Source organism: Cajanus cajan, chromosome 2 (assembly GCF_000230855.2).
Source record: "Cajanus cajan strain Asha chromosome 2, NIPB_CcT2T_4, whole genome shotgun sequence".
NCBI lineage: Eukaryota > Viridiplantae > Streptophyta > Magnoliopsida > Fabales > Fabaceae > Cajanus > Cajanus cajan.
This window is the reverse complement of record NC_138518.1, coordinates 40,616,388-40,688,476: the sequence shown is the minus strand read 5'-3', so window position 1 is coordinate 40,688,476 and position 72,089 is coordinate 40,616,388. Positions and strand designations below refer to the sequence as shown.

At 36.9% G+C, this 72,089-nt stretch overlaps 1 long non-coding RNA gene, 1 other non-coding gene and 1 pseudogene across 4 annotated transcripts; 1 reads left to right on the top strand and 2 right to left on the bottom strand.

Annotated features, from left to right (window-relative positions):
• Positions 1-15,971: 15,971 nt before the first annotated feature.
• Positions 15,972-34,954, bottom strand: LOC114915480 (uncharacterized). Of its 2 annotated transcripts, none has more exons than XR_014431415.1 (3): positions 33,823-34,954; positions 16,399-22,553; positions 15,972-16,283 (listed from the first exon to the last, which is right to left on the bottom strand). It is a non-coding gene; the product is annotated as an uncharacterized LOC114915480 (long non-coding RNA). The 2 variants fall into 2 exon arrangements; XR_003803518.2 differs by lacking the exons at positions 15,972-16,283; positions 16,399-22,553 and adding exons at positions 28,288-28,688; positions 30,703-30,858 and having other exon boundaries at positions 33,823-34,910.
• Positions 18,131-19,561, top strand: LOC109793049 (uncharacterized; annotated as a pseudogene). Its single transcript, XR_014431414.1, has 2 exons — positions 18,131-18,399; positions 18,974-19,561. The product of XR_014431414.1 is annotated as an uncharacterized LOC109793049 (transcript).
• On the bottom strand, positions 33,640-33,722 carry LOC114915482 (small nucleolar RNA U31b). Its single transcript, XR_003803521.1, has one exon. It is a non-coding gene; the product is annotated as a small nucleolar RNA U31b (small nucleolar RNA).
• Positions 34,955-72,089: the final 37,135 nt, after the last annotated feature.

The following is a 72,089-nucleotide window of genomic DNA, read 5'->3' as shown; positions in this document are numbered from 1 at the left end:
TGATCCGTGGCCTTTAAATGCTAGCCTTTCATACTTGTAAGACACTTTTGAATCAATAGAGAATTCTGAAAATTTCATTCAGCCTATTCTCTCTCAAAGGTCACCGAAAATCTCCTTTAGTTCTAAGAATCCCTTAATTTTCCTACACTTGAAGTGAGCTTTCATTTGGTTCTTTTGGCTAGGATACTTCCATCCATAGCCTAGAGAGTCTTATTCACCAATTCTCTTCTCTTCTTCCACCATTCAAATGGAGTAACTTTCAAGAAAAAGATCAATGCATCCGGAGGAGGTCCAAAGAAGCAAGTAGCCTATCATTGCTTCAACCAATTCCATCAATTTGTCATCATCAAAAAGGGGGAAATTGTTAAGTCAAACAAAGACGAAAAGCAATTCCCAGCAAGGTTTTGAATGAGACAAATATAATATGTATTATTATTTCTAACAAGTGTGCTAGTGTTTCAGATATAAGTACAGACAAGTTGATATGCATCCATACCAAGACTAAGAGACATGAGCCAAGCACTGGACAAAGACTTCGCAAACGAAGGGAACACATAAGACGAAGACAGTCACAAACACAGACACAAAAGAAATAGAAGGAAGATAATGAAGTCTCAGATGATACGAGACCATGGACGATGACAATGGACCAGACAGAGACTTAAAGATACAGACGAAGACCAAGAAGGCTAGATTGTGTCTGGAGACACAACGAGACGAACTACCTAGCATACATACTCTTAGAAGAACACATGAAGTCATCAAAATAGAAAGAAAAAGAAAAGGATAATAGACTAGCAACTTTCCACAGATCAAAATTGTGTGTGTCAGTGCAAGTACACCTACCTGCCAAAAAAAGACAACACCTCTGTAGCAATAGTACCAGGGAAGTACAGAGACATTATAATATCAGTCATAGAAGCAAACAAATGGTACAAAAGATCTCGAGGAGCCCAGATTCAGCAAGCAAACATTTAATGCAAAATCAAAGGCATTAAATACAACAACCCATGAAGACTGTACAAACTAGATGAAAGAATCAGATGATAGCTAAACAAGCATAAAAACGAAGTCTGCTCACGGACGGAAGAGGACTACCACCAGAATGAGACATTGAAGTATCAGACGAAGCTTATGAAGAAAAGTCAATGCAAGACAAGTCATACGGACCAGATATGTTAAGACAAATGCAGACAAATGAAACAAATGACATAGGAATTTGAGCGTCAAAAGATGAATAGTTAGAACATAATATGTTCCACATGATCACAAGATAATTATACAAGGTTATGACAAGTGCAACTGTTATAAAGCTCAGATCAGACGAGACATATGTCTGAGGTTATAAAAAAGTCAACTATGCGTCAGACAAAGGACAACACAGCCTGAGAGACACTCTAGAGGGAAACAAGGTCGATCCACACGCTTGACCAGATCAAGAAAAGCCAAAGCATTAAACTCAGGCATTGAGTTAAAGGTCAAAATTGAGATGCACAGAACAAATAAACGAAGACGAAGACTGCCATAAAAGCATATGAAGAATTAAATCTCAAGAGATAAACCAAGGCACCGTCTACAATCACACAGAAGCTCTCAACATAAAACGCGTGATCTAAATGAAGAAACGAAGAAGAAGAGAAGTATGCATGTGTCAGAAAAAGTGGATTACTTTTTCAGAAAAGGACGACTATATTGTTGCATGACCAGAAAAAGACAAATAATTCTAGGTGTCAGATAAAGTCAAACACCGCTACCAATAGGACAAAGAAGAATACACGCAATGTCTAAAAATAGGAAGCAACATTTAATGCAAGACCAAATGCATTAACGGTAAGGATCAAACTAGTCATGAACAGATATATATGCTTCAATGGACACTTGCAACAGGAAGCTCTGCACCAACAGATATATTCAAAATCAAGTAACGGGAAGATTTCCACTAGACCATATATATATATATCACTACTTCGAACCTTAAGAAGTTGGCTTTTGATTAAAAGAAAAAGAGTGATATCAAGCCCACAAGACAGAGACCAAAGATAAGTGTTCTTAGTCATTTGTACAATGTAATATTGTATTTGCATCTCTATAGACTAACGTGTTTTATATGTCAATTGTGGACAAACCTTAGTGAGTGTTATAAAACTATGTATCCTCTCCTGAGAGTAATTCAAACACTCAAAGACAAGTCTCTGTAAGACTAAGGTAACAAGCCTTAGCAAGTGTAGAAAGTTCCCAATCCTCCCTGTGAGAATAACCTAAACACTCAAACCTGAATATAAATCTATCATGTGTAAAGCCTGAAGAGGTTAGGAAAAGAATACTTGTAAAGCGCGGAGGGTCTTGTCAAAGAATACTCACTACTAGCCAGAAGTGGCTGATAAGAAAATACTAGCACTGGTGAGTGAAGCTAGCGGGCTAGGAGTCGTTGAGATTACTTGGAGAACCAGAAGTGGTTTAAGAATACTAGCATTGGTGAGTGAAGCCGACGGGCTAGGAGTGGTCGAGAATAATCAAGGCCAGGAGTGGTAGAGAATACTTGGAGAATCATAAGTGGTTTGAGAATACTAACGCTAGTGAGTGAAGCTAGCGGGGCAGGAGTGGTCGAGAATACTTAGAGAACCAGAAGTGGTTTAAGAATACTAGCACTGGTGAGTGAAGCTGGCAGGATAGGAGTGGTCGAGAATACTTGGAGAACCAGAAGTGGTTTAAGAATACTAGCGCTGGTGAGTGAAGTTGGCAGGCTAGGAGTGGTCGAGAATACTTGGAGAACCATAAGAGGTTTAAGAATACTAGCATTGGTGAGTGAATCCGACGGGCCAGGAGTGGTCGAGAATACTCAAGGCCAGGAGTGGTCAAGAATACTCAGGTCTAGGAGTGGACGATAATACTCAATGTTCTTCATTTCATATCTAGTAGAACCCTTCAGTTGAAGGAGACTGGACGTAGCTCATATGAGCGAACCAGTATAAAATAATTACACTCTTTTATTTACTTAGACGCAAATCTTCCTCACCGATTAAACCTTTGTGAAAGACTTCGTCCAATGTTTATATATCTTTAAAACAACTTTTAGATGAAGATCACTACAAGAAAAATGTAAATTTCTGACGGATATGGATCCGTTAGAAATTTCTGACGGATTTATTTCCGTTGGAAATTTTTGATGGAATTTTCCGTCAAAAATTTCTGACGGAAATATAAATCCGTCGAAAATTTATGACAAATTTTTCGACGGAAAAATCTGTCAGAAATTTCTGACGAAATTATAAATCCGTTGAAAATTTTTGACAAAAATTTCTGACGGAATATTCCGTCAGAAATTTCTTATTTTTAATTATTATTTTTAAATCTTCTTTTTAATTTTTTATTTTAATTTCTTATTTTTAATTTTTTATATATATTTGTAGTATTAAAAATTTTATATATCTTTTAAAGGTATAAATATATATTATAATTATTTATTACAAGTTTTTTATATCTACGATTAGTATTAAAGATGAAAATAAATTAGGTCACACTATATTTTATTATAATTTAGTTGGTTTGAACATAACTTTTTTTAAAAATATATATTTTAAGTATGACTTATTTATCTATCATAGAAATTTTTTAAATATTTGGGTAGAACTACAATCATAAAGACTTATTTTATAATAATTTAACACTATTAAAAATATAAAAATAAATATGTTAAATTTTATAAAAATAAAGTTTAATTTATTTATGATATAAATATGTTTTTAATATCTAATATATATTTTTAGATGATAATTTATTTTAAAATATATCATATAATAACAATTCTAAATGGAACATAAATCTTCTGATTTTTCTTATTTTGATTTTTTTAATCAATGTATACAATTTTACTATTTTGATTTTTTCAATCAACATATACAATAAATAAAAACCACAAAAGATAAACATGCATACTAAAAATTTTATTTTATCAAAAAATTATTTATTTTAATATATTACATTATATATGTGAATATTAAGACATATATATATATATATACACATATATATTATAGTTAAACTTTTTTAAAAAATTAATTCATTATTAAAAAAAAATTATCACATGAGAATTAATTTCCTTCAAAAATTCGACAAATTAAATATCAAATAAATAAACATTTTTTCTGAATCTATATATTTATTTTATTAGAATATAATTTTTATTTTTTAAAATATATTATTTTTTTAGATAAAAAATTATGTATATGTCAAATAGTAGTGGGGGCAAGTGCCCCACTATTCCAAACGTGCATCCGTCCCTGTATATATGTATATATATATATATATATATATATATATATATATATACATATATATATATATATATATATATATATATATAATATAGGGGGTTATCATTATTCTGGTGTAACTTTTACTAAGTATTATGTCGCTCAATAACTTTATATTAAATGTGAATTTGGTAAATCCAACCGTTAAATTGAAAGTTCATATCACTTTATACGTGTATATCAAATTTTGTTAAAATTGAAGAACAACTGGAAGGTAATCAAAGTGTTCATATTTTAGTTTATTTTGAAATGAATATATTACATCAATTTTGTTTTATAAAAATGAAGTATCAAATCATCTTGTATTAGTATAAAGTTTTGTATATATAATCTATAAGAGATATGAACTTTCAATCTAACAGTTAGATTTACCAAATTCACATTTAATATAAAGTTATTGAACGGTGTAATACTTAGTAAAAGTCACATTTAATATATATATATATATATATATATATATATATATATATATATATATATATATATATATATATATATATATATATATATATATATATATATATATATATATATATATATATATATATATATATATGAGTGGGGTTATAATTACAATGGTGTAAATTTTACTAAGTGTTACACCGCTCAATAACTTTATATTAAATGTGAATTTTGTAAATTCAACCGTTAAATTGAAAATCTTTTACTCTTAAATCATATATACAAAATGTTATATTAATCGAAGATGATTTCTTATAAAACAAAATTAAATCTGTCAGAAAATTTATATTTTCAATGAGAAAATTTTTGTAGGAAAAGCTATATTATTGATAAAATATTTCAGACAAATTTATATTTGTCAAAAATGTAAGAAATAGTTTTAAATTTGATATGAAAATATTATGATATAATTAGATAAAATTTTAAGTTAGTATTTTATTAATGATTGATAATTAAAAAATAAAACAAGGATAAATATATTTTTTGAATTTTATATGTTTGATTTAAGATAACTTACAAAATAACTCTTGGTAAAGTTATTCCGCTCAATAACTCATGGTGTGTGTTGAATTTCATCGATCCAATTAATTGTTAAATTAAAAGTTATTAAATTTTACTAATAATTAATATATAAAAAACTAATTAGTTTTAGAATAAATTATCTACTAATTAACAATATAATTGAAATATTGATTATTTTAAATTATTTAACTAAAATCTTATTGACAATTTACTATATGATCTTAATATTTTTGTATAACTAATATCTTGTTTTAAATTTGATATGAGAATATTATATATAATTAGATAAGATTTTAAGTTAGTATTTTATTAATAGTTGATAATTAGAAAAAGAAAAAAAAGGATAAATACATTTTTTGAATTTTATATGTTTGATTTAAGGTAAATAAATATATTAAATTAATTAATAATTTATTTAAAATATTAAAATCTAATTTATAAGTATATAATAAATAAATATTTATAATTTTATAAATTATATTATCATTATAAATTATAAAATTAAATAATTGAAATTATAATTTTAAATAGAAATAAGTAGATGTTAATTATAAAAGTAAATACATATAAATAAAGAATAATTAAATATATTATTATTATTATTATTATTATTTGTAATATAAAATTATTATATATTATTATTATAGTACAAATATGAAATTGTATATTTGAGGATGACTTAAATGAATTAATTTGTACAAGTTATACTGACAACACACATATACATTTCGGTAGCTTACTCATCAGAACTTCAGAGTTAAGCGTGCTTGACCTGGAGTAGTACTGGGATAGGTGACCTCCTGGGAAGTTTCCCAGAAATTGCACAAGTAAGGATAAAACACGCTAAATAGTGAAATATTGTGAAATAGAACCCTTGAGAAACCAAATATGAGGGTTGTTACATTAATAAATTTATTAAAATTAAAAAAATTTAAATTTTGACGGAAATTTCCGTCGAAAATTTCTTATGGAAATTTCCGACGGATTTTTCCGTTAGACCAAATATGAGGGTTGTTACATTAATAAATTTATTAAAATTAAAAAATATATATATAATTTCCGACGAAAAATTCGGTCGAAAATTTCCATTCCGACGGATTTTTCCGTCAAAAATTTCTAACGAATGATTTTTTTTTCTGACGCCACTTTTTTTGACGGATTGAAATCCGTCGGAAAAAGAAAAATCCGTCAGAAATTTAGTTGTTTCCGTTGGAAATTTTCGTCGAAAGTCAACATTTTTCTTGTAGTGGATGCTAACTTTGCTTGACAAACTTATTACACTGAAAGTTTCATTTGCTACTTATCCTTAAACGAAACTATCTTGAAAAGGAAAATACAAGAACCTCAATCATTAGTGTTATATGAAACATTTTCCTTCAGCAGATGATAAAACCCTCAAACGTAGTAACCTTGTATTAAGCAAAATCTGCATAACCGTATGATATTCAAAAGGGCATTAGACGAAGAACATTACTCTTGCGAAAACTTTTTCAAAATATCTTCGTACACACACATACATTCAACCCCCCTTCTATATGTTTTTCATGTCTAACTTCAACTTGGTCAAAGGTGAAAAATCAAAAACTGTTTTGGTTTTGGAACGTTATAGTAATAAAAAAAATAAAGATTAATTAGATTAAATATTTAATTTAAATTTAAATTATAATATAATTTCTCAACAATCCCTCAGTAATTTAAAATTTTAAATATGAAAAAAAATGATATATATTATATAAACTTAAATATTTTAATGGAGCATGATATATTATATTTTCAGTATAAGGAACCTTCCGGGTTTGAGCTTTATACCTAGTGCATATGAACTTCCATATGAGAGAATATGGAGACATGATTGTCTTGAGCCATATCCCTTTGACCAAATTTTAGAACATAACACGTATAATAAATGTGTTCATTTGAGTTCTAATCAATGGAGCGCATTACGGCCTTGCACGTGTATCTTGTTTCGTGAGTGTCATTTAGAGATTGTCCATATCTTACAATAGTGGCTCCACCACCACACTCACTAAGTGAACCCTTTCAAGGGTGGTCTGTGACACCCACCCCTACAACAATTGTCATTGGGTCCATTAAAAGGTATTTTTTAATTTTAACACAATAAATATAAAAATCTGAATACCTCAACCTTATTACTGTCATAGTTTACTTTAGAGTAAACCTCGCCATAGGAATGGAACATGCAATAATTTTGCAATTTACAATGATGTACTTAGTTAACAAACAATTTTGTTATTACCCATTGAACTCTATTTATGGGATCGCCATTTATGTGGAGACGGGTGTCCATTGTTGCAACTAGTTGATGGACTTTAGTCCCATTCGCCTCAACGATTCAAGTACTTGTTGACGCATCAACCCTTTTGAGAATGGATCTGCAAGATTATTTTCAGATCTGATAAAATCAACAGAAATAACACCATGAGTTATCAAATTTCTTATAGATTTCAGCAACTTCAGAATTAATAACTACAAATCTATAAGTAGTACTATGTAAAGAGTATCCCAAGAAAACACAATCAACCGTCTTAGGACCAATTTTTCTTTTTTTATTAATAAGAATATTCATCGTTGCAAAACACCCCCACACTTTGAGATATTTCAAATTTGGTTTTCTATTTTTCCAAAGTTCATAAGGGGTTTTATCTGAATTTTTATAAGGAATTCTATTCAAAATGTGACATGTAGTAAACAAAGCTTCCCCCACAAATTACTAGGCAAACCAAAACTTATAAGCATAGAGTTTATCATGTCTAATAAAGTATATTTTTTTCTTTTAGCAATTCCATTAGATTGAGGAACATAGCGAGGAGTGACTTCATGAATAATGCCATGTGTTTCAAAAAATTCACCTATTTCATTAGAAGAATATTCTCCTCTTCTATAAGATCGAAGTATTTTAATACTCTTTTCTAATTAATTTTCAACTTCTTCTTTATAAACCTTGAATTTTTCAAATAACTCACTTTTATGAATAATCAAGTATACATAGCAATATTTTGAGAAGTCATCAATGAAGGTAATAAAGTGTTCCTTTCCACCACGAGTAATAACACCATTGCTATCACATATATCAGTATGAATGAGTTCAATCAAGCAAGTTTCCTTTTGGACAGAATTTTAAAAAGATTTTATAGGTTGTTTGGCTTGAACACAAACTTCACAATTTTGTTTCAATTCATTAAAAGATTTAGGAATAAGATTGTTAAGTCTCAATTTTACCTCTTTTTGGATGAGACTTATTGAACAAATTCCACTCATCCTTTGAACCATTGCAATATAATTGTTCTCTTTTTGGTTCATTTTGTGTGCAGATATAACTAACCCAAATTCATCTAACAATACCTTAATCCACCTCATTTTTTGTGCAGGTATTGAGCTAGAGATTTGAGGATTGAAGATCTTTTGGATTGGAAACATAAGGAGCCAAGGAGCTGAGCAGAGTGGCTGCGCCGGGCGCAAGATGACTCCGCGCCGGGCTTGAGAAGAACAGAGCAGTGGACTTCTGGAAGTCATACATGCGCCGGGCACGAGACTCCACCACGCCGGGCGTGATCGAGGCAGAGAGTACCTCAATACTCTCTGGAACGAATTGCGCCGGGCTTAATAGAGAATTGTGTCAGGCTTGCTCTAAGGCAGAGAATGCTTGAAAGCCTCTGGAAGACACTGCGCCGGGCGTAAAAGTAATTGTGCCGGGCTTATAACGAGGCAGAAAGTGCTCAGAAGACTCTGAGCCGGGCGCGAAGACTTATGCGCCGGGCGCGAAACCCTAATCTGACCTCCCAGGCTCGTATTTGAAGCCATTTTCGAGGGTTTCTCCCTCATTCTCACATTGGGCGCCTCCAGGAGCTGCGGAAGGGATTCCCAGGGCTTGGGATCGTCCGTGTGCGGATCTTTCCTTCGGTTCTTCATCCTCCTTTCATCTCTATTTTGTATTTGCCCTCTTTGTTGAGTGGTTTCACCCATTTTGTGGGGTTAGATGTAACCAACGTACTCTATTGTAATCTTTATGATTTTAATGATATATATACATGTTTTTTTATTCTTTGTTGTGTTTGTTTCTATTCTTAATGCTTGCTTTGGATTGATCACCCTTTGCATGATTTAAGGTTCCATGGGTATTGGAAAATAACCTTTGAAACTAGTTCTGAAACATATGCCTAGTGGTGATTGTATCTAGGGATAGAGCTTGACCCATTAGTAGTCTTAAACCCTAGCCCGTAATGCGGGTGTAGATATTGGGTACTCAAGGGATTGATATTCAATATCCACATCTAGGCTCTTTCTCTAAGGGATTAGGTTTGAGTAAACTTATGGGTTGACTAAGCAATGAATTCAACAAGAGATTAAGGATACATTAGTGTTACGTTTGGTGAAATCTGACCCCCACAACCTCACAATACCAAAATACCATTCCTTACCTTTTCCACTCACAAAACAATATTTATTTACAGCTTTCATTCCAATAGTCACAACTTTGCATTCACTGCACAAACTATGAAATTGGAATTATTCTTTAGTCACGAATAGTCAATAAATGCTTATATTACCTTCTAATCCCTGTGGATACGATATTTTTACTACTTGAACGGCCGGTATACTTGCCGTGTTTGAGACCGTTGATAGAATTAAACGAATTTACAAATATTAACAAAAGTGTTTCAACGGAAATCTCAACAAGTTTTTGGCGCCGTTGCCGGGGATTAGAATGGAGATTTAGTATTTATAGCTATTTGTGACTTATTCTTTTACTTTTATTTTCATTTTATGGTAGGAATGAATTGTTGAAGCTGACCTGGGCGCTCTAGTCCTCTACTTTCTCTTGTATGCTAGGTACTATGAACAAGATTGACCAATCCCTCTGAGCAATTGTTGAGCAATCATGAGATTGAGCACAAAGCAAGGAGGAACAAGAGCAACAGGAGGAGAAGGAGAGTAGAGCACTTCAAGTTGGCCACCGTCAGGCTCGGGACAGTAAACAAGCGCTTCCTGGGAGGCAACCCAGAGATCTGAACTGTGTTTTTATCTGTTTTTTCAGTTGCTTATGTTTTCAGCTTTGCTTGTTTATGATTGAGTTAGAATTGTATGTTATACTTGTTTTTGGGACTTGTTTTGTGATTGTGCATAGTCTATGATATGTATGTTGTATTATATTATATGTGTTTTGTGTTAGGTATTAATTGTGTGATTCTTGCTTGAGTGGGTTAATATAGATCAGAATATGTTAAGAGTGTGAGGAGTGGAAAATCTAGGTAAAAGCTTCACAGAGTTAATCACGCCGGGCGAGACTTAGCCACGCCCAGCGCACCTAGAGTAAATTGGCCTCTGTCAAGACCCACGCCGGGCGCAATTCCTATTGCGCCCGGCCCAGCCTTCATTAAAACCCCTAGAACGACCAAGCCCAGCGCATTTATTGGGGGTGCCGGGCACATTAAATACTGAAGGGTCTGAGCCTTAAATACGCCGGGCGCGAATCTGCCCAAGCCCGGCGCATTGAATGCTTGCACGTTGTAACCCTAGATAAGCCCGGCGAGAAACGGCAGAGCCCGGCGCGACACCAGAAAGGGCAACCTCTGGGCTTCTACTGATATGGCGCCCGGCGTGGGTAATTTGACGCCCGGCGCAACCCTGCAGATGCCTTAACCTCTCAACTTCCTCTCCCACGTTCCCACTCACTCTCACCCTCTCAACTCCCTTCCCTTTTCTCTCAACTTCCCACTCCGAAAACTTCATTCTAACCACCTCTTCTCCTTCAACTTCTCTTCATCATTCACTCTCAGCATTCTCCATCTCAGGGTCACGCATACCATTTCTCCTCCTCTACAATAGCTCATCTCAAGTAGGTTCACACTCAACTTTTTCTTGTCTGGTTTTGCATTTTTCCTTCTTCTTTTTGGGATTTCATGGGGTTTTTGTTAAGGGTGCAATCACGCCAGGCGCGGTGCCTTCGGCTGAAGCTGCGAAACGGCCCGTTCAAATTCCAGAACGGCCCGTTTTGGACTTTGGAACGGCCTGTTCCATGTCCAGAACGGCCCGTTTTGGAATTTGGAACCGACCGTTCCAATTCCAGAACGGCCCGTTTCGAATTTAAGAACGGCCCGTTCTGATCTTGGAACAGCCCGTTCTGGCCACTTTTCTAAAAACGCTTACTTGCGCCCGGCGCAATTTATTTTTGCGCCCAGCGCAGTTGGTTCCAGAGAGTCCTCTCTACTCTCTGCGCCCGGCGCAATTATGTTTTGCGCCCAGCGCATTTGCTTCCAGAGAGTTTCTACACACTCCCTACGCCAGGCGCATGAAATCCTATGCCCGGCGCAAATCACTTCTGGACCCCTCTTTTCATTGTTTTTAGCTTCTTTTTAGGGTTTATTTCCAGTCTAGGGCTAGTTTCCTTTTCGGTAAATTGCACTGGTCATCCTTATATGTTTTATGCTCATGTCTGTCTGCCTGGGATTTCTGTTGTTTATTTTCTGCAGATGGCCTCTTCCAGCAAACGCCCACGTCAAAGCAAATCTGGGCAAACTCCTCGCAAGCAGACTCGACCTTATTCTGATCTCGTCCTCACTGAACGAAATGAGAAGCACTTTGAGTCAGTCAGTGCGAAGAAGTTTATTCTTGAGAGACGGGTCGAGTTAGAGCCTGATGAGGCCCCTGAGTTTCAAGCAGAGCTACGCCGACGCCGGTGGGAGAGGCTTGGCTCTTACCCACTCCCGGCCAACATAGCAGTAGTCAAGGAGTTCTACGCCAATGCCCTGCGATTGGAGGAGGGCATTGCGCCATTTGTTAGCTATGTTAGGGGTGTGCGAGTCCCCTATGACGCCCAGACGATTAATCAATTTTTGGGGACTGCGCTGAGGGCTGATGAGGAGTCAGAGTATAACAACTACACCACTGAGACGATGGACCCCGCTCTAGTAGAGGCTGCTATCTGCGTACCTGGACGTGGGTTCCACAGGAACCGATCTCAGCTGCCTCTCCACGTGAAGCGCCGGGATCTTCTTCCAGTGGTCAGGATCTGGTCAGCCTTGGTGCATGCCAACATTCTCCCGTGCTCCCATGTATCTGACCTGCACTGGTCTCGGTCCATGCTCATGTATTGCATTATGACTCAGAGGACCGTGGACCTGGGCGGCATTATCTGTATAGAGATCTCGGGCTGCGCCAACTCTGCACCTGGCTCCGCCCTTGGACATCCATCTCTCATCACGCAGTTATGCCAGTTGGCAGGTGTGGATGTCCACTCGCCACCATTTGAGGGTCCTGGCAGGGCCATTGACAGCAGATACATCTCTGCCTATTGCCAGGACCGCGCGCCACCAGCAGTCCCTGCCCCCGAGCCTATTCATGTTGCTGGGCCCCAGGAGGACGTGCCCATGGATGATGCTGCTGCCTCAGACCCTCCACTCACTATCCATCAGCGTTTTGACGCCTTGGAGGGTCGCATGGCCACATTCATGCAGCGACAGGAGGACCGCCTGGATACTTTTATGCAGAGGCACGAGGGCCAGATGGAATCTCTCCACCGTGGACAGACCTTCATGTTTGATGCCTTCAGGAGTTTCACGCTGCACTCTGCCCCTGATTACCAGTTCCCCACCACCACTGATTATCATGCTTACACGGGGTGGCCTGGGGACCAGGCTCCTTTCTTTGAGGGGGGTGGAGCTTCCGAGGATGCTGAAGTTGCTGCTGAGGAGGGTGGAGCTGACCCCGGAGCTGCTGATGATGACCAGGCCCCATGATGATGCAGATGGAGCTGGCCTTGGACCATTTTACTTTTATTATTTGTTGTCATTCAATTTTTCTGTTTCTCAGTTGTAGTTGTTTAACTGTTCTAGTCCCAGAACTCTATTTTATATATCTATTTCTTTTTGGTGATTACTTTGTTGGTTCTTTTTGTGAATATTCTGCTTTAGCATGGTTTTTAATCTTGTTGATACTTGCTTTGCTTGTGGTTGATTCTGGATTGTAGTTTGCTTGATGTTTATAGTGTTTGTACCCTAGACATTTTCAAGTCACATTAGATCTTTAGTTCATGACTAGTTGCATACGGGTTTCAATGTTGATCATAGAACTGAGCTGAGCTTGATAGTTTGTGGATGCATAGCCGGGTGAGGTTTGAGCCTAAACACTGATGAGTGAACTACGCTTAGGTTGCATGATAGACTTTGCTTGAGTTTCCCTGGTGGTTTGCTTATGTTATGCACTTATATGATCAAGGCATTCACATTTCCATATTTTGTTAACCATCTAAGCCAAAAAGCCATATCCACTTTCCATTTGACCCATACCTTCCTAAGCCTAAACACCATACCTTCCACTTGTCCAAAACCAAGAAAAATTAACCATAACCTTTGTCTTGGTTAAGAGAGCAAAAATAATGACATCAAATAAGTTTGGGGGAGTTGAAGAATGAGGAAATTTGGGAAGAAGAAAGTATGTGGTCAGCCATTACTAAATAAAAAAATAAAATAAAATAAAAAAAGAAAGAGAGAAAAACAAAAAGCAAAACAAAAACAAAAAGGCTAATGGCTGGATCCGGTAAAGGGCATGTGCCAAAAATGTGTAATGGGGTATGGAGAGGGACATCACTGTAAAATCTTATTTGCTCTCTTAAGCCATAGCACCTACAATCCTTGAAAAATCATAAAACTGCTAATGCTTGACCCTGCTTGACCCAGAATTGCCCTAATAAAGACCTTGTGATAAGTGCCTGCATTTGTTTTACCACTGGTCTCATTTGGAAACGAAGAGCAAAGTTGAATCATGTGGCGTGAGTAGTAGACTAGAGAGAAACACTCACCCTGATACACTAGTGTGCATAGAGAGAAACACCTTCCTAGTGAGGTTGTATACACAGATAGTCATTACTCTTCTCAGCTCTTTGATCTCTTTTGAAACCTTTGTTTGCACCTTGTCATGTTCTTTTGCAATATTTGTGACTGGAGATCCATCTTAGGTTCATGCTTGCGAAAAGAAAATACAAGTGAACTGGGATGTAGAATTTGACACACTTGCACTGCTTGTTATCTGCTAGATTAATGACCTTTTGCTTGAGGAAAAGCAAGGTTCTAAGTTTGGGGAAGTTGTTAAGTCTCAATTTTACCTCTTTTTGGATGAGACTTATTGAACAAATTCCACTCATCCTTTGAACCATTGCAATATAATTGTTCTCTTTTTGGTTCATTTTGTGTGCAGATATAACTAACCCAAATTTAGCTAACAATACCTTAATACACCTCATTTTTTGTGCAGGTATTGAGCTAGAGATTTGAGGATTGAAGATCTTTTGGATTGGAAACATAAGGAGCCAAGGAGCAGAGCAGAGTGGCTGCGCCGGGCGCAAGATGACTCCGCGCCGGGCTTGAGAAGAACAGAGCAGTGGACTTCTGCAAGTCGTACATGCGCCGGGCGCGAGACTCCACCACGCCGGGCGTGATCGAGGCAGAGAGTACCTCAATACTCTCTGGAACGAATTGCGCCGGGCTTAATAGAGAATTGTGCCGGGCTTGCTCTAAGGCAGAGAATGCTTGAAAGCCTCTGGAAGACACTGCGCCGGGCGTAAAAGTAATTGCGCCGGGCTTATAACGAGGCAGAAAGTGCTCAGAAGACTCTGAGCCGGGCGCGAAGACTTATGCACCGGGCGCGAAACCCTAATCTGACCTCCCAGGCTCGTATTTGAAGCCATTTTCGAGGGTTTCTCCCTCATTCTCACATTGGGCGCCTCCAGGAGCTGCGGAAAGGGATTCCCAGGGCTTGGGATCGTTCGTGTGCGGATCTTTCCTTCGGTTCTTCATCCTCCTTTCATCTCTATTTTGTATTTGCCCTCTTTGTTGAGTGGTTTCACCCATTTTGTGGGGTTAGATGTAACCAACGTACTCTATTGTAATCTTTACGATTTTAATGATATATATACATGTTGTTTTATTCTTTGTTGTGTTTGTTTCTATTCTTAATGCTTGCTTTGGATTGATCACCCTTTGCATGATTTAAGGTTCCATGGGTATTGGAAAATAACCTTTGAAACTAGTTCTGAAACATATGCCTAGTGGTGATTGTATCTAGGGATAGAGCTTGACCCATTAGTAGTCTTAAACCCTAGCCCGTAATGCGGGTGTAGATATTGGGTACTCAAGGGATTGATATTCAATATCCACATCTAGGCTCTTTCTCTAAGGGATTAGGTTTGAGTAAACTTATGGGTTGACTAAGCAATGAATTCAACAAGAGATTAAGGATACATTAGTGTTACGTTTGGTGAAATCTGACCCCCACAACCTCACAATACCACAATACCATTCCTTACCTTTTCCACTCACAAAACAATATTTATTTACAGCTTTCATTCCAATAGTCACAACTTTGCATTCACTGCACAAACTATGAAATTGGAATTATTCTTTAGTCACGAATAGTCAATAAATGCTTATATTACCTTCTAATCCCTGTGGATACGATATTTTTACTACTTGAACGGCCGGTATACTTGCCGTGTTTGAGACCGTTGATAGAATTAAACGAATTTACAAATATTAACAAAAGTGTTTCAACGGAAATCTCAACAAGTTCAAGAGTTATCATTCTTTTAATAGAATTCAAGTTAACATGTCTAAGTCTACCATGCCAAATGTCACTACATTCAACCTTTGAAATAGAAGATGAAGAAATGCTAGAATTTTTATTAATAAAGGATGACATGAGATTAAGTTCAAACAAACCATCACAAATATATCCTTTCCCAACAAAAGAACCATGTCGAGAAATTACAACTCTGTTGGATTCAAAAATAACTTTAAAACCTTGTTGAACTAACAAAGCAGCACTAATCAAATTTCTTCTAATTTAAGAAACATGAAAGACTTCATCTAAAACAAGACAATTTTCTAAAGATAATTCTAATTCTACTCGGCCTAGACCAATGACGCGTGCTAGGCTCCCATTCCCCATGCTTTCAATAAGTGTGCCACATTCCTGATATGAAGAAAATAATTTTTTATCAGCACACACATGAACATTAGCTCTAGAGTCAATCCACCAATCATTTGAGTTATAAATAAAGTTTAACTTTGGGCTAGTGACATGATACCTGTTAGATGGGGAATCCGAGCTAGCACTAACGGTAATAACATTAGCTTGAGGCTAAGACGATGATTTGGGATCAGATGTAATGTCTTTTGGTTGACGACGACGATGAAAACAATCCTTAGCAAAGTGATTGTTTCTTCCACAAACAAAGCAGAAGGATTCATTTCCTTGAATTTTACTCTTTGGTTTGTAGTTGTTATTAAGAGTCTTGTTTTTATTTTTGGAGAAATGGGAGTTTCGACCAAACTTATTATTATTGGAAAAACCAGATTTTTTAAAAAAATTTTGTTTAGGCTTATTAGCGTTTTCCACTAAATAAACCTTAGCCTGAAAAAGGGGTTTATGAGAATCCTTTTGTGAAATACGATGCTTATCTTCAATTTGCAAGGTAACCAACAAATCAGATAAAGTGAAATGATCAGGTTTATGCTTAAGGCTTCTTGCAAATTCAAACCAAGAAGGAGGTAATTTAGAAATTAATAAACTAACAAGCATTATGTCAGGCAAAGTAATTTCTTTCATCTTCCTATCATAAATAATATTTTCAAATTCATGAACTTGGTCAGAGAAAGGTTTTCCATTTTCCATTTGAAAATAAATCATTCTTTCACAAGAGTATCTTCTTAAACCCTTTTCAGCAGAACCATATTTTAGTTCAAGAGCGTCCCATAACTCCAAAGTAGTTTTTGTATGAAAAAATATTTTATAAATATTATCAGATAGAGCACTCAAAATACGACCATAACAAAAAATATCTTTATCACTAGAAGTATCATCAAAAGAATTAGCTTCAACCAAGGCACACTCAAAACATTTTTCAGATTTTCCATTTAAAATAACAGAAAATAAACTCAACATTGTAAGCAAAAATTTTATCTGTTGTTGCCAACATAAAAAATTTTCTCCATTAAATTTTTCTAGCTTACTACTTAAGGACTTTAAAATATCCATTACAGATATGTTGATTTTGACAAGAAAAGAAGATTTTTTTTTCTCTAAGATTGTTAGAAAAATAAATTTAATAGAGCACAAGAAAAATAAATATTTAGATTTATCAATAACACCAATATCAACAACACAATGAATACTATAAAATTTAAAACAAAACAATCGGTAACAACTAATTAAACACAAAGAGTAAATTAAAATATTAAATAATAAGTTTAGAGTAGTTTGGGTTGAAGCACGCAGAGTGCTATCCTTAGAGAAAAAACACCCCATTGCACTAATAATTTTGAGTCTTATAGTGCACTCCTCTCCTAAGATATGTTAACTCGTTAAATTATTTAAGTGCAGCGAAAAATCCCCGAACCAAAGAACACCACTCCAAAAAAATATATTTTAGTAATAAAAATAATTTTGAGAGAGATAAATAAATTTGTTATATATTTTTCTATTTATTTTTCTCACGTACTAATGTATATATAGGCACAATATTAAATACTTTTTTTTCAAATCAAGAGTACATACATCAGTTTTATCTTTCATTTACTTTGCAAACATTCCACTAACAGTAAACAAGTGAATGTAATTGTGCTAACTAATATGAAAAAGCATGAGACTTGGTCACAGGTGAAAAATCAAACACTGTTTTGGTTTTGGAACGTTATAGTATTAAAAAAATAAAGATTAGTTAGATTAAATATTTAATTTAAAATTTAAATTATAATATAACTTCTCAACACATTGTGTGCATAACAGGTGTTTGACGAAATTTCCCACAAAGGAACCTCATGGGCAAGAAAGGAGGGACCCAAAAATTGGGGTCAGTGTCTCACACTGCAATATCATTGAGGCAAGAAGCCACTGGAAGAATACAAACCAAGGCAGCCTCTAACACCAAGTCCAAATTGAGATTTGAGCACTTGAAAAGCCTAGCACTGTGGGCCACCACCAATGACCCTCTCATACCCTCTTTGGCTGCATTCTATGGGCACCAATACGCCACCTCTGGAGAGGCCACCGGAGTACCACCTGATCCTTCTCTAATGACTTGCCAAAGGTTTTTTTATCTTCTTCTTTTCCTATTTCACTTTTCCTTACATTTGCTTTTCTCTATGCTTAGTTATGTACCCTTGTGCTTCAATGCTTTGTTATGTTTCGCTTCAGAAGTTGCCCCTTTAATAATTTAATTTGATGGCTTGAACCGGCTTGTATGTAGAGCAATATGATCTGTATATCATATGTATTATTGGAATTATACTCCTATCAAACTTAGCTCAGGGCTATATGTCATCTTTGTAGTTAAAATTGCTGCTTTGTTGACCACTGTTATATTTTATATGACCAATTTTATTTAAAGAGTAGTAACACTGTTCTATAGTATTTGTGGTATGCTTCAAGTTTCAAATTAACAATCCAATTTCTGAAACTTCTGTACGCCATTCTTTTCTTCAGAGGTTTCAATATGGTTTAGTTTATAGGTGTTGTGCTTATTTACCATATCCATATGGTATATTGTTGAAGAATTAATGTAATTTGTTAGAATCAAACGTGAGATAGCTCCAATTTTTTTGAGTTGCATTTATTTGGGTTTGCTTGAATATCAACCCTGATCATCATTGACTGCTGAACAGATGTGAAACTGTTCTTCAACCTGACTTTAATTCAACTGTACGAATTGAGAAGAATAAATCGAAGGTCAGGCACAAGCACAAGAAGACTGATAACATCACTCAAAACAACGTAGTGTACAAGTGCCATTTTTGTTTGCATCAGAATCAGAAGAGTCAGGGACCCCTAAGGGACACGTAAAAGGAATTTGTCCATCAAAAGATAAATCGTTGTTAGAGTCAACACCTTCATCAAAATACATTACAAGTGAATCTTGTAAGATTAAATTAGAGAAAGGAACTGTAAGTAAAGATGAAGTGAATGAGATGAACTGTAAGGATCTCACTCTTATGGACTATCTAGCTACTCCATCAAGTACAAATACAACAACTTTGTTAAAAGGAAAGAAGAGAAGGAGAGATAGTTCCTTGTCCAAGAACGCTATTAAAACTACAAACATGTCTGCAAAAGAAGTAGAAAATTCTGCGAATGCATCTAGCAAAAGATGAAGAAAATCTTGGACTAGTTTAAAGGAAATTGCTCAAAGCAACGAGCATGAGAAAAGTCAAATCGCAAATCTAACAATCCCATTTCTTTTTATAAGCAGCTAGTTTTCCTGTATATATTAAAAAGTCAAAAAGCCATCACATTTGTCTACTCAGCAGCTACTGTGAAGCACATGTTACAAGAGAAAAAGTCTGCCTCAATAAGACCACTAAACTTGCTACTGAGAAGGATTGGCTGAGGAGGGAATTGGAAATAGCATAAAGTAAGCATGATGATGCAGAAATGGAGAGGCTCAAGACAAGACTGCTAGAATTAGACGCATGCAGACAAGCAAAGCAGAAGGATGCCAAGGCATTGAAGCTGGCTGAGATGAATAGGAAAAACAGGTTTGAGAACTTCAAGAATGCTTCTGAATTGAAGCCGGTGAATACAGGTTTGAAAGAAGGGGAGGCAGGTTATGATCCATTTTCCAGGAGATGGACTAGATCAAGGAATTACTATGCTTCAAAACCTGGTGAAAAGGCTGCAGCTGCAAACAATATTGTCAATGGCATATTCTGTGGTGGTCTTTCTGCACCTTTAGTTCTTTCAAACACAAGTATTTGGAGCTGTCATGTTTTAGTCTCAGCTTCAAGCAAAAGGGTCCAAAATTTCTGATTAGTTGTAACTCACTCTGTTTGCTTCTTTGCTCATCTCTCTTATCATTTCCTCTAATCTCTAATAAAGTGGTGTATTAATGTACGTAAGTAGTGATCTAGCATTATTATTTTTATTTTTGTTTTAGGGAGTTTTGTGAGTGCTTTGTGATGGGAGTGATATAGATATGGGGTCTGCTCCAGCAGTGCTGAACTGACAGAATGTGATTGGAAGATTCTTTGGACATGTATATATCTTGGAATGGTAGACTTTATTGCTCATGATTCATCATCACCACCACCACCACCACTTATTGAGAATCATTCTTTGATATCGGGACTGAGAATTCTGGTTGTACATTATTTTACTACTATTATTATTCTATTTCTATCATATGTTTCTGGATCATTTCTCTGTGGCCTTTTATTTTGGTTCACATGGTCTTGTCATCTTTCTTCCAATTTAATAGAATAGTAACAGTGTACGGTATGTATCTTGGACCATCGTATTAATTTTTATGAACTGTTAACATGGCTACACTTCCATTAGATGGAAAATGTTGCATCTGAAGACATGCTTTGTCAGATATTTAAACATTTCTTTTAGCTTAGAGGTGTGATCATTGAATATATATTTGAAGAGTAATTGTTGTTTATGTTTAAGAACTAATACGTAACTGGTTCATGGCTTTTAGGAAACAGTGTTTCAAATATTAAATCAAACATTACGGATGTTTTGTTTCACTTAATATTTTCTTCCTTTTGTTTTGATGAATGTAGATATGGTGTGAGTCCTTTCACACCATTGAAGGGACTCTTTATTCAAGGTCCTATTTTTGTGAGTTTTTTTCTTGCTGTAAGCTGAGTTTCAACTTGATATTTTGCCTATTTTTAAGAGTGTTACGAGCCTTTATATTGTTTCTATCCATTCTCATTTCTGTGTTTAAAAATAGATAACCAATATGGCTGAAAAAGTGCCATCATTCAAGCATTGCGGAGCTTCTTGGTTTATTGATCTTGCAACTCCAGATGCCTTATACATTTTTCCAGTTTTGACTGCATTGTCATTCTTAATAACAGTGGAGGTGAGCATTTACGCATTTACTTTTCAGAAACTTTTAACTTTCTCTACAATTCTCTTCTTAGATTGACTTTCTTCTTTACTCTTTACTGAATATTTTTTGGTCTTCTGTTTTGAATTTTATTTGTATCCAGTATCCACTACATAATTAGTCACTTATAAAGAAATGAAAAGTTTTAAATTTTGTTGGCAAGATTGATGATGTTATGTTTTGGTCCAATTTTGTTTAATTGATTTCTTATTGATCCTCAGTGTAATATGCAAGAAGGGATGGAAGGAAATCCTGTGGCTGGTACCGTTAAAAATGTCTCTAGGGGACTTGCTGTTCTTACAGTTCCTTTCACCATGGGATTTCCAAAGGTAAATTTTCCTAGCTTAGTTTTTTTTGGGAAGTAACAACCCTTTGCTTACATTTGTTCCTGCATTTGAAATAATTGTTGTATGAAATTGGAAAGAAACAGGTTCTGCCTTATATTTCAGTAAAATTTGTTGCATACTATCTACGTGTGAGGAATCATGTTCCAACACCATGTTAAAATGGGTCGGACGCAAAAGCTACAATGGGTAGCAATCATTTTGACGTGTATGTATTTTAAACCGAGTTCCAAAATCATACAGTTTGCTTATTGACCAGTAACTTAGCTAGTGTAACTCAATCCATAAAATCGAAAGTTAAGTTACCAAAAGGTACCTAATAATCTTTTGATATCTTAAAATACTTTGAATATCAAAATCTGCTTTGGCTTTAGATAGCATGCATTGTAGGAATTGTGTGGTTTATATGACTAATAGAAACTTGGTTGGCAATGTATAACAGCACTGAAAATAATGTATGTATTGACATCTTCAACCTGATATCATGCTGATGTCAGAATTTGGCAAGGTAAGCAAATGAAACAGAAGAAAATTGCAATATGAGAAAAGAAAATACCAGGATAGTCCCAGTGGTTGAGAGGCCTGGGTCCCTTCCGTCAATTCCCTTTATCACTTTCCTAATTCTTGTGTATCTCCGAATAAAGATCTTCTATCAAGGATGTGAAGCAGAGCTGAAGATAATGTATGTATTCACCACTACCGACCTGATATCAAGGTGGTATCTGAACTCAGCAGGCTCTGTGAACGAAGCCGGAGAGATTTACAAGAATAGGGTGAAAAAAAGAAAAGAAAATACAAGGATAGTTCCAGATTTCCAGTGTTTGAGAGACCTGATTTTCCTCTTTCTTATAGCCAATTCCTAGGTTCTCGCATTTCCTCAGCCCTATAGCCAGAGTGTAACAGGTTGTCACATGAGGTCACACTTCCCACTTTGCCACATGTAACTCTGATCCCCTAGTGCTCCCACTTTTCGTAATATACGCCTTAGTCATCTTATTAGGTCATCTAACACATTGTTTTAACATCATTTTTATATACTAGTTTTGACCAAGGTTATCAAATTGTGTTCCATCAAGCTAATTTTGAATCTTGAATATTATATAATTTATATCAAATCCAGAGATGCTATAAAAATTATCTTAAATTATATAATGATTTATAGTGCTCAATGTAATGATTTTAAACTACAAATTGACAAAACAACTTAACTACAAGTCTCATTAACGAAAATCACAGGTCATAACTCTGTATTGAAGCCTTTATTTTAGAAGAAAGACAACAGAACAAAGGAACAGCTACACAGAATGAAAGAGATCTGTGCGAAACTGTTTCAGAAGAATGAAAACAGAGCACTGAAATAACCAGATAGGGTGCATTTGGTTGCTCCTTCATTTCCTTTTTGTAAACAGTTAAAACATTTTACTTTTCAATTTTTTTTTTAGGAAAATTAGTGAAACAAAAGAAAAGAAAAGGTAAAAATAGCATATTGCTTACTGATTCATCCATGCATTACATGACTTAAAGCCACATCCCATTAATGTCATGATCTGAATTGCTGACTTGTTGAATCACATTGAATTATGAGATTCTGACTATGGTTTTGAGTCTTTTGACATGTGTTGCATGGGAGATTTTAAGGTTTTATTGTTATTACAAATGTCTTTTGAGAAGTACAGGAAATAATTTGATTGCTATTGCAAAAACGTCACCTCAATTTTCTCCTATAGAAAAGATCCCAATAGTTTATTTGTGGGAATTGTGCTTGTGAATTGAGCATAACCCCATAATTATCAAATAGAAACCTCTATCTTTCCATCTAGTTTGGGACTACAGAACTTGTTTCTTGGCTTCTATGTGAGTGCCAATCCATGGTTTTTTAGGGTGGTTCTCTTTCATGGATCTCATGAGAGATGTGAGCACCTTTGAAATGGTGTCTTTGTGGCTTTATCTGCTGTTTATTTATTCATCTTTCAAACTCCAGAGGACTTTCTTTTCCCTCCTTTGTACTTCTGTTCTCTCCCATTTAATTATTTTTTTTCAGCTGAAAAGATAATGTAGTAGTTTACTGTTTGAAATATGTAAGGAAACCGGAATATTCTGTATTGACTAAACAGTAATATTCTATCCCCATCTGGAAACTTACAAACTTGTTCCATTTTCTCTATTTGAAAGGTATCTTTGGCAAAGCAAAGGTTTCTGCAATCCATGCTTTTTATATATGCTATAAATATATATAGATAGGTTATTGATTATCCATTTTCCATCCAGATGTATTCGCTTTATATGCTGTGTTTTGTTTGTAATATCTAATGATGCTTAGCTAATTTTGAAAGAAAAGGAGTGTTTGCCTATTTTCTCTTTACAGCTTCATGTTCGCTTTCATTTGTCCATCCTATATAATTTGAACTTGTGTTCCTTTATATTTGTGCAGGCAATTTTCTGTTACTGGGTTACATCAAATTTGTTCTCACGTATGTATGGACTTGGTAAGGCTCTTGAAATTTTACTTGCTCATTACCAATTGTCATCACTTTAATAGGCAGAAACTTGATGTATGGACTTGAAATTCTCTTAACGAAGGAAATCATTGTAGTAGGTCAGTAAGACTCAAGTTTGAGGCTGTGTTTCGTGTATCGTCTAAGTTTCTCATCATTTTTATTTTTTGCACTAAAAGGATCTTTTTCACTCTCAACTGTATAGTGCAAACACAAGTGAACCTTTCTTATATTTTCTTGAATTTTTTTTCTAATCCCCTTTTTCTAATTTCTAATTTTACAGTACTTAAAGTTCCTGGTGTAAAGAAAACATCGGGTATTCCTGAAATTCCTGTTGCAGCACCCACCAATCCTCCTCAATCTCCCTTTTCTATATTTCCAGCTCTAAACAAGCTACAACAGCGACAAGTGGGCCAAGCTCAATGCCAGATGAACCATCAAAACATTCAAATAAAAAGTTATCTTCTTCTGCTGTTATTAGTCAAAGGCTTAGAAGTTTAGAGAAACAAGTGAATGGAAGAAAGAAAAACAAGAAGTGAGGAAAATTTACTAATTCCTAAAAATTATGCTATCTAATCATATGGAGTAGTTGTGCTCAGATTTTTGTTATATTTTATTATCCTAGGATGAAGGGAAAATTAGTTCAAACTTTGTTATTGCTAGTAATTTTGCTTAGGAAGTTCAAAGTTTTGCATTTTGTGTAGTTTACACACGACTGTAGAACTTGGTCGCTATCAGAAAAGAAGACCTTCGTGATTTAATATTTCTTTTCATTATTCATTTTAATTATAGGAGTTGAAAACTAAATTTTAGTTAAATGCTCGAGTGAAAAAGTAATTAGCAGCATGACTATTTATAATAATAGTTTCATGTTGAATTACATTTAAGAGCAATGAAGGAAATGTAACCCAGGACAATAATAAGTCACTATACATGAATATGGCTATTAAACTATCTAGGCATTAATTTCCCAGATGCAGTTTTCAACAAATCTGAAATTGTAGTATATAGATTGAATGCTCAAGTTTGGGACAAATGTTTTGAATTCAAGGATGTTAGAGATTTTGTCAAGATCTTTAAAGTTCATCATTAAGTTGATAGATAAAATAATAATTTTTTTTTAACATAGCCTGTCAATTTTTATTTGTCCAATCCTTTCATGAAAGATTGGATTAAAGACAAATTGAAGAGTGAATTCTCACTATATCTTATATTCTACAGCAATTAATCGATTTTTTCCTATAAAACACTTTTATCTAGATATATAATATCCATTAGTAAAGCGTTTATCAATTAGGCATCATACACAATCAGCATTATAATACCCAATAACTTGCACTAAGGAGCGAACCAGAAACTGAAGGTGTAATTGAATGGCTCAACAACATACCAAAAGAACAATAGAATCTTGCATGGGACGGTACCGATAATGGGGACACATGACTACCAACTTGGCTAAGGCAATTAACTCCATTCTTAAAAAAACAAGAAATTTGCCAATTTTTGTAATGATTATGTCGACTTATAAGAAATGTAATGCTTTATTCATCCAAAGGGGAAAGGAAGTCGATGCTAAACTTAGGACTAACCAAGTTTATACTGAAATAATCAATAGGGCCATGAGAGATGCAGAATCAAAGGCTAATAATCATCATGTCCTCAAATTTGATCGTCACAGTACACGTTTTCTGGTGCAAGAGACCATTAACCCAAGAGAAACACGACCTACTGGAAATTTCACGGTTAGACTACATGACAAGTGATGTGACTCTGGAAAATTCCAGAAGCTACACATGTCATACTCCCATGTTGTTGCTGCATGTAAACATGTTACAAACCTTACATAGATCAGGTATACACATTAGAGTATGTTTTAAATGTGTATAACGAATTATTTGGTGAATTGCCCAATGAATCTTATTGGCCAGATTGTGAAGAACCGCAAATCATACCAAATCTGGAAAAGATTAGAAATAAAAAAGGTCGTCCAAAGTCATCCAGAATACGCATTGAAATGGATATGGTTGAACAAGGACAACCAAAAAGATGTTCTCTATGCAGGAATATAAGTCACTCTAAGAAGAAATGTTTTTACCGTTAAAGGAATTCAAGTCAACAAGCTTAAAATGTTTTGTAATTCCAAATGTTGTACTTTATTTTCTATTATTTTATATAAAAATATTGCCTTTTTTTAAAAATTTTATTTAATATTTATTTAATTATTTAATCTTATTCTAAAAACTTAAATAAATAATTTTTTTAAAAAATACTATAATTTTTTTAAAAATTGAAAATTAAAAATTGAAAAACGAAAAAAAAAACTCAAAAATCTGAAAACAAAAAAAAAATCCAATATAGAAATCTATTATTGAGTACCCGATTTTTCAAAGAATTCTTTTAAATTTTTTAAATAAACACTTTGAGAAATCGATTACCTAGTAACTAATTTCTCACCTAAGCCTTAAAAATGAATTATTTACATAAATAATCTTGGGCCAGGTTATTTAAATAAATAAATAAAATAGTATATTAAAAAAAAATCATCACTTCTTCTTAAGTTCTTATTTTGGTTTCCTTCGTACAAACTTCGATTTCTTTCTCATTTCCATAATACTAGGCCAAAATTTAGGGAAACATGAAAAAAAATACATAAAATCATGATAAATCGATTACACAAAATCTTCGTCCAATAAGGATTTGAAACTATTCTTTTGAACCATAGTAGTCAATCCCGGATAGCGGAGCGGAGCGGTCGACCCTAAAACTGGGATAGCGGGATGACGCGGAGCGGGATAACCGCTATTTTAATATTAATTTATATATATTAAATAATTAATAATATATATATATATAAAAGCTAAAAAAAACAAAAAATAACTCTAAATTCATGCATTAAACATTTTTAATAATTAAAAATTCATAGTACTCAAACAATACATAATATAAAATGTTTAGGGCAATAGCTGGAGTTTATGATTCAAATTTACTGAGGCCTAATTAGTTACTACTTTATCTAATCTCTGAAGTTTGATAATTGCTCTTGTCTCCGAATTTATTTATACTCTCATTTTATCTTACAAATGCTTACTGACTGCTTCAAACTTCATTTTCTTGTTATAGCTGTGGAGCTATGACACATGATTCTAAGTCATGCATGGAAATTAAAAATAAAATCAGCTAAATTAAATTTAATCAAAAATTAAAAATAAAATTTGCTGAATTAAATTTAATCAAAAATTAAAAATAAAATCAGCTGAATTACATTTAATCAGAAATTAAAAATAAAATTTTCTGAATTAAATTTAATCAGAAATTAAAAATAAAATCAGCTGAATTAAATTTAATCAGAAATTAAAAATAAAATTTGCTAAATTAAATTTAATCAGAAATTAAAAATAAAATTTTCTGAATTAAATTTAATCAGAAATTAAAAATAAAATCAGCTCAATTAAATTTAATCAAAAATTAAATATAAAATTTGCTGAATTAAATTTAATTATAAATTAAAAATAAAATCTGTTGAATTAAATTTAATAAAAAATTAAAAATAAAATTAGCTGAAATAATTTAATAAAAAATTAAAAATAAAATTATGTTGCAATGTTGCATAAAAGAGAGAAGAGTCGAAGGAGAACAGAAGACAAACTAAGCGGACAGAGGCGCGTCGGAGCTGGAGGCGCGTCGGAACTGGAGGCGCGTCGGAGCTGGAGTTCGTCGGAGCTGGAGTTCAAAATAGAGGGCTGTGCGCACGATCATAGAAAAGAAAGAAACAAAATCTGAGAGAGAGAGAGCAGAGGAGTGCGAGAACTGAAACCGCGAGAGGGAGAAGGGAGCATTAAGGCAAAAAAAGCCCATTTGAAAAGACGGACTTACCCTTAATGAAGGATATATCAAAATCGCGCCGCTATTTCCGCGATTTTTGCCGCCCCGCTCCGCCACCGACTGCGACACAAATCTGCCACGCGACAATAGCGAGGTTGCAGGATCAGGCCGCTATAGCGGCGCGATAGCGGCCGCTCCGCCCGCTATTGACTACTATGTTTTGAACCTATTAGCCTACATATTGATTAGACTAAAGGGTTTGAAGGCTTTTTTACTAAAATCAATTCTTAGACATGGGATGAGATAATCTTATTAACTTCGCATCACCTCTCATCGACAGTGCCATGAACTTATAAACCAGATCAAGAATTTTGACAATGACAAATCCTTTAACAAGTTAAAATCAATTCTTATAATAAAACTTTGTTATCAACAAAAAAATCCATCTTATAAACAGTAATTTAATTATTGACATTAATTTTTATGTGACAGAAAGCTCCAAACCATGATAGAAATCCTATCTAGCATCAACTTTTGTAACTCAAGCCAAATGTCTAGTAGCAACTTTTTGTCCCTATTGTCTGTCATACATAGTTGCATAAAGAGTATAAAATCTGACGACTTATCTGGCAACCTTTTGCATAATCTTTCTAAGATGGGGCTCCCAACATTTTGAGACATACAGATGACAAACCTTAGTGTGTTTGAAAAAGCGTTGAATCCAACGTGATCCACATTTTTTTTCAATTCATGGGTATTGTTGTTTTGTCATTAGGAACATTGGAATGAGCGAAAGTTCATTTTGGAGCATCCGAGCATGAAACTAAACATGTTAAGAGTACCAAAAATCACAATTTGTAATAGGTGTAGTCAATTTTTCATAAAAGAATTATATAGACTTGTTAAATAGAAAGTGACATACATTATTTCAAAAGTCCCCAAAAATTTTAACCAATAACAGTGTTTAAACAAGTGTTACCAGCCATTTCTTATTATTATCACCTGTATGTTACAAGAGGAAGTAATGTAGCAACAAATGTAAATTGCCATCACAACAATCTTCTACAAAAATCTCAAACAATTTGGTGTATATAGAATGGTTAGAAACGCCACTATAGTTTTTGAAATGCATCCTTCATCACATGCAAATACCACTATGGTTAATCTGCATTAATGTAGGATGTAGGATGCGTAGAGCATTCTGGCAAACATTGACCAAGAGCAGATGTCTAAAAATGTCATACAAAATGCATCATAGTCCTAGCTAAAGACAAGCATAACAATCACAGAATGCAATGAACCAAGGTCTCACACCCCATTACACATTCCATGTCCACAGTAACTCCAATCTCACACAAACATGTTTTTGACCATTAACAATATTTTAGTGGAAGACTGATATGATGATGCAAATGTGACATCTAAAGTCCAAACCCTCGAATCAACTCATGCAACCCCAAGTCTCCATTAGTCAAATCAATATAACATTACCTCTAATGAGTTGAATATCAACACCAAAACAAAATTATGACAACTTAAGAACTAAAATAACTATAGCAATAAAAAAAGTGGAGGATATACTCTTAATTTACTTTGATTCGGATGCTATACCACTACAATCAGGTTATGTCATCTATTTATAGAACAAAAGAATTGTTCAATTCAATCTAGGAAAACTGGTTGAAAATGACACCTGACACAAGGAAGGAAAACTTGTCATCCAACACATTTGATGACAAAAGCACAATTTCAAGAGAATTAATACGATACCATAGCTGCATAGGATTATTTTATGCAAACAAATTAAAATAAATAATGGAGTATTTTATTTCCCTAATACCCACCACTAATGCCAACAATTTTTTTTTCATTGCCTCTAAATTTATTTTGCATTATTTAGATGTTTTAATTCTAAAAGCAAATTAATAATAAGAAATGATGCAATGCAAAGTAAGTTTTTCGAACTTAAAATCAAGTATAGACTCGAAATGATGACAAAGTAAAACCTAACACATTAACATTATACGGTGATGAAATAAATGGGAAATGCTTAGGGGCATGGATCAGAAAGAAGGTAGTAATCAACACAGGAAGTGCATTGGAGGTGGACAGTGATTGAAGCAAATGAAGGGACCAAAATGTGGGGCGCAGTCTAGGTTGTGATTCCATACTAGAATGCAACCCACGCCTTTTCATGCAACCCTAATGTTGATGTGGAAGAAGTTGCGAGTGTCACAGAGCAATTACTCGGCAAGGGACAGGGGCCTTCTTCGATTTGCCCTAAACTTCAAACACTGTCACCGCCTAGCCCAATGCACATTTATCCTGCTCAAACCTTTTACTATTCCCATCACCTCCATGCCATTTCGACACAAACAAAAGAAGAAAGAAACAATTCGACTTTCGGGTTGAGAAGAACGGGGTTGCAAAATGAAGTAAAGCGACATAAGTAACAATTTGATTGATGGGCAAACCATTGGTTGAGTCAAAATTGTTACTTGGCCATGCCATGTACGATGAACTTTGATGAAATCTAAACAACATAGGACATGTCATCATGTTTATGTAGAAAGATGGTGCTTCCAAAATTCAAAGTTTCTAACAATGGAAACAAGGAAAAAATAAGGATAAAAAGAAAAGTGAATTTCATGATAACTTTAATATTTCTAGGTAAGGAGAAAGAAATTAAAATTTTGTATGAAAGAAATGAAAATAAGAGCTTAAAATGATATGAATGAGAAGACGAGTTTTCTCAATTTAAATCAAAGTAAATAAATAACATAAATTATTTTTGATATTATATAAAAAAAACTATTGATCAAGAAATAAAAACTTACCTTTTTGAATCAAATTTGGTCGAGAGACAAAACATTGATTGTGAGTTAGAGTTGATATTTGATAATAGGCCATGTATGGTAAACTTGGATGATATATGGACAGCACATGACATCTTCATGGTCATTCATGAGAGAATGGTGCTTCGAAAATCCAATCTTTCAACAATAAAAGCGAGAATGAAAAAAACAAAATTAAACAAGTAAATTTCATAATAACTTTAAACTTAGTACTGTAGAAAGAAAAAATAATTGAAGTTTAGTATAAAAGAAACGTGTAAGTTCTTTGCATGAAATGAATGAGATGATGAGCTTTCTCAATTTATAATAAAAAATGATGTCATAATAAGGTTGAAATTATTTCAGACTCTACTTTTTCATAATATATAAATGGTATTAAAGTGATGAGTTATTATATTAAAAATATTAATTAAGAGATAAAAAACTTACCTTTGGATCAAGGTAAAATAAGCCACATAAATTATTCTTTTTAGTATTATACAAAAAAATTATTAAGAAATAAAAACTTCCAGTTGTTGAAATAAAGTTGGCCGAGGGACAAAACATTAGTTGTGTGTCAAGTTGTTACTTGGTCATAGGCCATGTATGGTAGACTCTGGACATGACGTCTTCATGTTCATGAAGACAGTGCTTACAAAATTTGATCTTCAGACATTGAAAGCGAGAAGAAGAAATAAGACAAAAAAAAAGAAGTGGATTTCATGATAACTTAAAACTTTGTATTTTGAAAAGGAAAAAAAGTTTAGTTTAGTATGAAAGAAATAAAAATAAGAGCTTAGCATGAAACGAATTAGAAAATGAGTTTTCTCAATGAATGATAGTCTTATTTATTAGGTCCTACAATCATTATAATTTTTAAATATTAAATGATCCCCACAGTGAAAATAATAGTCCTATTATTAGGTCCTACTATCATTATATTTTTTAAATATTAAATGATCCCGACAGTGGAAATAATAGTCTTATTATTAGGCCCTACTATCATTATACTTTTTAAATATTAAATGCTCCCCACAGTGGAAATACTTTTTTTCTGGTTAAGTCGTAGGCCAATCTATTTTCTTATTATATTGGTTTGAAAGATTTGATTTAAAAATTATGCTCTGCTATTTCGCATTAGAAAGACAGTTTTCTAAAAATAGAAATCCATTGTAATTTCTGGAGCAAGCACAAGATCATAATATTGTCCATATTAATGAAACATTAATTGTGTTCAACAACCATGATATATATATATATATAAATGACAAAAGCCTTTGCCCAAAACACCTTAACTTTCAACACATAAGCCAAAGTCCTATAAACCTTAAACATAATCATCTCATAGCACTGCACCGCTAAGCTTGAGAAAAAGTATTAGAAGAATAATTATAATATCAGTAATATTTTACTAATATTATGTTTATAATTAATTTTAAATATTAATAATGTTATTTAAATATTAACTATTTTTTATTAATTATTTTTATAATATTAAAATGTTAAATTAATGGTATTTTTATATCATAAAATTGGTTTTTTCCCCTTACATTTAAAACTCTCACTTAAACTTGCATCCCAAATATGACCAACTTTCATTCGAAAAGAGTTAGACTTACAAGTGTGGATATTTAAAAAAATTGCAATAAAAGTGAAGGATTTAAAAGTGGAAAATAAAAATCTAAGAGGATGAAAAAAATTATTAACTGTAGAATATTTTTCTATTTTATTAATAACACTCAAAATTATTTTTAATGACGTTTGTACTCTTGTTTAGTGTTAAATAAGAAATAGAAACAAAGCCTCTTAGTTAGGTAATTGTAAGACCTGACTAGAGATCCAAATTATATTAAAATAATATTTGACAAGTGTCCTACAAATACAAATTAGTCTTTGGTTGAGTAGATCAAGTCCATAGAAAAAAAATGGAAAAATTACACAAAAAGGTTATTAATGAAATATGTAAAGTAGAAAAACAATGTTATTAAATAAGTCACAGAAATTAATACTTTCCAAAACAAACTTAAAATGAAATATTAAATAAAGATGTCTATAAAATAATAATTAAAAAATAGGTTACAACGTGAAAAGGTTAAGCATCCTATATATGTTTTTCTTTAAATACAAAGGAATCCGATTGATGGAGACTCACAACTGCTTGCAAAAATGGTATTGATTTCTAATTGAAAAGGTGAGAATAGAATAAAAATAGAAGAATTCTCATTCTCCCGATCAAGTATTTTTCTTCTTATTTTAAACAAAATATCTTTTTAATGGTGGCAATGCTGCAATTAATGCTTTCTTTTTTACAGCAACGAGTACTTGAGATGTTGAATTTTTCCAATTTTACATAAGTAACCCAATACAGATAATCAGATGGTGAAGTTAGAACAGAAGCAACAAATTTCAAATTATTTAACTCTTGCATTTAATAAGCGTAACCCTACAAAGATAATCAGATGAAAGGGCTACAACTCCACATGACCTCTTGATGTGATTCAACTGGGAAAAAAAGTTGAAGACCGACAAGTCCAATTGAGAGGATTTTCTCTTCTTAGGAACTACTTTTAATTCTTATCCTTGAATTTCTTAATTCAAAATGACGAATCTTTCTCAACTTATCAATCTTTAGGGACTGTGGCGCTGATCTTCCATTTTTTACCTCAATCCATATTTTTTTCTTTTAATTTCTTAATTATGAGCATTCCGGCCTAGATAGATCCTTAAAATGAATTTATCCTTCTAGGTTCATATCACCTCATAAATAACTACAGTGAAAAAGAATATTTGGAAAAATATGAATGTGCATGATTATTTATCATGAGATAAGAGGCACCCCAACATGAGTGAAACTATTTTTCAAAAGAAAATTTTAATCTAGTATTTAAAATTTACCAAAAAAAAAAAAACTAAAATATAATTACACAACAAAAAAAAGGAGGATCAGATAAGAATGTCATTCAGCATCTTACACCGCGTGGTGCAAAATCAAGACTGGGGCGACAATGACAATCACCATTTCAATCTAAGATAAAACTAAAAATCAAACCTACACAACTTCACCTCGCAGTTCAAAATCAAAACCCTAAATTAATGAAATGTGGAAAGGTAGAACTAGCTAACCTTGACGGAGATTTTGCGGTCACTTTGGGGGCGCTTGAACTTCTTCACGCGCTTCTTCACTATCTTCTTAGAGATCAAAGGTACCGCCACTCTCTCTCACCTTGCAATTAGGGCTTTTTAACGGATGAATATTGATCCTCAACCTTCATATATACCATTAAGACAAGATGGGTCTAGGGTTTTTGCATAACCGGGCCCTTAGCCCAACGTTGTATCCTGCCATTTGTTTTGGGCCATGAGCCCGTCTCTGTTCATTTCTTCAACTCTATTTTTTTTCTCCTGGTTGTGAAAATCTTGGGGGTGTGTTTCATTTCAGAATTTTTTTTTATTTTAAGAAATTATTTTTAAATTTGAAATTTAAAAAATGCGGATCATTTGGATAAATGAAACAAAAGTTATGGAATTTTGATTCATGCTTAAGAATTTCTGAATAAAAGTTATTGGTTCTAGAAAAATATGAAACAAATCTTAAAAATTCAGGTAAAATTTTGGTAGAGTCTCTCCTTAATTTAGAGCATTTTTCAAAAAGTTTAGAACAAAATAACATCCAAAAATATTTTAACAAAATTCAGAACAACAGATTTAAATGGAGCCAATAAGCAATTTTGATCAATAACATATATATAAATGATAATAAAGTAAAATTAAAATTTTAAGAGATCAATCTTCAATCCCCCTATACTTTGGGTGAGTGAAGGTGATGAATAAAAGAAAATAGAAGGTATGGGACTCTTGTATGAATGAAGAAGGTGATGAAGGTTGTTTGATGGATGAAGAAAATGAAGGAGGAAAATGAAGGAGGATGGTATGGGGTTTTAGAAGAAGAGAAAAAAGAAATGAGAGAGGGAGAATTTTGAAGAAGAGGGGGAGAGGGGTTTTTTGTACTCTTGGTGTGTGAAGAATCACACAGTAGTTGGGTATTCATAAGCTTTTAGTTAAGATAAGATAGGTTTAAGTGATGTCATAATTTGTTTTTAATTCAAATTAATTAGAACAAGATAATAATGGAAAGATAGAGGAGTGAGAAGCAATTAAAGGGTAAAAAGGTCTTTTTCCTTTATTATTCTTAATCTCTTTATCAAAACTTTGTGAGATGGTTATTTAGATATAAAAATTAAGTTTCATGATTTAAAATTAATTTTTATAATAATTTGTGAATTGCTACTAATTATTTTATTTTTTTAGAGTTACAAATCATATTAAATTCATTTTAACTCAATAATATTCAAATTTTTATGAAAATTATATTATTGTATATATCATCTAAAAATAAATTGGCATTTTAAACTAATACTAGTTAGTCTTAGTAGACAAGTAAGGACAATTTTTATCATTTTTTTTAAAGTTTCTAAAAATTTAGGAAAAAATCATAAAATGACATTTTAATATATATAACATGACTATAAGCTCAAAAGAATATTTTATTGTCTTCTAAAGTTTTTTTTTCTCATGTATGCCCTTATCATGCAAAAAAGTAGTCGGCAAAATCATCATTTTTTTTTTATATAATTTTTCAAGTCTTGGTACAAAATAATTATTAAAAATTAATATTAAGTGGAACTCAAAATTTAGATCACAATAGTATGCATAATAATTTTGAGATTTCTTTTATATTTTTTAGTATAAAAAATGAAAAAAAATAATAAGTATTCTAAAATTTCGGATGTTACATTTCGTACCAATAATATTTATTGATGTGTCTCAAAATTTAAATTATCAATCATTTATTAACATTTGTAAGATTGTACTACATGCAAAGATTAATAATAATTATCTTTAATTTAAAATAATTATAATAAAAATAATATAAAGAAAAATTAATAGTCATTTCTTTATCATTATAATAAAACTAATATAGTTACCCATGTAATACATGGATATTTGATTTAAGACACAATTTATATGATAATAATTAAAAAAATTAATTATGTGTTTATTAGTTTATTCTGTTTATTAGTTTAATATGTTTAAGTGTATTTTTATAGTTTTAAATTATTTTTAATTTATAATGAAAATTTTGATTATAAAAAATTTATAAATTATTGTATTTACAAAATTAATGTTTAGTACATTTATTGACCTTTTTATAAAACTAACGTATATGATATATGAGTCAATTACTCACTAATGTTAAATTGTTTATATATAATGTTCCTTTTATTAAAAATATTATTTATTATAATTTTAAACTATTATCATATAATAATTTCATGTAATTTTATTATTTAAAATAATATTATTGTAATAATAAATTTATATAAAATATGACGATTGACTACTGTTTCAATTTTTTTTCTTTATTTGAAATAAAAAAACCATTATAGTTTAAACATTGATTTGAAAGCGTTTCATTAGATTGTCAGTTAAATTATAGTCTATTCATTTTTTTTTCATTCAATTAATATAGATAATTATTTTTTTAAATTATTATAATTAAAACATTTATTTTAAAAAAATAAATTTTAAAGTTTAATACTCCAAAAAAATTATAAAAATATCCAGATAAATAAACATGTTAATTTTATGAAAATAATCTTTAAAATTAAGTAAAATATTTGTACTATAAATAATTGAATAATATTATGAAAAAACTTAATTAACTAATTGATTCTTTAATTTTTTTATAATGTTAAAATAAATATTTTTCCCATATAAATTAACTTCTATATGTTAAATACGAATAGTTATTTTGTATGAGTGTATTTTTAGAAGATTTTGAGAGATTTTTTAGGAATTTTTTTAACTTCTTATCTAATTTGGTTATATTTATCAAAATTATTTATGAGTTAAATTTTAATATTTTAAAATATGTTATCAATAAATAAAAATAATTTTGTATTATGATATAAATTATTTCACAAAAATGTAAAATGTAAAATATAAATTATATATTTTAAAAAAATCTGTAACAGACCATTTTTTGTGGGCCTTTCGCCCAATTCGTGGCCCAGAACGGGCCGTTTAAATTTTGAAACGGGCTGTTCTGGAATAGTGAGTATGGCCAAAATTGTAGAAGCAGAACGGGCCGTTCTGATGGGAGAACGGGCCGTTCTGGTTTGGAGAACGGGCCGTTCTGGAAGCAGAACGGGCCGTTCTACTGGGGTTGAGAATGGGCCGTTCTGGTTTGGGAACGGGCCGTTCTAGTTGAAAAATTTACGTAGGTTTGAAGGGCCCAGAACGGGCCGTTCCGATTTTGGAACGGGCCGTAGTGGTAGGTGGGCGAAAAATCCTATAAATAGGCCTCAAATCCTCTCATTTCTACACACCTCTCATTCTCACTCTCTCTTCTCTTCTGTTCTCTCTTTCGTTCCTTTTCTTCTCTTTGAAGACCAAGAGGAACTCAGAGGATGAGGTTTTGCTCCAGTTTTAGTTCCGATCCTTGTTTAAGGAAAAAGAGGAGGAGGTTCTGCCCGAGTTCCTATTTATCCAGGTACGGGAGAAAATGAGATTATTTATATGTAGAGTTACATGAGGGAATTGGGTAGAGGAAGAGCCCTTAGGGTTATGAATAATTTTAAATTATTTCTGTTTGGAGGATTAATTATCTTATGTGATTCTATATATATTTAGGATTACGAATATATGTTTAACTTGTAAAAATGATGCTCTAGGGGAGAACGAAATTATAGAAAAGTGCCTGTAAGTTAGGTTGTGAAAAATTGGATGATTTCTGTTTGAGAAATTGAGGATCCCATTAGATTCTATATGTGTTGAGGATTATAGATATGCTAATAATTTGTAAGAATGATGATCTGAGAGGGAGAACGAAATTGTAGAAAAGTGCCTGTGAGTTAGGTTTTGGAACAATTGGGGATTTTACTGTTTACGTTAAAATTATATTAAATTGATAATTCTGTTGTTTGTTATATTAGTTTATGAATGTTATTGTTATATTATTTGATGATCTAGATGATGAATTACTTGAGGGGTATGTGAATCACCATTTTGTGTGGATTGTGTGTGTATTGTGGAATTGAGATGTGGATGTGGATGTGGATGTGAATGTGAATGTGGATGTGAATGAGATGTGATTGTGGTTCTTCACACCTATGACCAGGGGTGAGCACGGCCCTAGGTTAGGGGTAACGTGACCTTGGCACAGTGTTATATCAGGGGTGAGCACGGCTCTGGATTGTTACATGAGTATCGTGACCTTGGTTAACATGTCAAGGGTGAGCACGGCCTTAGATTAGGGGTAACGTGACCTTGGCACAGTGTTATATCAGGGGTGAACACGGCTCTGGATTGTTACGTGGGTATCGTAACCTTGGTTAACATGTCAAGGGTGAGCACGGCCCTGGAATAGGGATAACGTGACCTTGGTACAGTGTTATATCAGGGGTGAGCACGGCCTGAGATTGTTAAATGGGTAGCGTGACCTTGACATAGTGTGAAGTGCAAGATTTGTGATGATTGGTGTGATTGAGAATTATGATGTGATGACAATGCATGATTGATTGAAATACGATATGTTGAAATATTTATGAATATTAAGTTATAATGAGATAATATGTTGTGTTTTCTTATGTGTTATATATATAGATGTTTTCTTTTCTCATCGTGCGATTTGTGGATATTTTAGGTGAGGAAGATCCGGCTATGAGTGACATCTAGAATGCTAACGGTTGAGTTGTGGGTATGCTCTGATATTGTGACATCAGGGCAGAGGATTTTCTTTAGGACATAGATTGTTATATGGAATTAGAATTGTAAATATTATTTTTGAAAATCATTTGTAAACTCTCACGTTTCATTTTTATTGTCGTGGTTGTTGAAGAATAATTTTGAAGATTCTCATGTGAACCCTTTTACCGAAACTGAAAATTATTTTTGTTAAGTTTTCATTATTACAATACATGTGTTGGGGTAGTAAGGGTGTCACAAAATCTATTTTTACAAATTTATGAAACAATTTTTATTTTCAAATATAATATTTATTTGTATACATAATCTATACCTATTATAAATGGAATAAGTTTTGGTAACTACCCTTTTAGTTTTCATTTTTATATTGGACACTATTACCTTTAGATTTAACAAAGTTTATTCTTTCAAATTTTTTTCAAAAAATATATATATAAAGACACGAAGTGTCTTTTTCCCTACTAGTTTATTATAAATAAGATATATATAATAAACATTCAAGTTGTGCATTGGTAGGAGAAATTTGTTTTTATAATCAGAAATCATGATTCTTGCAAATTGCAAATTATAAGAATCATATTTATGAGAATAATTAAAATTTGTTTGGTTATTTATAAAGTTTATTAAGAATATTCATACAGGATTCCTGGGAATTAAATATTTTTTTACAAAAATATCTTTTATTAAAATAAATTTATTAGATATATTTATTTACTTAAATTTTGTTACAAAATGACATTAAACTATTGTAAAAGTTGAAAACTTATAGTTAAAACTATTTAAATACAAAATTCAATAAAAAAATAAACAAAGAAAAAAGCTACATAATAAACAAGAAGGATAAAAATATATTATATTATTTCATTCAAATAAAAAAGTGTTAACAAATACTATTAAACTTTAAAAATAAAACAAATTTCAATAATATTATATAAATTGACAAGGTCAAGAAATAATGAGATACAACAAAGAGAGATAAATCGAGATATGAGAGGGAGAAAGGGGAGCGAGAAAGAGGGAGAGGGAGAGAGGGGAATGAGAGTGACATGGAGAGAGGAAGAAAGAGAGATAGAAAGAGAGATGGAGAAAGAGAAACAGAAAGAGTGAGAGGGACAAAGAGAGAGAGAGAGAAATATGACACTCCTATAGAGATGCACTCCACTAATGTAGCATTGACATGATAAGAAAATATAAGATTAGAAAATAGTAAAAAAATAATTATCTATTTATATGAATATCCCACTTATGATTTTTTGATTTTGGATCTTTGTTATCGTAGTTTGAAGTGGCTTTCTAATTTTAAATGAATTTATGACTTCAAGGTTGAATTATTGTTGTGATTTTGATTAGATTTGTGTAGTGTTGTTCTTATCTATACCTATTATAAAAGGAATAGAAAGTTTTGTAATCGTTTTTTATCTCTATTTTTTAGTGAACTATTATACTCTCAAATGTTTAGAAAATGATTTCTTATACTCTCTTTAAATAACTACCTATAACCATCTGATATCATATCTATATAATTATTGGAGATACAAAATAGTTGAGCTCCTCTAGTTGTGATAAAAGAAATTGTTCTTGCAGTACAACTTTCAATTTTTTCCTTTTTTATTTTCAGTGAAAGAATACAAAACGTATAATTTTCCAAAAGCCACTTGAAAGGGACAAGAGAATAACATGGGTTACGAATAACCTCATTTTTCCCTCTTTGATCATGTGATAGAATTATGGTTTTTTTTAATTTATTTTCATAACATTTTGTAGCGATGATAAATCACACAAAATCTTTACATTTAACTATTCTACTTGTACATAAACGAGGGTACGCCAGTAATTCCATCACTTGAGTCTTCCCTTTTAGTCTTTTTCCGGATACTTATACCTCTTATGTGTAACAAACTCGATAGCATTTGGTTATGCTTGTCCGAAAGGATGAGAGTAAGGTTACCTGCAAAAGACACTCCAAAGCTAAAGTTAGTCTTCGATTCTAGACAAGTCAACGACAATTAATTCTATAATATATGCAAAAGTACCATTTTCTCTCTCTAACATCATTATTTATACTTACCTTATTAGGTCTAGGCCCATAGAATAGGCCCATTAAGGATTATGTTGTTGCAAGTAACCAAATATTTTTTTATTAACTATTAGAACATATCGAAGAGTCTTCGACTTTTTCCCTTACCATGCCCTTTCGGTATACATGCCCCTAGGCTTTCAAGAAAATTTTTATGGATATTAATTTTTTTTAAGGAGTCCTAAAGTCACATGTCTTCAAACCTTAAAACCCTTTCATTTCTCTTATTCATTCTGACACCACCATTTTTCATTAATGGTTGTAACTTTTAGAATTTGAAAGGTTTTCAATCACATCTGTTAAATGTTGAGCCAATGAAGAGTCATGATTGTAACGACCCGTCGTGGTCTCTACACTTAATGGAATCGCACTAAAAATTTGTAAACTAAGATAAATAATAAAATTGGATAACTCATAAATACAAAACATTAACAACTATATATATAAGAATAATTAAGTTTTTAAGTATTAGTATTTATGCAGTTATCCAAAACTACTATCTCCTAGTGCCGGTCAAGCACAAAACTGTTACTCAAGGTGGTAACTCTGACACTAGTAGCAGACTCAGTCAACAGCTCCAACCTAGCCCTGATCTGCTCCCATACACCGTATGATCATAGCAGTCCATCCACATGGAAACAGAAGGGTAAGCTAGAATTCGATAAACAGCCATACAAGTATAGGGGAAAACACTATACTACTCATTCATCCAATCATCATCACAAACGACCATACAGTTCAACATAAAAACACAACTCATTCATACAACTTAGAAGCAACTTTAATACAACAACAACAACAACAACAATAATATACAACTTAATATTTAATGCGTCGTCACGCATGTACAACTGGGAGATCTCCAACAACTGAAGTTGAGCAGTCTAGGTGGCATAAACCCTACTGAATCCAACGTTTGACCTATCTCAACCAGGTCAGGTATAGAACAACGTTAGGAACTCCGAAGAGAACCAGGTATAAACAACAATAGGTGATTTCTCAGGTGTGCCACTTAGACTCGGAGGTCCAGTACTACTGTCAAGACAGAAGGGTTTGGGTATAAGCCTACCACGGCCTTGGCTAGCCTCACCAATCCACATGTGGAGTTAGCCCACCCACTGTCCTCCAAGTACCACGCACCCTCCAGTACCTAGTCAAAGACTACATCTCTAACTAGATACCTTACTCAAATTGGTCATTCAACCATGACATGGATCGACTATTTCCATGTCGTCCACACAGTACTAAGGGATTCAACTTTAAAACAACTTTCAACTTTAAAACAACTTTCAACTTATCACCTTAGTACTATGTATCTCAACATCTGGCTGCTTGTAATCAGTATAGCTCAGCCTGGCCCCTATACTGTGGTCGCTTTGTACACGTGTGCCTCGACCTTGCCCACACACGGGATCAACTAAGTCCTAGAGGAGAACAATACAATGTCCACTCCAAGGGACAACTTCCTAAGGAGGGTTTTTTTTTAACAAATTGGGCTCTCAGAGCACCACAACTATCTCAATCCACACAATGGGATGAGCAACTTCGAAAACATCTCCCCTAGTCCTAGTGATCAACAACTCATCATCACAACTTAATAAGCGTAACAACTTAAACAACATACAACTTTTCAGCAATAGACATCTTATCAACTTTACAGCAATATACATCTTAACAACAATAAACAACTTACAACATGCAAACAACTTAATTAAACAACTATAGTCATTACAATATCAACTTAATGCAACTTAACAACTTTATAAACAACTTCAGCAATATACAACATATTTAAAATTCATCTATAATGTCAACTTATATAAATAACATAAATCAACTTAAGCACCCAACAACTCAACTATGTTAACAAAAGAACATCATGCATAAAACTTCCCTAACTCTCCTGAAATTAAACAACCTACATTCTAGCTTCCCTCACTTGAAGATTGGCTCAGATAGCCAAAAATGAACAAAAGTAGAATTTCCCTTCGAGGCTCAATTCGGAACTTCAATCCACCCAAATCAAGCTTTCTAATATGAATTTCAAGAAATGACAGAAGGAATTAGTGGTCTAGAGAAGAAAAGGAATCATACAGAGAAATTTGGGAGAGAAAGGAGCTCACAGACCCAGAGACCTTCTCTCTAAAACTTCTCTCTAAAAACTCGCATTCTCCTTACTGCCCACAACCCCTATTTATAGACATTCTGGAGTGGTCAGAACGGCCTGTACCGAATCTGGAACGGCCCGTTCTGCACCCCTTCATCATGTGCAAAAAATCACATGCAGAACGGCCCGTTCTAAAATCAGAACGGCCCGTACTCCCCTCCAGAACGGCCCGTTCTCCATCCAGAACGGCCCGTTCTCAACTACGATTTATAGGTCAATTTAATAGCTTGGAACGGCCCGTTCCAGATTGGGAACGGCCCATTTTGGGCTACTAAATCACCTATATTGGGCTTTCTAAAACAACTTGCTACATTACAATGATTCTCTTCTTTTTCACCTTCCTATAAAATAAGGTTCATTTTTACCATTCATTTTACTTTGGTATCGAAGACCTTGATCTACTATTATCTCGCATCGAAGCGTTTTCAACCTTTCTACTTTTAGTACTCTTCGTCTTTCCTCTTACAAATAATCATGAGCCATACTTCTTTGACTTTTTTTTCTTCTTATTCTTCATTTTCTTTCGAGGATGTCTCATCTCCCCCCTATTGGATCGTCAAACTCCACTGATATGTAAACGTCAATCCAACCTGATAGCTCCCTAGCCTAAGACCTTGTTTTTCCCTCGCACTCTGGTGGCATAGATGATACTTATGACTCTAAGTCTAAAATAGTTCCCAATTTTGAGTGGGTTTGCAAAGAGGTTTCCACCTATAACTCTCACTTCAATAACTCTATATTTCTTACTAACTTTATAAATCTTTTTACTATCTCTACTTTTCCTCCCTAGGAGGATCCTTACCCGGTCTTTGCTCGATGCTATAAGACTGATGCCTCTCCTACCCTTGATTATATCTTTGCATCCTTAGATCCTCAAGACCTAAAGCCTTTCTTTTACATGTATGACTATCTTTTCAGAGATCTTGGGATTACCCTTCCTTTTCATCCCTTCTGTTGTAGCATTCTTAAGATCTTAAACGTTGCTCCTACTCAACTTCACCATAATAGTTGGGTTGCTATGCAAACCTTTCTCTATCTATGTAAATTCTATCATGTGAACCATTCTCCTAACTTGTTTCTTTACCATTATTATTGTTGTCCTTCTCAGAAAATCAAATGGGTCTCCCTTACTCGAGTCCCTAGCCAAAAACACTTCAAACTGTATGCTTCTTCATATAAAAACTTCAAAGTAGGCTTCTTCAAAATAGAGATCCATCCTAGATGTCATTTTCACCTTTTTGACAAAGAAAACAAACCTTTATTTCCCTTGTATTATACTTGTGACCCTCTTTGGTATGATACTCTTTTTTATTGATTTTCTTTCTAACGAAGAGATCTTGGACTTGAAATTTCTTGACTCTTTTCCCTGAAACCTTCTTTGCCGAAGACACCTTCACAAATCTCCTTAACCCTCCCAAGATCTTGAGGGTAAGAAACTTTCCTGTGACACCCTCTACTCCACATACATAATACACAATAAATATAAAGTACACTCCTGAGTAAATAAAACTTTCTTAATCAAAACAAGGTTCCAAAACACATAGATAGAGAGTTCAAATTCATATTTCACAAATTGTAGTCCAATGCAGAAATGATGACAAAATAAAACATTAATCTTTCCAAAACACAATAACAGTAATGAAATTCCAATGTTAATCCTGACTAAGCCCCGATGTTACATGTCCTATCAGAGCACACCACACAATGAGACTTAAACCTCATCACCAATATCCTCATGCTGATGATCATCTACAACATAATAAAAATACACATAGAGCAACAAGGGAGTGAGAAACATCTACTCTGGTTCAGATGTAGAAATAAATGTTAGGCAACACACACAATCATAACAAATACCGCACAAGTTACACATAACCAAGCATAACTCTCAAGTTATAGATACATTAGAGTACATATATATTCACTTATCATGCAATAATGTCATGGGTAAGACTCATAAATGCATGCATGTGGTGCCATACGCACATTTCTCATCACTGGTATGCTGTTACAACAACATACCTGGGGGCACATTCATTCAAAATACATCATTGGTGACCAAAGGTACACCTAGAATAGCTCAATACATCATTAGCATGCGGCCTAAGCGGCACACCTGAAATAGATTATTTCATCACTAGTGACCCAAGGTACACCTAGAATAGCTCAATACATCACTGGTGATCCAAGGTACACCTGAAATAGCTCAATACATCATTGGCATGCAGCCTAAGCGGCACACCTGGAATAGATCATTTCATCACTAGTGACCCAAGGTACACCTGGAATAGCTCAATACATCACTAACATGCAGCCTAAGCGGCACACCTGGAGTCATATATGCACATGATGCATGTCACACAATCACTATTTCATTGACTCAACATTTTACTTATCACTTCTTATCAAATCTCATGCCACATTATCTTATAACATCATATCACAGATCATGTGTTCACTTTTCACATTCTCATGTCATATTCACATAGTCTCAAACAAGGAACTTCTCGTAGTTGTCGCCACCGGCCCGAAACGGGCCTCGGCGGTCGCGAAGACGGTCGAGCTCGCTTTTTATTTTAGTTTTGAAAATGTATTGGATTATTAGAACGACTTGTTCTCAAACTGAGACCTTGTCGATCTTATCCAATTTATTTATTAAAAGTCTCACCAATCCATATTAATCCCAAGCGGGACCCTCCATGGATTAGTGGTTTTCGCAAAAGGAGGGTTCGTGGAGTCGCCACCAATGTTTTACTCAAAACATTGGAAAAAGGGATAAGGCAATTGATTTTATAAATCAACTTTGGCCATTACAACCAGAGTTGGGTAAGGAAGTCGGTTACGCGTGGGGAAGGTGTTAGCACCCCACAGCGCCCCTTTCGGGTTCCCTATGACAGATTATTTCTAAAATAACAGTGTAAAATTACTAAATTACCCCTATTTATTCTAAGCAATTATAAATTAACTATCTACATGATGACAGTTTAAATATGCACACAGAAAGCAGTAAGAGGAAGGATTTAAGAAGAAACCTCTTGGAGCGTGCTTTTATATATTTCGTAAAACTGGGAAGCTTTTTGGCGTTCCCTCGCTCTACAAGCCCGCTCGCTCCCTCCTATAAAATTTTGACTATGGAAATCCGGGGGATTTCCCTTCGACTAGGTTCGAATCTCCAAGCTAAGTGCTCGGAATTCCAGAACTTCGTCGGATCGACTCCCAGAGAGATTTCTAGGGCAGAACACTGCTCAAAAACCCCAGAATACTCAAGGAGGGAGTCAAAACTGAGTGTGAAAGTGTGGAATGACGTCCAATTGACGTCATATTTATAGGGAATAGGCGCAATACGGCCTACAGAAGCAATACGGCCGTATTGAAATTTTTGAACTTCAATACGGCCGTATTGAGTTCAATACGGCCGTATTGAAATTCAGAAATTTCAATACGGCCGTATTGAGTTCAATACGGCTGTATTGAAGCTTCAATACGGCCGTATTGATTTCAGTACGGCCGTATTGAAGTTTCAGAAACTTCAATACGCCGTATTGAGTTCACTGCGGCCGTATTGAAGCTTCAATACAGCCGTATTAAGTTCAGTACGGCCGTATTGGGCTTCATTCCCTCCACTTCCTTATTTTGAGCTATTCTAAGACCTCTAGACCTACAGAGAAACCTCCTAGGGCCTTCCAGGAGTCCTTCTGGCTGATCTTCCTTCAGTCTTCGAGAGTCTTCAAGCTTTATTTCCGACCCGGGCAATTTTAGGGGTCTACAGTAGTCATATACATCAAAATAGTACATAAACCATACTAAGAAATTATCCAACCTCATACCCATTCAATTCACAATTCATAATATACGAAGCATAAAGGCCATAGATTCAACTTCATGATTTCACGCATTTTCTACAACCAACCAGTTAATATAATATTTAAATTGTTCAAAACACTTTAAATATTATCCAAAAACATGAATCCATCATCAATTTTACATATAATGCCTCAAAATTCATCCAAAGATCATATCCCTAATTTCACTTCACAGGGTTTCCTACAAGAACCCATAGAGCACTCTAATTCATATAAACACTTGTCTATTTTTGAAATTAAACACATATTCACACATCACATCCAACAAGGAACACAACAAAAAAATCATACATCAAAACATAAAACATTCATATTTTGCCTATTTTGAGAAGCATGCATTAGGCAAGGGATTGAGGGCCAATCCGACTACCCAACATGTATTCCCACACCCCCGAGTGAGGTTTCTCACTCCCCCTTACCTGGATAAGCAAAAGACGAAGCTAGAGCATAATCTGGTTGATCTCCTTCTCTTGGTTCTCCTTGGTCTTTAAAGAATGTGTCAAGGAGCTGTTCCTAAGTATGCTATTTATAGACGTTAGAAGTGGCCAGAACGGTCTGTTTTGGATCTAGAATGACCCGTTCTTAAACCAGAATGACCTAATCTCTAGTTGAATTTTAACTCATAATGGTCATGTTTGGAACAACTCGTTCCCAACTAGGGTTTTAGACTTTTTTGGTGGTTTAGAACGCCCTGTTCTGTTTTGGGAACAGTCTGTTCTAGGCTACTAAATTACCCTTATTGGGCTTTGGGCCTTTTGATATCATATCATGTTGTTTTCCTAGGCTTTGGGAGCTCCTTTCTTTGATAATAGAAGTCCATTCCCTTAATATAAGGTATGAAAACTAGGGTGTTACATTTCCTATAACACTTACTTTGATTTACTTTTGATTGTTGACTTTCTTTTTGTTTTAGGTATCATGGAATCTCTTGGTTCTAACGTCCCATTTTTTCACCAAGTGTGAGAAAATGTGCTTGTGTCGAGGTCGTTGCTGTTGATAACCCTTTGATCCCCTCCGGCATCGTTCCTGATCCCTCAATTGGCGTGGCCCTACTCGAACGGAAATGAAAGAGACCACCAATGGAGCTTCTAGAAGCAAGGGCCCTATGCGCATGACTACTATTTGGTTGGAGACCGAGGCTAAAAAATAAAAAAGGTTAAAGAAAAACACCGGGTCATTCATCGATCCATACACTCTTCCTTTAGACCTTGCTTCTAATAGCTTCCTTCTCCCTATTGTGAGTTCCCAAGGGATCTTCAGTCAGGCAATATTATCTCTTGAAGGGTGAACATTCCTATCGCAAGAGAATTCACTTACGAAGTGGTCACTATTGTGTGAGTTGTTGAGTCGTTCCATGGGAATAGCCCAAAATTTGTTTATGGAGTTGAAGATGGAGACCGGCAAGCTTCAAACAAAACTAAGGAAGTTTGAGTCTGCTTTGGTTTTGGCCTTTGAGGCGAATAAGGAGTTATCGATGGATGTCAAAAAGTATGATGTTGAACGTTGACACCTTTAGACTCCCAATTTCGTCTGGGGTACCCAAACCAAGGACAAAGGTCTACTAGAGCGAGATAAATGACCCTTAAGGGGCCCAATGTGTTGGGCAATATTTTTGTCATGATAATGTCTCTCGTTACAGACTTAATTTTGACAATTCGACCGTTGAAGTTAAAGATCAATGTATTGAGAAGATATCATCAAAATTTCAGCATGATCCAATAGTTAACGAGTTCTCTAGAAGCCTCGCACTACAAATGGAAAAAGTAGCACATACAGCACCTAAGGGCCCAATAGAGCACCTAAACGGGCCAAGATGGCTCTAAAAGGCCCAGAAAACTCAAAAAATTGATCTAGGGCGTAGAAAGACCGCTCCCAAATTGGAACAGGATATTCCCAATGTTAGAACGACCCGTTTTGGAACCAGAACTGCTCGTTCCCCTTTCCATAAAATTTTGCATTGGGCAATGTTTTTGTTTTGATAATATCTCTCACTAAAGGCTGTATTTTCATGATTCGACTGTTTAAGTTAAAGATAAATGTTTTAAGAAGATATCATCAAATTTTTAGCATGATCCAACGATAATGATTGCTCTAGAGGCCACGCATTGCAGCTGGAAAATATGAGTCTTATACTAGACAACATTTTTGTTATAAAAGTATCTCTCATTATAGACCTAATTTCAACAATCCAACCGTTGAAATTGAAGATCAATATATTGCAAGGATACCATAAAAAAACCAGCATGATCTGACGGTTAACGAGTTTTCTAAAGGTCCTACATGTTGCCTAAAAAAAGATTGTATTTTTATAAAATTTGGTCCCACATCGGATAGCTCTCTTATGCTTCTGTCTCCTAGTTGGCTATATAAGAAACCCTCTGGCCAAGGGATTAGGGGACGAAAAAGAAAGCTACATAGCTTCCCTCCTCTCTATATAAATCTTTGAGTGATAGTGAGGTTTTTGTAGAGTGAAGAGCTGCCGAAACGTGCCCCGCACGCATTTGAGAAAATTCCCTTATAAAAGGCTTGCTCCAAAGGTTATAAATTCTTCTCTTTTATTTATTATTTTTATTTATTATTTCATTTATTATTTTATTTATTATTTTATTTCTTTATTTATCATTTTATTTATAATTCTTATATGCCAATAAATAATCATGTAGAGAATAGGTATTTTTTCATCATGTAAATAATATTAAATAATAAAAGGGGATAAGATATTTAAAATATTATTTATTATTATGCTAATATCATCATAGGGTACCGATTTAGGGCATTGTAGGGTGCCTAACACCTTCCGTATACGTAATCGACTCCCGAATCCAATTCTGGCTATGAATGCCTTAATTGTAATTTCAAAATCTTTTCTTTTCCAATATTTTGAGTAAAATATCGGTGACGACTCCTTTGAACCTTTTTCAAAAAATGATGGTTAAGATTAGTCTGGTCTCCAAGCATTCCCTAACCGATGAGATTTTCAAAACGGAAGTCCAAATCATCTGTGGTTAAGATCAGAATTTTTCGGGATTCGACAACACTTTTAGGATGTGGTGGAGGGCCTTAAGGACAAACTCAAGGAATCAAAGAAGGTAAAAAATAAATTAACTCTTGAGTTTGAAGACCGGATAAAGAAGGTTGTTGCTAAGAAAGACTAAGTCATCAATGCTCATGAGAACTATTAGTTAGCGACTGAAAATCGTATATACAAGGAGCATGATGAGGGCTTGCAACATGTTGTTCGTCATGCTCTTCATTTTCTTGATATTCCCTTTTCCTTCCAATTTGATATGGGCAAGGATTTTTATCAATTGGAATTCATGAATATTGACAACATCCTCGAGGATGAACCTTCTACCGATGACACTCCACTCCACTCATCTCCCTTGCTTGAGGAAGCCCACGAGGAGGTTGTTAACAATGAAGACTCCCAAGATGACCTGATAGTTCCTCCTTCCTAATTTTCCCAAGTGTTTGTTGAGGCCGATAATGCCTTTGTTTTTGCTTTTTTTGTTAGGGTCGATAATAACTTTTGTTCTCTTGTGATTTTTCATATAATGAATGTTATCATTCTTACCTTTTTCTTTATTGATTCCGTTTAGTTAACTTATACTTCTTATTTTCTAAGTTTTGATTAATATTATCCCTTGGATATAACACTAAAACATTTATAACTATATCACTTTCTTTGGATGAAGGGGTTTTATGATAAAAGAATTGTTAACTTTTACCAATTCATTTTCCTAACCGAGGAGTTAAGAAGAAAAACTTAATGATATATTATGATTAGCCTTCGGGTATAATACTTAAATGTTTATAACTCTCACTTTCTTTGGTTGAAGGGGTTTGATGATAAAAGAATTGTTAACTTTATTGTTTTATCAAAGTGCTTCGGGAAGGGGACCTCATTTCATATGTTCAAGGTGCTTCCTTGGCCGAGGGGGTCCTCGAAAGGGAAACCTTGCATTGTTTATTAAAGGTGCTTCCTTGGCCGAGGGGGTCTTTAGAAGAGAAACCTTGTGTTGTTTGTTCAAGGTGCTTCCTTGGCCTAGGGGGTCCTCAGGAGTGAAACCTTGTTTCGTATGTTAAAGTTATTTCCTTGGCCGAGGGTGGTCCTTGGGAAGGAAACCTTGTTTCGTATGTTCAAGGTACTTCATTGGTCAAGGGGGTCCTTGGGGGGAAACCTTGTATTTTTCAAGGTGCTTCTTTGGCCGAGGGAGGCCGAGGGAGGGAAACCTTATTTCGTATGTTCATTATTTCTTATAGGCAGCTCATTAAAAACCTTCCTAGTAAAAACCCTTTAACATTTATGTAGGGATAAAAAACCAGGTAAGGAAAAGAGTACACCAAAATACAAGAGTTTTAACTATAATACATCTTCAAATGTGTCGAGTTCCATGTCCTCGGGATTAATTTTCCATTTAACTTTGCAAGGTTGTAAGCTCCATTTTTAAATTTTTGATGAATTTTATACGGTTCATCCCAATCGAACACAAACTTTCCTTTTCTTGGATCTCTTCTTGCCACTCTGGTATCCACACCAAATCACCTTCATGGTGTTGAGATTCATGGAGTAGTGAATCAACTAAGCTCTGGAGTATGAGAGAGCATGAAAGTTTTAATGACAACAAAGGGTGGATTCTGAGAGTTGAAGCTGACCAAGGACACAAACTAGTCAAGAAGAAGATATGAAAATCATAATGTGTAATAGGAGTAGTTTATAAGTTCTTATGAGTTGTATTGTTTTGATTAGCTTATTTTGCATGTGTATGCTTTGTGCATGAGTTAATTTTAATCTAAATTGACTAAGAGTGAGTATGATGATGATTTAAAATACTTGGAAATATTTTTGAAGTATAAAATTGAGTTTTTGAAAGGTAACTCAAAATAATCGATTATCATTAAGTGTAATCGATTATTCCAGCAACTGGTGAAAAGAGCCTTGCTGTAATAATCAATTATTTGTGAAATAATCGATTATTCCAGGAAGTACTCTCTGGAATAATCAATTATCTTGCAAAATAATCGATTATTCTTTTCTTGAGTGGTTTCCAGAAATTATGAAGAACAAAATAATTGATTATCCTTTAAAATAATCGATTATCTGATTCTAAAATTTTTATAAATAGCTTTCACACTTTGAAACTTTAGAACAGAGAATAAATTGAGAATCAACGAGAGAAAAACTATATTGTGATGTCTTTGTGGCCTTCTTGGAGTGTTTTCTTTGTGAAACCAAGAAGAAAAACATTTTGTGAAATGCTTTGAAAAAGATCATCATCATCACTACATTCTTGGGAGAGGAAGATTAAGATTTACTTTTGGAATTCACAGTCTGATTTGTTCAGCTTTCAGGTGAATTCGTTCCTTTAATTCCTTGTGTAAAGTGTAAGGGAAATCTTGAGTAGGTGTCTCAAGTGGTAAGGAATTCTTGTAGTGGGTTTCTACAAGAAGTGCTTTCTTGGGGCAAGAAAGTGGTTATCTTGAATGTAGGAGTATATGCATGTGTGGTATGCTTGTAAAACTTCTTCATTGAGATAGTGGAACAAATCTTGATCAAGTTATGATTGAGGACTGGATGTAGGTCACATGTGGAGTGGCTGAACCAGGATAAAATACTTGTGCATTCTTCTCTCTCACTCTTAGCTTTTACATTGAGCAAAATCTTGCTTGAGTATGAAAGTGGCTGATCTTGATTAATATGTTTGTATGCGTAACATTGCTTTAAACTAAATCAAAGTATTGTATATTAGGTGTTCTTAACATTGAACTTAATCAAGATTAATAAAGAAAGCACATATGACACCTTCCCATTGGTAAGTCTTTTAAGGAACTTCTATGAGAATTCATATTAGAAAAGTTTAAGTTGAAATAAAGATCCTTAGAGCTCTGAAAATTTTTTAAGTGTCATAGAATCCAATTCACCCCCCTCTTGGATTGAGCCATTCTTTTCTAACAATTGGTATCTATAGCAAGGTTCTTGAGTGTTAATCAATATTTAAAAAATGGCTAATAGCAACCTACCTTATGGAGAGGGTATGTCTATTCATAAACCTCCTGTTTTCAATGGTGAAAACTATGTCTATTGGAAAATTAGGATGAGAATTTTCATTGAAGCAATTGATATTGCTATGTGGGATGCAATTGAAAATGGACCATATATCCTTTGACCAAAGATGGTGATGGAAAGAGAGAAAAACATTGGAGTGAGTGGAGTGATGATGAGAAAAAGAGAGCTCAATATGACTATAAAGCAAAGAACATAATAACATCTGCATTGTCAATTGATGAGTTTTTTTTAGAATTTCTCAATGCAAGTCAACTAAAGAAATGTGGGACACATTACAAGTTACTCATTGTAGACCCCTAAAATTGTTCGGGTCGGAAATAAGACTCGAAGACTCTCAAAGATCAATGGAAAGTCAGCCAGAAGGACTCCCAGAAGACCATAGGATGACTATCTGTAGGTTTAGAGGTCTTAGAGTAGCTAAAAATAAGAAAGTGAGAGGAGTGGAGCTCAATACGGCCTCTTTGGAGCTCAGTACGGCCCGTATTGCATTTTTGAACTGCAATACGGCCGTACTGAAACCAATACGGCCGTATTGATGTTTTTGAACCTCAATACGGCCGTATTGAATTCAATACGGCCGTATTGAAGTTCAAAACTTCAATACGGGCCGTATTGACACCAGGGGCCGTACTGCGCCTCACCCCTATAAATAAGACGTCATTTGGACGTCATTTGACACTTTTTCACACTTCTTGGACTCTCTTCTTGAGTATTCTGGGGTTTTTGAGCAGTGTTCTGCCCTAGAATTCTCTCCGAGAGCCGATCCGACGAAGTTCTTGAGTTCTAAGCATTTAGCTTGAGAATTCGAACTAGTCGAAGGGAAATCTTTTTGATTTCCATAGTAAAGATTAATTTTTAGGGAAGGAGCGAGCGAGTGTGTAGTGGGAGGGAGCGCCAAAAAGCCTCCTAACATTTGTTTAGATATATAAAAGCACGCTTCAAGAGGTTTTTCTTAAAATCCCTTCTTTTATTGCTTTCTGATTGTCGCATATTTAATTTTGTCATCATGTAGATATTTAATTTATAATCGTTTATAATAAATAGGGGTGATTTAGTAATTTTACACTGTTATTTATGAAATAATCCGTCATAGGGAACCCGAAAGGGGCGTTGTGGGGTGCTAACACCTTCCCCGCACGTAACCGACTCCCTTACCCAACTCTGGTTGTAATGGCCAAGGTTGATTTGCGAAAATCAATTGCCTTATCCCTTTTTCCAATGTTTTGAGTAAAACATTGGTGGCGACTCCAAGAACCCTAATACTTTGCGAAAACCACTAATCCATGGAGGGTCTCGCTTGAGATTAACATGGATTGGTGAATCATTTAATAAAATTGTTAGCTCGACAACGTCTCAGTTTGAGAATAATTCGTTCTAGCAATCCACTTTTTTCAAATCTAAAAAGAGTCCGACCATCGTCGCGATTGCCAAGGTCCGTTTCGGCGGGTGGCGACAGATGGCGACTCCGCTGGGGAAGCCTCGAGAGTCAGTCCCATTTAGTGATGGATTCTTTTCAAAATAATAGTTTAAAATTACTTTATTACCCCTTACTTGTATGATAACATGCTTTATCTATTTGGCTTTAATAACTGTTGTATTTTTAAATTCTCGCAATTGTTTGAAATACAAACTGCACACGAACCTTTGCACACAACAGTTCCCTCTATACCCGGGGGCATGAGTGGTAAGCCATAGGGAGTGGATGTTAGTACGGCCGGTTGTCGAATGGGTCTATAGGTGCCCGTAGACCGTTGTCGGAAAGCATCACTCAAGGTGATAACCATGAACTCAAGTCCGACAGTGCGTTGGAACTTTCCATCGACTTACGACGAGAGGGATTGGGTCCCTATAAATGGGGGCACCTTGGGGGCCTCAGACCAGTGAGAACAGTTAGAACCTCCTTGAATATGCACTTTTCTGCAGGATACCCCTACCTCGTGATTCGCTCGTGACTGTTCGTGGATGAGTGAATTGTTTGTGCATTGTTTATGTGACATTGTTTGAGCATACATTGCATTCTTTAAACATACAACATTCCTTTTTAAAATAAGAATAAATAGGAATAAAAAATCTTCCATTACATGGTGTTAACATCTACCTTCATCACATTCATATAGGTAGTTTCCCTTTTCACCCAAAAATACAAAAAAAAATAATAATAAATACAAAATACTCAAAGAAAAAAAGAAAAATATATTTATCCAAACCAAGCAATATCATGCATCATCTTAGGAGCATCCCGAAAACATGATAATGCTTAGTTGAATAAACACAATGCATGCATATTCAACGTCATCATCTCATGTCATGCATTCTTATCAAAGATCATGGAGGGATCTAGGTTTTCATTTCATACATCCCTCCCAATAAATCATTAATAAACATTAATAAAAAGAAAGAATTAATCGATGCGTATGTTCAAGATGGATCGCACGCCATTTGTTATTAAGTGTAAGCCAACAACCGCGCCAAGCGAGCGCACATCAACTCCGTTGTTGGTAATCAAGACGAATAAAGGGGAAGGTCCGACACCGTTAAGGATCACTACTCCAAGGCCTTTTCCCTACGAATCAAATAAAGCTGTGCCATGGATATACGACATCCATTCCTCTGCCGACAGCGATATCTCCAACATCGTTGGACTTGGGGGCATGACTAGGAGTGGCAGGATCTACACTCCCGAAGATCTTCATGATAAAGCTCCCAAGAAAAAAGGAAAAGAAAAGGAGAAAACCGAGAAAAATAAAGAATCCGAGGAGGAGACTGATGAGCTGTTAAAGTATATCCGACAGAGCGATTACTCCATCGTGGATCAACTTCATAAGACGCCAGCAAAAATTACTCTGTTGTCGTTGATCCTAAGCTCCGAACCGCATCGGCAAGCTCTGTTGAAAGTCTTGAACGAGGCATATGTATCGCATACTATCTCCCAAGACAAGTTTGAGGGGATTGTTAGTCACATCACGGCTAATGATCACCTCACTTTCACCGATGAAGAAATCCCCGCTGGGGGACCAAATCATAACAAGCCCTTGCACATCTCTGTAAAGTGCAAGGAGTATCACATCGCTAAAGTCTTGGTGGATAATGGATCTTCCTTGAACGTAATGCCAAAAAGAACGCTCGATCAAGTGGCAATCAAGGGAATCCAAATGCGCCCGAGCAACATGATCGTCCGAGCTTTCGACGGTTCTAAAAGAGAAGTGGTGGGAGAAGTCAATCTCCCAATCCAAATTGGGCCCACCATCTTCAACGTCGAATTTCAAGTGATGGACATTACTCCCGCATATAGCTGTCTCCTTGGCCGACCTTGGATTCATGATGCAAAAGCTGTTCCTTCTACGCTCCACCAGAAAGTCAAATTCATTGTGGGTGACAAGCTGGTGACTGTACAAGCTGAAGACGATATACTCATCAGCAAGCCATCCACCATACCTTACGTGGATGCAGCGGAGGAAGCTCTAGAAACCGCCTTCCAAGCATTGGAAATTGCCAATGTTGAAACGTTTCCCCGAGAAATGAAGAAGGTAGCCTCCATGCTCACCAAGAACGGATACTTGCCAGGACAAGGACTTGGCAAGGATTCCTAAGGAATTCCCGAGCTACCTATTATCAAGGATAGTCCAGGGAAACAAGGGTTAGGATACAACCCTAATAAAGATCAAAGGACGAAGAGGAACCAAGATCCTTCTCGACGTTCTTTAAGCCAGATCTTTAGGAAGGCCGGTTCACAAGCGTCAAGGCCGGTCGTCGTCATCAAGTGCTTTTCTCCTTCTGATAGGGATGTATAGACCTGATGACTATTAGAGATTACTCCTCGGGGACAGCCCGACCCCCGAGCCTCGATAGGGCACATGTTTCCATTATGATTATAATAAAATCATTCTTTATTATTTCTTACTGCTTCTCTTCTTGCTTACAATAAATTTCTAAACCGCATTATTTTTAACCCTGTTTGAATAAACATGAATGAGGTTAAAATCATAATAAACCCGCATCATTTTTATGTGGAAGTGTGTGTGACAACTTGGAACACCTTCCCTTGGCCTCGACAAGTGCCATCATGGATAAAAAGAAATCCTTTAAAATAAAAGAAGCTCGGCAGGAAACCCAAAAAGGGGGCTGCGCAAAAATAAGAGCAAAAGACCCGCTAGGAATCCCACGAAAGGGTGACCTAGGCAAAAGTTAGGGTTGCAAAAATGAACAAAAACAAAAGTCCGCTAAAACGCCACAAAAGGGTGTTTTAGGCAAAAATAAGGACAATCAAAAAACAAAAGAAATCCATGATGGTACCATGAGCCGAATTCAAAAAAAGGTTCAAGGGAAGCTATCTAAGTTGTCAAAATCACAACGTCAATAACAAGATTTTCTTAACTTCATAAGTGTTTAATCAAACAAGCCTAAACACATAAAGCCTACCTTGGCCAACCATTCTTACAAAAACCATTTTTGAAAAAATAAATCCCCTCTAAAACACAAGCTTCAGAACAAAAATATCTTTCCTTTCTTTTCTCTCTTGTCCCAAACGATTTTAGGATAATCTAGTGGAAACATGGAGATATAGTGGTCAATAGGAGGGTTGACATATCTTCTAAAGGAAGGGAAGGATTGTAGACCCCTAAAATTGTCCGGGTCGGAAATAAAGCTAGAAGGCTCTCAAAGACTGAAGGAAGATCAGCCAGAAGGACTCCTGGAAGGCCCTAGGAGGGTTCTCTGTAGGTCTAGAGGTCTTAGGATAGCAAAAATAAGAAAAGTGGGAGGAATGAAGCTCAATACGGCCTCCCAGAGGTTCACTACGGCCGTATTGAGTATTTTGAACTGCAATACGGCCGCGGCGAACTCAGTACGCCCGTATTGAAGTCTTTGAACTTCAATACGGCCGTACTGAATTCAATACGGCCGTATTGAAGTTCAAAAACTTCAATACGCCCGTATTGACCCCAGGGGCCGTACTGCGCCTCATTCCTATAAAGATGACGTCAATTTGACGTCATTGGACACTTGGACACTGAGTTTTAACCCTCTTCTTGAGTATTCTGGGTTTTTTTGAGCAGTGCTCTGCCTAGAAATCACTCGGAGAGTTGATCCGACAAAGTTCTCGAGTTCTGAGCTTTTTGCTTGAGTCTCGAACTGAGTCGAAGGGAAATCCTCCGGATTTCCATAGTTAAAATTTTCTAGGAGGGAGCGAGCGGGCTTGTAGAGCGAGGGAACGCCAAAAAGCTTCCCAGTTTTACTTGAATATAAAAGCACGCTTCAAAGGTTTCTTCTTAAGACCTTCCTTTTACTGCTTTCTGTGTGTATATTTAACTGTCATCATGTAGATAGTTAAGTTATAATTGTTTAGAATAAATAGGGGTAATTTAGTAATTTCGCACTATTATTTTTAGAAGTAATCTGTCATAGGGAACCCGAAAGGGGCGCTGTGGGGTGCTAACACCTTCCCCACGCGTAATCGACTCCCTTACCCGACTCTGGTTGTCATGGCCGAAGTCGATTTTTGAATCGATTGCCTTAAACTTCTTTTTCCAATGTTTTGAGTAAAACATTGGTGGCGACTCCATGAACCCTTTTACTACGAAAACCGCTAATCCATGGAGGGTCCCACTTGGGATTAACATGGATTGGTGAGACATTTAATAAATAAATTGGATAAGATCGACAAGGTCTCAGTTTGAGAACAAGTCGTTCTAATAATCCAATACATTTTCAAAACTAAAATAAAAGCGAGCCCGACCGTCTTCGCGATCGCCGAGGCCCGTTTGGGCCGGTGGCGACAGATGGCGACTCCACTGGGGAAGCTTCGAGAGTCAGTCCCATTTAGTGACAGATTGTTTTTAACAAATAATAGTTAAAAATTACTTCGTTACCCCTTGCTTGTATGATAACATGATTTATTATATGGCTTTAAATAACTGTTGTATGTTTAAATTCCGCAATTGTTTGAAATACAAACTGCACACAAACCTTTGCACACAACAGTTCCCTCTATACCCGGGGGCATGAGTGATTAACCATAGGGAGTGGATGTTAGTACGGCCGGTTGTCGAATGGGTCTATAGGTGCCCGTAGACTGTTGTCGGAAAACATCACTCAAGGTGATAACCATGAACTTGAGTCCGACGGTGCGTTGGAGCTTTCCATCGACCTACGATGAGAGGAATTGGGTCCCTATAATGGGGGCACCTTGGGGGCCTTGGACTGGTGAGAACAGTTAGAACCACCTTGAATATGCACCATTTCTGCAGGATACTCCTACCTCGTGATTCGCTCGTGACTGTTCGTGGATGAGTGAATTGTGTGTGCATTTTTTATGTGACATTGTATGAGCATATATTTGCACCTTTTAAACATACAACATTCTTGTTTACAATAAAAAAATAAGAATAAATAGAAATAAAGATTTTCTAGTACATGGTGTTAACATCTGCCTCCATTGCATTCATATAGGTAGTTTCCCTTTTCACCCAAAATATACAAAAATACAAAATACTCAAAAAGAAAAAATACGTATTTATCCAAACCAAGCAATATCATGCATCATCTTAGGAATATCCCGAAAACATGATAATGCTTAGTTGAATAAACACTATGCATGCATATTCATCGCCATCATCTCATATCATGCATTGTATTGTAGATTATGGAGAGGTCTAGGGAGGTGCAAAGGCCATTAAAGAAAGTGGACTTCCTATTATACCGTGCTGAGAGGTTGGATCACCTCTGTACCTTGATGTCAAGAGAGGCTCGCGTCGAGTTTGAGAAATCTTATGGGCGAGTTCTCGATTTGATGAGGATTTGTGTGGATCCAGCTTTTCTGAGGGCATTGGTTCACTTCTGGAGTCCCGATCTGCACTGTTTTGAGTTCCCCCAGTTTGACCTGGTTCCTACTCTAGAGGAGTACGAGCTCATGTTACGGTGGCCTAAATCAGCTGGGGTCTACCTTTTTCAGGGGAACCATGTGGCCGTAGAGAGAGTAGCCACTCAGGTCAAACTACCACTACGATCAGCTGCCTTAGTAGGGAACGGCAGTATCAAGGGTTGGAAGCTTGCTATGATCGAAGACCACCTTTCTTCCTTGGCTGGTGAGGGAGATTGGTTAGCTTTCAACAAGACTCTTGCGTTAGCCGTGTTTGGGACGATCCTATTCCCCTTTCACGCTAACACAGTGGACCATGCTGCGATGGACGCTTTCTTTGCTTGGGACGTGCATATGAAGAGTCCCGTGCCCGCTATTCTTGCCGACACCTTGCTATCTGTTCATCTATCTCAACAGAAGCAAGGGAAGATCATCCGATGCTGCACCTCCTTGTTATATGTGTGGGGCATCACACATTTCTACGCCTCTAGTCACATGGGGACTTTGCCCGATCCGTTGAGAAGCTTCTCAAAGATCCCCGTCTGCCGCCGATATGCTTCCGAGTGGAAGGATGAGATGGAACAGTGGAGTATCGAGCACTTCACGTGGGTTTGCCCTTGGTTCCGTCCGAGCCATGTATTGACAAGATGCGGCAGTTATTCGAGCATACCGTTGATGGGCCTCAGAGGTTGCATAACCTACTCACCTAAATTGGTTATGAGGCAACTAATGAGGACCCAAATCATTCCTACCATAGAGGAGCTGGGAGGGTTGTGTTTCTCTTTCGATCCCGAGCATCAGAGAGATATGCACGCTGTTATAAGAGCGTGGGAGAGACCAACCTATGAGGGAGATCTCGAGCTTGAAAAGCCTCGGGTGTCCGTTTCCATTGATTACGAGAAATGGAGGAATGAGAGGGGGGTGTCACAACCATCCACCTCTTGTGCAACCACGACTACAAGGAGGGTGTTGCAAGAACAGGTCGACGCCTTGACCAAGAAACTGGAAATCATGGGAGCTCAGATGAGAGTTCTTGAAGAGAAAAACGAAGAATCCAGTTTCACCATTGATGGTCTTCAAAGGCAATGCAAGAAGAAGGACCATGAGATAGAGCGGCTCAAGGATGAGTGTGCTAACCTCAACGAGGAGACTACTCGGGCATCCAAAATGCCAAAGGTTGAACCGAGTAGTCAACTCCAAGAAGTCAATGTGAAGATAGCACGCCTTGAAGCCGAGCATGCAAAGCAGGCACAGTTGATCAAGGACATGCAAGATGATTTGTTTCTGACTCGATCCGACGCACAGCAATGGCGGGAAGTCGCTCAACGACAAGCCGCAAACCTTTCCGATTTCCGCAGAAAGGAAAGGGAAGGATTGGCACAAATGGCCAAACTCCAAGAGGAGAAGGATCGAGCCGAAGACGAGCTTAATGAGCTACAGGCCATGATCAACTACTATACTCAGAAAGCGAAGGAGGCTCAGAAAATCAGTGACGATATGAGCCAAGCGGTCCATACGCAGATTGAAGCAATGGGTCGTCATGTCGAGGAAGCCGAAGATGAATGGCAAAGAAATATGAACCCGCCTGTGGGTTTTTACCGGCTTTTCTCTTATTGTAAAAAATTGCTTCAAAGCATTGTATAAAAGTTGTACACTTTCTTTAATGAATAAAATCGTATTTTTGAGATTTATTGCCTTTGCATCTCATTAGTCATTCATTTTGCATTTACCTCTCCTGGTAATTAATAATAAAGATTAATAAAAAGAAAGAATTAATCGATGCGTATGTTCAGAATGGATCGTACGCCATTTGTGATAAAATGCAAACCAACAACTGCGCAAAGCGAACGCACGACGACGCCGTTGTTGGTAATCAAGACAGAAAAAGGGGAAGGTCCCACGCCGTTAAGGATTGTCGCTCCAAGACTTTTCCCTTACGAATCGAATAAGGCTGTGCCATGGATATACGACATCCATACTTCTGCCGACAGTGATATCTCCAATATCGCTGGACTTGGGGGCATGACTAGGAGTGGCAGGATCTACACTCCCGAAGATCTTCATGATAAAGCTCCCAAGAATAAAGAAAAAGGAAAAGATAAAACCGAGGAAAAAGAATCCGAGGAGGAGACTGATGAGCTGTTAAAATTCATCAGACAGAGCGAGTACTCCATTGTGGATCAACTTCACAAGACACCAGCGAAGATCACTTTGTTGTCGTTGATCCTAAGCTCCGAACCGCATCGGCAAGCTCTGTTGAAAGTCTTGAACGAGGCGTATGTATCACACACCATATCCCAAGACAAATTTGAGGGGATTGTTAGTCACATCACGGCTAATGATCACCTCACCTTCACAGATGAAGAGATCCCCACCGAGGGACCGCACCATAACAAGCCCTTGCACATCTCTGTAAAGTGCAAGGAGTATCACATCGCGAAGGTCTTGGTGGATAATGGATCTTCCTTGAACGTGATGCCAAAAAGAACGTTCGATCAGATGGCAATCAAGGGAGTCCAAATGCGCCCAAGCAACATGATCGTTCGAGCTTTCGACGGCTCTAAAAGAGAAGTGGTGGGAGAAGTCAGTCTTCCAATCCAAATCGGACCCACTATCTTTAACGTCGAATTTCAAATAATGGACATTACTCCTGCATACAGCTGTCTCCTCGGCCGACCTTGGATTCATGATGCGAAAGCTGTACCCTCTACGCTCCACCAGAAAGTCAAGTTCATCGTGGGTGACAAACTGGTGACCGTGCAAGCTGAAGATGACATACTCATCAGTAAGCCATCCAACATACCTTATGTGGATGCAGCAGAGGAAGCTTTGGAAACCGCCTTCCAAGCATTGGAAATCGCCAATGTTGAGATATTTCCCCGAGAAATGAAGAAGGTAGCTCATATGCTCACAAAGAACGGATACTTGCCAGGACAAGGATTAGGCAAGGACTCCCAAGGGATCCCGGAGCTACCTATTATCAAGGACAATCCAGGGAAACAAGGGTTAGGATACAACCCTAGCAAAGATCAAAGGACGAAGAGGAATCAAGATCCTTCTCGACGTTCTTTAAGCCAGATCTTTAAGAAGGCTGGTTGACAAACGTCAAGGCCAGCTGTCGTCATCAAGTGTTCTTTTCCTTCTAATAGGGATGTATAAACCTGATGACTATTAGAGATCACTCCTCGGGGACAGCCCGACCCCCGAGCCTCGATAGGGCACATGTTTCCACTATGATTATAATAAAATCATTCATTATTATTTCTTATTGCTTCTTTTCTCGCTTGCAATAAAATTCTAGACCGCGTTATTTAACCCTGTTTGAATAAACATGAATGAGGTTAAAATCGTCTTAAAAAATAAACCCACATCATTTTGCGTGGAAGTGTGCACGACAACTTGGAGCACCTTTTCTTGGCTTCAATAAGTGCCATCATGGATAAAAAGAAATCCTAAAAAATATAAAAAAAACTCGGCAGGAAACCCAAAAAGGGGGCTGCGCAAAATAAGAGCAAAAGACCCGCTAGGAATCCCACAAAAGGGTGACCTAGGCAAAAATTAGGGTTACAAAATAATAAACAAAAAGAAAAAGCCCGCTAAGACACCACAAATGGGTGTTTTAGGCAAAAGTAAGGGCCATCAAAAAGAAAAAGAATAATAATAAATCCATGATGGTACCATCAATCGAATTCAACAAGGGGGGCTCAAGAAAAGCTATCCAAGTTGTCAAAGCACAATCATTAATAACAAAGATGTGCTTAACTTCATAAGTGTTTAATCAAACTAACCTAAACACTTGAGCCTACCATTGGCCAGCCATTCTTTCAAAATCCATTTTTCGAAAATAAAATAATCCCCTCTAAAACACAAACTTTTGAAAACATATATCCTTTCCTTCTCTTCTCCCTTGTCCCAAAGATTTTTGAATAATCTAAGTGGAAACATGGAGATATAGTGGTCAATAAGAGGGTTGATACATCTTCTAAAGGAAGGGAGAATCATTTGGTTGATAACACCAAAAATCAAATACGCATCGTTCCTCGGTTACAGAAATCGGCAAAGCACAGTCTGTCTGGAGGAATGGCAAGATCCAAACAAAGAACGCATCGATTAATTCTTTTGAAAAACTGAATCAAATAGAATTAGGTGCATCTTATTTGCATACATGCATACAGATGATAGGTGTACTAGAAGATCACTTATTCTCTGTTTATATTTAAAAAAAAAAAAAAAAAAAAAATCAAAAATCAAAAATCAAAAATCAGAAAAATCCAATACGCCCGTATTGGTATTAATACGGTCGTATTGGAGTTAACGTTAAGTACAACGTTTCAACTCCAATACGGGCGTATTAAAATCCAGTACGCCCGTACTGAACCCCAATACGGTCGTATTGAATCCAATACGGTCCATATTGATTGTAAACTTTGTACATCAATGGAAAGGCCAATACGGCCGTATTGAATCCAATACGGGCCGTATTGGCAGAATTTTGCCTATAAATAAGACCTCCCCTCCCTCATTTTGCATACCTTTCTTCATTCTCCACATTCCTTGCTTGTGAGTGCATTCCTACAAAGATTATCAGAAATGGCAGAATCTTCTCGCAAAAGGCAGAGAGCCCCGGCCAGACGTGTAATGACAGATCGACACCGGGACCGGCTACAGCTTATAGAGACGTTCACCATCGAGCCGTCAAGGGTGCTCGACTTTGAGCTTCTCCGAGCAGTGGGCTTGGAGAATGATGTCAGGAGCTACTTCGACGCCATAGGATGGGGATTTCTCCTTAATCCACCATCCCAGCTATATTTGACGGCCACGAAGGAGTTCTTGGCTACAGTCGGCGTCACGGAGTCGACTAACAGCTATGGGGAGGATGTTTGCGCGGTGGATTTCTGGATGAATGAAGGATACCGCTCGCTGACGTTGGACGAGTTCAACGTCCAGGCAGGGTTTTTCAGCCGCACTGATCAGCTGGCATTCCGAGATGCCATATGCGAGTGGCCTGATCAGTGGACTCCGGTTGAGATGTGGAGTTTGCTCACTGGCCGACGGGATTATCATTCAGGGGTGAAGGGCTCCCGGCTCCCGACTGCTCTTAGGATCTGTCACAAGATCCTCACCAGTACTATTCATGGCAGGTCCAAGAGTTCGGAGTCGATTACACGGCCGGATCTGCTGGCCTTATATTGCATGGCCACCGGCCGGAAGGCCAATCCTGGATATTTCTTCCTCGAGCACGTGAAGAAGCTTGGGGTACGAGAGGGAGGAGAGTCCAGACAGGGGTACATTTTGGTTGCCCCACTCCTCTCACAGCTGGCGGAGACATGGGGATGTCCCGATGGTGCAGAGCCAGGGGCATTGGCGCCGAAGCTGATTGGTGCCTCCACCCTGATTAACATGAAGATCATCGCTAGATCGCCAGGAGGGGGGTTTGTGCGAGTAGATGGCCTCGAGACCTTCGACGACCTCTTCAACAACCTCGACTTTGAGGGAGGCGACGCCCCACAGCCAGAGGCTAGCACATCACGGTCGGACAGGGGATACTTTGACGCCCACTTCGACACACTGCAGCAAAGCATTGACACGCGATTCGATGCTTTTCAGCAGAGCATCGACACGCGATTCGATGCTTTTCAGCATAGTGTCGGTACATGGCAGCAGAGTACCGATACTCGACTAGACAGCTTGGTGCAGGGGTTCGACAACCTCTCAGTCTGGCTCCATAGCCACTACCCCACTCCTCCTCAGGATCCGCCGGCCGATGAGTGAAGACCGGATTGCTTCCTTTAATTTTTATGTATTTAGTTTGTTTGGGCTGTGTCCCATCTTTTGATTTCTTTTGATTTCTCTCGTACAAACTTATTTTCTATTTAATGAAAATTTCCACTGTTTGATTTTAAATTCTCTAGCAATTTAAATTAAATACAGAAAAAGCCAAATCAGAAGAAAAGGCAAAATACAGAAAAAGCCGAAAATGAAAAAAGGCAAGGATATAGAAAATCCAACAAACAGATTGCACAGAATAACTGAGCCTGGAGAGGCTTGCCGAAATAATACTCCCGCAGAATAACCGAGCCTGGAGAGGCTTGCCGAAACAATACTCATCAGTTTGTACAGAATAACTGAGCCTGGAGAGGCTTGCCGAAACAATACTCCTCAGTAAACAGAATAATTGAGCCTGGAGAGGCTCGCAGAAATAATACTCCCCAGAGGGAACCTCAACTCATGCTCTTGGATTCAAAATCCCCAGTAAGAGCTATCAAGCAAGATCGTCAAAATCTCCAATGGAAGTATGATCATCCAAGCAGTATATTCAAGTCAAAGGACTTTAAAACTTCTTCAGTGGAAGATAACTCTCCGACTCAAGTGTTGAGTGAGACTAAGCCTGCAGAGGCTTCCTAAATAATACTCTGGGATACACAAGGTCCCCAAATCCCCAATCGCCTACTCAAGAGGCATCCCTACAAAAGGAGAAAAAATAAAAAATCTCAATAAATATTCCCCAAGCGGAATGCGGCATCCAGCCAAGCACCGAACATCAAGATTATCTGCCTAACAGAAGAGGCCAGTCAAGAAATGAATGACAGAATTCCCTAGTGGATAACAGCCTACACAGAGGCTACAAAATCAGAAAATTGAAAAGAGTCACCCGAATAAGGACAACCGGGATACTCCACCAACGTCAAAGGACGTCAGCCAAACATAAGGCATCGCTCAACTCAAAGAGAGAGCATCTGTGTCCACACCCCAAGGATTCAGAAATTCCCCATGGGTACCAACAATGCAATGCAAGTTGGGGCACAGGAACCTATGAATGACTGCACATCCCCTAGACGGATCCCTGCGTTATCCAGCCCTCAGCGGCACAAAATCAGAAAAAACTGTCGAAGCAGCATAGTGGACTGTGGAGACAAAAATCATCTCAAATCCCTGGAGAGGGTAAACTCGCATTGCCGAAGTGATCAGAAGACACGGACGCAATCCCTGGAGAGGGTAAACTCGCATTGCCGAAGTGATCAGAAGACACGGACGCAGTCCCTGGAGAGGGCAAACTCAGCTGCCGATGTTAAGACGCAGTCCCTGGAGAGGGTAAACTCACCTGCCGATGTTAAGACGCAGACCCTGGAGAGGGCAAACTCAACTGCCAAATGTTAAGCGGCAGAGCCTGGAGAGGCGGTACTCAATCATCAGGGTGATGTTAACACACTGGTGTCTAGCTTCCGGCTCGGGCGTCGAGTGAGGCTAGGTCTGGAGAGACGGTACTCAACCATCAGCGTCATCAGAGGTGCGTTGGTGTCCAACTTCCGGCTCGGGCGGCGAGTGAGGTTGGGCCTGGAGAGGCAATACTTAATCATCAGTGTGATGTTAACACATTGGTGTCTAGCTTCCGGCTCGGGCGTCGAGTGAGGCTAGGTCTGGAGAGACGGTACTCAATCACCAGCGTCGCCAGAGGCACGTCGGTGTTCAACTTCCGGCTCGGGCGTCGAGTGAAGTTGACCCTGGAGAGGGTAAACTCAGCTACCGAGGATGTCAGAAGCGCCGAGGTATGCACTCACCTGGAGAGGCTACTCAACAATTTTCCACCGGAAGACATTACAAGTCAGAAGGTCGGCACATCACCCGGACAATTGGGTCAACTCCTTTACTTGTCAGCCGATACACCAAAAGGCCGTCCGACTAAGTAAAGGGGGGGCAACTGTAGACCCCTAAAATTGTCCGGGTCGGAAATAAAGCTAGAAGGCTCTCAAAGACTGAAGGAAGATCAGCCAGAAGGACTCCTGGAAGGCCCTAGGAGGGTTCTCTGTAGGTTTAGAGGTCTTAGGATAGCAAAAATAAGAAAAGTGGGAGGAATGAAGCTCAATACGGCCTCCCAGAGGTTCACTACGGCCGTATTGAGTATTTTGAACTGCAATACGGCCGCGGCGAACTTAGTACGCCCGTATTGAAGTCTTTGAACTTCAATACGGCCGTACTGAATTCAATACGGCCGTATTGAAGTTCAAAAACTTCAATACGCCCGTATTGACCCCAGGGGCCGTACTGCGCCTCATTCCTATAAATATGACGTCAATTTGACGTCATTGGACACTTGGACACTGAGTTTTAACCCTCTTCTTGAGTATTCTGGGTTTTTTTGAGCAGTGCTCTGCCTAGAAATCACTCGGAGAGTTGATCCGACAAAGTTCTCGAGTTCTGAGCTTTTTGCTTGAGTCTCGAACTGAGTCGAAGGGAAATCCTCCGGATTTCCATAGTTAAAATTTTCTAGGAGGAAGCGAGCGGGCTTGTAGAGCGAGGGAACGCCAAAAAGCTTCCCAGTTTTACTTGAATATAAAAGCACGCTTCAAAGGTTTCTTCTTAAGACCTTCCTTTTACTGCTTTCTGTGTGTATATTTAACTGTCATCATGTAGATAGTTAAGTTATAATTGTTTAGAATAAATAGGGGTAATTTAGTAATTTCGCACTATTATTTTTAGAAGTAATCTGTCATAGGGAACCCGAAAGGGGCGCTGTGGGGTGCTAACACCTTCCCCACGCGTAATCGACTCCCTTACCCGACTCTGGTTGTCATGGCCGAAGTCGATTTTTGAATCGATTGCCTTAAACTTCTTTTTCCAATGTTTTGAGTAAAACATTGGTGGCGACTCCATGAACCCTTTTACTACGAAAACCGCTAATCCATGGAGGGTCCCGCTTGGGATTAACATGGATTGGTGAGACATTTAATAAATAAATTGGATAAGATCGACAAGGTCTCAGTTTGAGAACAAGTCGTTCTAATAATCCAATACATTTTCAAAACTAAAATAAAAGCGAGCCTGACCGTCTTCGCGATCGCCGAGGCCCGTTTGGGCCGGTGGCGACAAGGATCACTTGGTTAATGACACCAAATCTCGATATAACATGCATCATTCCTCGGTTATAGAAGTCGGCAGCGCACAGTCCGTCTTGAGGAATGGCAAAACCCAAACAAAAGCGCATCTGTTAATTCTTTTGAAAGATAAATCAAATAGAATTAGGTGCATCATACACATGCATACAGATGATAGGTGTACTGGAAGATCACTTATTCTCTGTTTATCTTCTTAAAAAAAAAAAAAAAAAAAAAAATTTCAATACGGGCCGTATTCCTTTCAATGCGGGCGTATTGAAGCTAGGGTTAAGACAACCCTTCAGCTTTAATACGGGCGTATTGAGCCCAATACGCCCGTATTGACCTTAACGGTCACACCAATACGGGCGTATTGAGTTCAATACGGCCCGTATTGGTTCCCTGATTTGCACACCAACAGCCAAGTCAGTACAGCCGTATTGAATTCAATACGGGCCGTACTGACGTAAATTCTTCTATAAATAGCCCATTTCTCCCTCATTTCTGCACAGCATTCTTTATTCCTCTGTCTATATTGTCTGTGAGTGAGTTCAAGGTCTTCTCAAGTTCAAAGAAATGGCCGAATCATCGAGGAAAAGACAAAGGGTCCCCGCCCAACGAGAAATGACCGCGAAGCATCTAGAGAGGCTAGAGCTTTTTGAATCGTTTGTCTTCAAGCCATCAAGGGTGCTCGACGTGAACATCCTCCAAGCGATGGAGTGGGAGGACGAGGTCCTAGGCTATATCAACGCCATAGGATGGGGGTTCCTCCTTAGCCCTCATTCCAAGATCTTCCCGACAGCGACAAAGGAGTTCTTGGCTACCGTCGGCGTCACAGAGTCGACGAACAGCTTCGGAGAGACGGTCTACCCGGTAGACTTTTGGATGAACGGGGGGTACCGTTCTTTGTCATTGGACGAGTTCAACGTCCAAGCTGGTTTTTTTCACACGAGCTGCTCAGCTGGAGTATAGGGATGCCGTGTGCGAGTGTCCGGATGGTCTGACCCAAAATGAGATGTGGAGAGAAATTACGGGTCAGACGGACTACCACGCTGGAGTGAAGGGTACTCGGCTCCCTACCGCACTCCGAATCTGCCACAAGTTGATCACTGGCTCCATTCATGCAAGGCAGAAGAGCCCAGAGTCGGTGACACGGCAGGACCTGCTGGCTCTATATTGCATGGCCACTAGACAGAAGGCCAACCCCGGATTCTTCTTCCTTGAGCACATAAAGAATCTGGGGGCAAGAGAGGGAAGCGAAGCCCGGCGAGGATACATTCTGATTTCCACGCTCCTTTCGACACTCGCCGAGGCTTGGGGATGTCCAGACGGCATAGATGCGGCGGATTTGGCGCCTAAACCCATTGGTGCTCCCACCTTACTCAACATGAAGATGATTGTCAAGGTAGGGAGGCAATACGTGCGGGCCACCGACGACTTCAGCGAGCTCTTCGCAGATATTGAGCTCCCGGGTGACGAAGACCCGCAGCTAGAGGCCGGTACCTCGCAGCAGGATAGGGCCTACTTCGATGCCCGCTTCGACGCCTTACAGCGGAGCATCGATAGTCGATTCGATACCGCTCAGCATAGCATCGGCGCCTTGCAGCAGAGTTTCGACACTCGATTTGATGCTGCTCAGCATGGTATCGATGCCCTCAGACAGGAGTTTGACAGCCTGTCGGTCTGGCTACACCGCCGCTTCCCAGACCCTCCACAGGACCCGCCGGCAGAGGAGTGAAGACCGGCTACCTTTTTCTCGTTTTTTGTGTATTTGCTTGATTGGGCTTTGCCCCACTTTTTAATCATCTTTGTACAAATTCATTCTATTAATGAAATTTGTCATTTTGAATTCAAATTCTTTAGCACTTTTAATTTCTGTACAGAAAAAGCCAAAATCAACAAAAAAGGCAAAATACAGAAAAAGCCCAAGATCGATAAAAGGCAAACATAGAAAATCCACAACATTGTACAGAATAATGGAGCCTGGAGAGGCTTGCCGAAATAATACTCTCTCATCATAACAGAATAACCGAGCCTGGAGAGGCTTGCCGAAATAATACTCTCCAAAATAACTGAGCCTGGAGAGGCTTGCCGAAATAATACTCCCTCATCAGAATAATTGAGCCTGGAGAGGCTTGCCGAAATAATACTCCCCAGAGATATCTCAGCTTCCACTCACGGGCCAAATTCCCCAGTGAGAGCTATCAAACCAAGATCAGCAAGATTCCCCAAGGAAGGCTTGATCATCCAAACAGAATATCCAAGTCGAAAGGACTCATACTTCCTCAGTGGAGAATAGCTTTCCAACTCAAGCAATGAGTGAAGCTAAGCCTGAAGAGGCTTTCTAAATAATACTCTGGGATACATAAGAACTTCAAATCCCCAGTCGCCTACTAAGAGGCATCCCTACAAAAAGCAAAAAATCAAAAACATCAATAACCATTCCCCAAGCGGAATCCGGCACTCAGCCGAACACCGAACATCAAGATCATTCGCCTACTCAGAGGCACTCCTTCAAAAAGAGAAAATCAAAAAAATCAATAAACCATTCCCCAAGTGGAAATCGGCTTTCAGCCAAACATCAAGCGTCAAGATGATCCGCCTAACAGAAGAGGCTAATCACAATCAATGACAAAATCCCCCAGCGGATAATAGCCTACACAGAGGCAACAAAACCAGAAAAACAAAAAGAGTCACCTGAATAAGGATAATCGGGATACTCCACCAACGTCGAAAAGACGTCAGCCAATCATAAGGCACCGCTCATCTCAGAAAGAGCATCTTCGTGTCTACACCCCAAGGAAACAGAAATTCCTCAATGGGCACCAATTACGCAATGCAAAATTGGGACACAAGAACCTATGAGTAACTGCACATCCCCTAGACGGATCCCTGCGTTATCCAGCCCTCAGCGACACCAAAATCAAAAACAAATCGTCGAAGCAGCATCGTGGACTGTGGAGACAAAACCATCACAGATCCCTGGAGAGGGCAAACTCACATTGCCAACGTCGTCAAGAACACGGAGGCAGACCCTGGGGAGGGTAAACCGCAGAACCTGGAGAGGGCAAACTCAACTGCCTAGGTTGTCAGAAACACCAAAGCAGAGCCTGGAGAGGCGGGGTACTCAGCTACCCCGAGGTTGTCAAGAACACGGAGGTATGCAACTGCTAGTGTCGTCAAGAACACGCTGGTATAGCCTGGAGAGGCGGTACTCAGCTACCCCGAGGTTGTCAAGAACACGGAGGTATGCAACTGCCAGTGTCGTCAAGAACACGCTGGTATAGCCTGGAGAGGCGGTACTCAGCTACCCCGAGGTTGTCAAGAACACGGAGGTATGCAACTGCTAGTGTCGTCAAGAACACGCTGGTATAGCCTGGAGAGGCGGTACTCAGCTACCCCGAGGTTGTCAAGAACACGGAGGTATGCAACTGCCAGTGTCGTCAAGAACACGCTGGTATAGCCTGGAGAGGCGGTACTCAGCTACCCCGAGGTTGTCAAGAACACGGAGGTATGCAGCTTCCGGCTCGGGCGGCGAGCGAAGCAAAGCCTGGAGAGGCGGTACTCACATTGCCAAAGTGTTCGAAAACACGGAGGTATACAACTTCCAGCTCGGGCGTCGAGTGAAGTTGAGCCTGGAGAGGCGGTACTCACGCTACCGAAGTGACCAAAAGCACGGAGGTATGCAGCTTCCGGCTCGGGCGACGAGCGAAGCAAAGC